The sequence below is a fragment of the Phaseolus vulgaris genome, chromosome 5 (assembly GCF_000499845.2).
Source record: "Phaseolus vulgaris cultivar G19833 chromosome 5, P. vulgaris v2.0, whole genome shotgun sequence".
Classification (NCBI taxonomy): domain Eukaryota; kingdom Viridiplantae; phylum Streptophyta; class Magnoliopsida; order Fabales; family Fabaceae; genus Phaseolus; species Phaseolus vulgaris.
The window spans coordinates 20845703-20917791 of record NC_023755.2 but is presented as its reverse complement, the minus strand read 5'-3'; the positions used below and the strand labels follow the sequence as shown (position 1 = coordinate 20917791).

The 72089-nt window shown below is 37.9% G+C and overlaps 2 protein-coding genes across 2 annotated transcripts; both read left to right on the top strand.

Moving 5' to 3' along the window:
• Positions 1-20140: 20140 nt before the first annotated feature.
• On the top strand, positions 20141-25376 carry LOC137835277 (lipoyl synthase 2, mitochondrial). Its single transcript, XM_068643712.1, has 4 exons — positions 20141-22037; positions 22970-23181; positions 23681-24060; positions 24999-25376. The coding sequence occupies exons 1-4, from the start codon at positions 21607-21609 to the stop codon at positions 25107-25109; spliced, it is 1134 nt and encodes a 377-aa protein (XP_068499813.1). The 5' UTR covers positions 20141-21606; the 3' UTR covers positions 25110-25376.
• Positions 25377-47453: 22077 nt separating this feature from the next.
• On the top strand, positions 47454-48415 carry LOC137834449 (protein GRIM REAPER). The gene has a single exon (XM_068642500.1). It carries the CDS (start codon positions 47495-47497, stop codon positions 48074-48076), a length of 582 nt encoding a protein of 193 aa, XP_068498601.1. The 5' UTR covers positions 47454-47494; the 3' UTR covers positions 48077-48415.
• Positions 48416-72089: the final 23674 nt, after the last annotated feature.

Sequence of the window (72089 nt, the reverse complement as noted above, 5' to 3'; positions counted from 1 at the left end):
CTGCCTACCCCGCTTGCCCGAACTGGCGAGCTTAGCTAGCAAGTCGGCTCGGGCATTCTGCTCCCTGGGCACATGCACCACTTCAAAGGAGACAAAGGAACTCTTCAATTCCTGTACATACTCCAGGTAAGCCGCCATTTGTGGATCTTTAGCCTGGAACTCGCCTGTTACTTGTGTCGTGACTAACAGCGAGTCACTCTTAGCCATCAGCACCCTGGCTCCCATCTCCTTAGCCAGCAAGATACCGGCGATCAGCGCCTCATATTCTGCTTGATTGTTGCTGGCCTTAAAGGCAAACCTCAAAGATTGTTCGATCAGCACGCCGTTGGGTCCCTCCAAGATGACTCCAGCACCGCTACCTTGCTGGTTCGACGATCCGTCCACTGAAAGCACCCAACGGAAATCATCCCCTTCAACTCGTGTCGCTTCAGACGAGAGCTCGACCACGAAGTCCGCGAAGATCTGCCCCTTGATCGGACCTCGGGGCTCATATTTAATATCAAACTCCGACAGCTCCACTGCCCACTTCACCATCCTCCTCGCAACATCTAGCTTCTTCAAGACCTTCTGGATGGGCAGGTCGGTCATCACCAGTATCGTGAAGCTATGGAAATAGTGGCGTAACCTTCTTGCCGAAAAGACTACTGCCAGTGCAGCCTTCTCCAGGGCCTGATATCTCGTTTCGGGGCCCTGCAACACCTTACTAACGAAATAAATGGGCTTTTGAGCCTGATCTTGGTCCTGGGCGAGCACCGCACTCACCGCCCTCTCAGTTACAGCAAAATACAACCTGAGAGGGGTTCCCACCAGCGGTTTACACAAAACCGGCGGGCTCGCCAGATACTCCTTAAGCTTGACGAAGGCTTCTTCACACTCCTTCGTCCAGGCAAACTTGTTATTCCGCCTTAAACACTGGAAATATGGATGGCCCTTCTCTCCGCTAGCCGACACGAAGCGAGACATGGCGGCCATCCGACCTGTAAGCTGTTGTACTTCCTTCACGGTGGCCGGGCTCCTCATCGCCAAGATGGCGGCACACTTGTCAGGGTTGGCCTCTATTCCTCTTTCAGTTAAGAGGAATCCCAAGAACTTTCCAGCCTCCACGCCAAAAGATGCACTTCTCGGGATTCAGCTTCAACCTAAACTTGGCGATCGTAGTGAACAACTCCTCCAAGTCCTCAACGTGCTTGCTTTTCTCTGGCGAGGTCACGACCATGTCATCCATGTACGCTTGCACATTCCTTCCCAGCATTGGTGCAAGTACTCGATCCATCAACCTCTGGTACGTGGCCCCCGCGTTCTTCAGCCCAAAAGGCATCACCTTGTAGCAGTAGCACGATCTCTCAGTCATGAAGGCAGTCTTCTCTTCATCCATGGGATGCATCTTGATCTGGTTATACCCCGAGAAGGCATCCAGGAAACTCAACAACTTACACCCTGCAGCACTGTCCATCAGGGCGTCTATGCTTGGTAAAGGATACGAGTCCTTTGGGCAAGCCTTGTTCAGATCAGTGAAGTCGACGCACATGCGCCATTTCCCATTACTCTTCTTCACCAGTACGACATTGGCCAGCCAATCAGGGTACTGCACCTCCCTGATATGGCCTGCAGCGAGGAGTTTCTGTGTTTCGTCTCTAATCACCTGCCTCCTCTCCTCGTTGAACTTCCTTCTCCTCTGGCGTACCGGTCTGACCTGATTGTCCATCGCCAAATGATGGCACAAGAAGTCGGGATCGATCCCGGGCATGTCCGAAGCGGACCATGCAAACGCATCCAGATGTCGTTCTATCACCTTGGCGATCTGGTCCTGGAGCTCAACCTCCAGAGATCTTCCCAGCTTGAAGACCTTTCCTCCGATCTCTCTCTCGAGCCACTGCTCGACGGGTTTTGGCCTGGTTTCTCTGGCGATCACCGCCCTGGCGATTCCCAGCTCCCTCGCTTCCTCAGGGCGATTCCTCGCCTCTTCTTCCTCTAGACCGGCGTTCCCCTCCCCCAGCTCAGCATCCACCGTCACCACGTCACTTCCGGCGGTCTCTTCTATTACCGTCGGTCTGGGCTTCACACCAGGAGGCGGGGTGGTTGTCACGTAACTCACCGACCTCTTGTTCTTCAGGCTATTCTCATAGCACTTCTTCGCTTCTTTCTGGTCGGATTTGATGGTAATCACCACCCCCTCCATAGACGGCAACTTCACCTTCATGTGCCGGGTCGACGGTATAGCGCCTATTCTGTTGAGCGTGGGCCTTCCCAGCAGAATGTTGTATGCTGAAGGAGCGTTCACGACAAGGTACTTGATTTTCTCTGTTCTCGAACCCGCCTCATCTGTAAACGTAGTCCTCAACTCAATGTACCCCCTGACCTCCACCTGGTCACCAGCGAAACCATACAAACACCCTCCATAGGGCCTCAGCTGGTCAAGGGGTAGCTCCAACTGCGTGAAAGTCGGCCAGCACATCACGTCTGCCGAGCTTCCTTGGTCCACCAGAACCCTGTGGACCTTCCTTCCTGCTGTGATCAGCGAGATGACTATGGGGTCGTTGTCATGAGGCACAACGTCCCGAAGATCTTGCTTTGTGAACGTAATGTCCACATCCGGCAAGTGGTCTTCAAACATATCCACCGTCATCACAGACCTCGCATACTTCTTCCTCTGTGACGCGGTGCATCCACCACCCGAGAAACCTCCTGCGATGGTGTGGATTTCCCCGTGGGTAGGCATCTCGTGCTGCTGAGCCTCACCACCTGCTGGTTGGGAGCTCGACGCGCCCCCCGTCCTTCTGTCCAGCAAGTAGTCGTTTAGGAACCCGCTCTTGACCAGATCGTCGAGCTGGTATCCTAAAGCCAAGCACGAATCCACGGTGTGGCCAAAGCCCTGGTGGAACTCACACCAGGCGTCTGGCTTTGGTCCCAGCACCTTGTCGCCCACCTTCTCGGGCGCCTTCAGCCTAGCTGATATATTGGGAATGGCGATCAGGTCCGCCAATCCCATGACAAACTTGTGCTTTGGCGGGCGATTGTACTCCCGGCGTGCTGGTTGAGGGCGCCCTGGGCCCCTGCCCTTGTTTTTCCTTGGATCATAAGGATGGCGAGTCCTCTGATCCCTCCTGGCCGCCGCTGTCTCTAGCACCCTCTGTGGCTGGATCCTGGTCTGGGCGCGTGGCCTAGCGGGGGCCACGCTTCCCCTCTTCTCAGCGACTTCACTTTCATCGGCGATGTGAGCCACAGCAAGTCGCCTGACCTCAGCAAATGTGGCGGGGTGAGCCCTGATCAATGCCTCGCAGAATGGTCCCGGCAGCACGCCCTTCTTAAATGCGTAGACCAGCATCTCTTCGTCCTTGGCCGGCGATCGGACCATCTGCGCCCCAAAACGATTCAGGTAGTCCCTGAGGGACTCTCCCTGATACTGCCTTATGTCGAACAAATCGTAAGACACCCTGGGCGGTGCCTTGTTCACGATGTACTGCTCGACGAAGATCTTTGAAAACTGTTGGAAGTTGGTTATGTGACCTGTAGGCAGACTCACAAACCATTCCAGCGCCGTTCCCTGGAGTGTGCTCACAAACATCTTGCAGTACACGGCGTCTGATCCTCCTGACAGCATCATCTGCGTATGGAACGTGGTGAGATGTGCCTCAAGATCCTCCACGCCGGTAAAAACAGCCTTCACAGGTACCACACTTGCAGGGATAGGCGTGTCGGTAATCGCCTGAGCGAAAGGCATAGGAAAAACGCGAGGCGGCGTTGACGGCGCGACTTCTTCAGCGACTGGACGCCCTCGCTGCTCCTGAAGAGCTTGACGCAGTTCTTCAGTCAGTCTGCTAAGCTCATCATTCCTGGCCCGAGAGGCGACCAGGTCCTCGTGCATTCTTGCCTGCTCTATACGCGAGGCTTCCACATTCGCCTGCAGCGAGCGCATGATTTCCACCATCTGCGCCATAGTCATGGCGCCTTCAGCAGCAACGGGCGCAACTGGACTTGAACGGTTGCTTCTCATTTTTCTCATGAAAACTTGACGAATCACAGAGAGCAATGAACAACACCTTCTTCAACAACGATCGATTCAGCGATCAATCGGTCAGAACTTCGCGAAACTTCGAAAGAAACCTCAAAAACACAGCGAACCTCCACAGAAAACCGCAACTCCACCAAAAACCAACGCTTCTTCCACGAAAAACCAAACGAGCCAAAGAACTCAGATCTCACCGATCGAAACTCGCGCAATCAGCTGAAAACTTCACCTCACCGAACAAAAACCCAAACGAACGGTGGAAAAACGCGAAATTACCGAACAGAACCTAGATGAACAGCGGACAATGGTTGCACCAGCACACAACCACACAAAAACTGCAGAAACCTCCAAGAACTCACGCTGCGGATGGGAATAGGTTTTACACGTCCCCACGGTGGGCGCCTGATGATCCTGCCTGTTGACCCAAACGCTGGAGCTTTGCCTCGTCAAACTTGGATCGACGTATGCGCCGTGTCAGCCTCCGTCCTTCGCCGCGATCCACCTCAAGAACCTGCAAAGGACGAAACGGCGCCGCTGCGGCCGATCGCGCTCCGACGCCCAAGTCAGCGACTGAACCACCAATTACTTAAGAGTAAAACTCAAGAACTCTGAAGGAACCGTGCAATGTTCTCTCTCAGTATACTCAAGATTTGCAAGCGTAAAGAAGACAATCTGAACGTGCGTACCTCAGAAGTTCATTGGAAACTCTTATATACCTGGGCACTTTCTCTCTCCTGGCAGTTACACATCTGGACACGTGGCTCGCATCCAGCTATACACGTGCCTTCATCTGGAGCATCCTTGACTTGGGCGCTACTTCTGACTCTCCTTTGGCTAAGTTACTTATGCATGATACTACTCAGTGCATAGTTGCCTTAGAGCCTGATCTCTTCTGGGTGGCGAGTTCGGGTGCCTTCGTACACACCTTCCCTGTGGTCTCGCCGGCCGCCTTCATGATCTGCACCACCTGCCTTCCTCTTCGGCGATGTCCTTATTTCGGCGATCTCTAATCACTTGGTCGCCTGGGCTCATACCTGGCGACTTCATCTTCAACTCGGTGACCACCGGTTCCGATGTGCTGGAGATCGGAGCACGCCAACTTAATAACTGGCGACTACACGAGCCCCCGACTTCCTTCCCTTATGTCAGACAGGTGCCCCATCCAACACGCCTATATAATAGCTCGACGCCACGTCATTACTCCCGACTACCAGGGCGGTACATCAAGAGATTCCATAAATATTTTCATTCTAACTTTCCAAAACTGGTAATTCAAACCACAAAACAAGGGTGGTCTGTTTATTGAGGCACCTTCCCCAAACGGTAGTCTATCAGCCATTTTGAAAGATTTTAGGATCAACTTGAATGACTTTCAAGAACCAAGCTCTTGATGCCAATTGTTAGAAAAGATGGCTTTAAACTAGAGGGGGGGTGAACTGTTTAAAGGGGTTTTCGCAAACTTTTCAAAGCTAGAATGAACTTATTTCAGAAACCAATTGATTCAGCAATTCAGTTAGCCAAAACAGCAAGCAAAACTGTAATACTAGAAAAAACAATCGGTTGTTTCTTCGAAACAATCGGTTGTTTATACCAGCAAACAACAAACAAACTGAAATTAAAGAGTTAGGGATAGAGAGATTGTACACAGTTTTTTATACTGGTTCACTCCAAACAAAAGCTACATCCAGTTTTCTCAGAAATCCTGAGGATATCCACTAAGCAATCACCACTTGATCACTTACACCACAACCAAGAGAATGACCTTGAACACCTCAAGAAACACACTCTCCTTGGCCAACACTAAGATTGCTGATCTTGAACACCTCAAGAACACACAGCCAATCTCAGCAAAACACACACACGAATTGTTCAGCAGTTTACAAAGATTACACTTATTACAGATGAATATCTGAAATCAATACAAGCAGAATCCTATTCAGCACCTTGATCAATCTCTCAACACTTAAGCAATCTCAGAACTCTTTGAAAAACTCTTAGATCAAAACTTTGTTTCAAGATTCTTAAAACATAAAAAACAGTTTTTCAGAATATATCTAAGAATATAGTTTGTTATCAAATCTTAACAAACTCTTAATTGCATTTAAAACAGATTGGTCAAAGCTTTTAATGACTGGAGCGTATTCAGTTAATGCATTTAAAGCTCAGTCAAAGAAAACAGTTTTTCCGTTATGGTTTCAAAACAAACAATCGATTGTTTCCTCGAATCAATCGGTTGTTTTGTTACTTAACAAAATTCACCATTCAAAAACAGTTTTGAAACTTTCTCAAAACACCTAAGTGTAAACAATCGGTTGTTTCGACAAAACAATCGGTTGTTTCAACTTAGTTTGAAAAACATTTTGCTTTGTTAAAATTGAGATGCTAATTGCTTTGAGATTTAATCTAAGGGTTGATTACAATATTTAAACTACCCCAGAACAAAGCTAAAACCAGCACAGCAGCATCAAGCAAAGCAGAGGCTTGATCATCCTTCAAAGGATTTGGATTCTTCAAAACATTGAACACCACTTGGTTCAACACTTGGGACTTTCTTCGGTGAAACTAAACAAATCTTGAGGATTCCAGATGAATCTTTCAAGAATCTTGGACAACCTCCACGAACTTCACTATCGCTACTGAAACTCGAACCTTCTTTCGGTGGGACTGTTGTTTTAAATCGGCCCCACGGTGGGCGCCAAATGTTCCTACCAGTTGACTAGATTACCTTCGTGCGTAGCTACGCACTACGTACCAAGGAATCCTTTGTCTTCGTTCCAATCTTCACCTTTCACCACTGTCGATACCTAAAACAGAGAGACAAATGGGCGCCCTCGCGGCCGTTTGCACTCCGACGCTCAAGTCAGTACTGGCAGAAAACACCGTTGCACCTCCGTAACAGAGCACCACAAACACCGTGCTCAAGGAAGCGCGTAACTGAATCGTGATCCTGCCTGTTGACCAGAACGTTGGAACTTGCCCCGTCAAACTTGGATCGACGTGTGCACCGCTTCAACCTCCGTCCTCCGCCAAGATCCACCTCAAGAACCTGCAAAAGAACAGAGCGGCGCCGCGGCGGCCGATCGCACTCCAACGCTCAAGTCAGTGACCGAACCACCAAATACTAAGAGCAAGAACACTCAAGAACTCTCAAGGAACCGTGCAATGTTCTCTCTCACAGTATGCTCAAGAACTCGCAAGCGTAAAGAGTATAATCTGAACGTGCGTACCTCGAAAGTTCGTTGGGAAACCCTTAAATACCTGGCCACTTTCTCTCTCCTGGCAGTTACGCAGCTGGACACGTGGCTCGCATCCAGTCGTACACGTGCCATCATCTGGAGCCTCCTTGACTTGGGCGCTGCTTCTGACTCTCTTTTGGCTAAGTTACTTATGCATGGTACTGCCCAGTGCATATCTAACTTGGGAGTGCGATCTCTACTGGAACTGGTGAGTTAGGGTGCCTTCGTACACCTTCCCTGTGGTCTCGCCGGCCGCCTTCATAATCTGCACCACCTTCATCTCTGGCGATGTGCTTGCTCTGGCGATCTCCAATCACTAGGTCGCCTGAGTTTACATCTGGCGACTTCATCTTTAACCCGGTGATCGCCGATTCTGGTATGCTGGAGATCGGAACAAGCCAACTTAATAACTGGCGACTTCACGAGCCCCCCGACTTCCTTCCCTTCTGCCAACCTGGCGCCTTGTCAACACGCCTATACTGTAGCTGGATGCCACGTCATCACTTCCGACTACCAGGGCGATACACAAGCCCCCCAGTCTTAAGCGAAGACTTGTCCAGCGAAAAGACTAGAAGAGTCACGTCATCTACGTGGCACTGACGCAGAATTCCAAGCGGTTGTACTTTCTGCTTATCTGACGCTCCACCAAACCCCTCACCCATCGCTCGACACGCGGCTTCATCAACGGTTGCCTTCAGTTAACGTTTGCGCTTCCCAAACCCATTTCGAAAAACCCTTAAACCCTTTTTCGCTCCACTGTTCCATCACTTTCTTCGTATTCTCAAACGCTCCAACTTTCTTCTGCAAAAAAGCTCTCAACGTTCTTCAACTTCGCGAATCAACAACTTCCTTCATCGCTCCTCCGATCATAAAAAGGTACTTCCTTTCCTCCTTCTGCTGATTTTTCCTGCATTTTAACCGATTCGCATCATCCTTTAACTGTCTGGTGCATACGTTGTGGGTTGTTTTTTCTATTTCTCCTTCTTCGTAACTTAGGGCCCCGTCAACGTCACAACGAACCTACGTTCGTTCGTTTTTCACCCTTCTTCCATGATCGAGTCAGCCTTTGTGAACCCTGATCATTTCTCCTTTTCTTCTTCCTTTGCAGCTTCAACAATGACTCGTTCAAAGATCACCCCAAATCCTCCTCCTTCATCACGAAACCCTTCCTCACAAGCACACGACCCACCGCGAGCACGCGGCGCTTCGTCTTCTCAGGCTGAGAGGCCTGCACCTTCCTGCCCCAACCTGGCCCAGGCGACTCCGCCTGTCACCGGAGGAGCCTCCGTTCCCCTACCAGACTTCAAAAAACTCTATCCCTGGGCCAACTCGACCCTGTTAATGGAAACGTCTTCTGTGAACACTGCTGGGGCAGTTTTGCGATTGACGAAGGGGGATGAGCCTCACCAATCATTCCACAAGGAGCACGACGAGAAGATGACAGTGCTACCTTGCCCCTCCGACCTGCCAGTTTGCGCTGGCAAACAATGATGGGCCCTTCTGCTTTGTTTACACAACTTTGTTCAAGAAGGTGAAACTCAGGTTTCCCTTCACTCGCTTTGAGAGGGAGCTTCTCACCGAGCTCAACATCGCCGCCGCCCAGCTTCATCCCAACAGTTGGGCGTTTGTGCGGGTGTTCCAAGTCATGTGCGACCACCTGGGGTTGCCAGCATCTGTGGATGTCCTCTTGTTCCTTTTTGAAGCCAAGCACCCAGGAGATCGCCTGTGGGTTAGCTTGAACGGGATTGCTGGGAGGTCGATTCTCTCCATCTTCCAGCAATCCTATAAAGACTGGAAGGGCAAGTTCGTCCAGATACGCCCCAATGACAAGGACGCTTCCTTGCTCGACGGTTTCCCCTTGTACTGGGTAAACAAGGGGAACAAAGAGTCCAAAAGCTGCTTCAGGAGACCCAGAAGTCCTGATAGCATGGGCGCTTTGGACAGAGATCTCTGTTTCTTCTGGAAGAGTGTGGCGGACGCCAACATCACCTTCCTCACCACCACACTCATCTGTTTCGAGTTCTTCGAGGACCAACTCGAAATTCGAATAGGTTAGAACGTTTAAGTTCTTGTTCTAATACTACTTCTGTTAACTGTTTCTGGGCGTCTTGTGCGTTGTGCGCAAGACTTTGGTTTTATTTTTCTGCACCCTTTATCTGCTTTGCTGCATATTGCCTTATGCATTTATTTTCTCTCTGAACTAACCCATGCATTTTTGCTCTATGCAGATAATATGTTGGGCCAGGGCAAGCTCGCTGAACTGAGGGCGCTCGCCCGAACCCACGGGTTGGCATCGGGTTCCCAAACCGTGCCAAACTCTGTGGTGGAGATCGCCGCTGCTCAAGGCAGATCGCCACCCAGGGGCCCAACTTCCTCTGAGGCCCAACCCGCCAATCAACGGAAAAAGCTTGTCCTTAGGAGACCCAAGAGGAAAGCTCCCCAAATAGTCCATGAGGAGGAAGAGGAAGACGACGAGGTAACCGAAGATGGCCTTGTCACGAAGAGGAAGAGGGTGGCACCTTCTTCTCCACCTGCCCCACCCCCTCTTCCAACATCAACATCGCCGTCTACGCCTGCTCCTCCTCCATCATTGCCACCTCCACCAGCTCCTGCTTCACCAGTCCAAGCCATTCCATTGGCATCTGCGCCACCTGCGGTTGAGGCCCCCGAGCCAAACTTCATGGAGGACCCCCCGAGCGCCTCCACGCCTTGTGCAACAGCTGGAGGGGGTCCTCCTTCAAATGCCTCAGCCACAGACGTTGCTCCAATCAGGGATGAAGTTGCTCATAACTCTCCAATTCTAATTACTGAATCCCCGACGTCGCCACCACGCCAAGAAGCACCCGCTGATCAACCAACTAAAGAAGGTGGCGGCGAGAGCCAACAACAGGCCCAACCGGCGCCTCCACAGGCAGGTCTCTCCATTGAGGTTAAGAGGATGTGGGAGCCTTTCTCTGCTAAACTGAAGATGATGGCGGAAGACTTCCCCACCATTATATCTAGAGCTGTGGAGAGCTCCACCAGGAAGCTCCAGGACGACCTCTTCAACCTTCGAACTGAGAATAGCACTATGAGGGTTGAGGTGGAGAAGTTGTCCTTCAATCTGACACTCGCGGAGATTGAACACTCCCGAGTAGAAGATGCGATGAGCACTGAGCTCCGGTTGGCGCGCAAGGAAGCTACCGACCTCCGCCATAAGGTACAACTCTTGGCTCAAGAAAAAATCGAGCTGGAGAGCAAGATGGTGCCTTATCGCGTCAAGGTGGCTGACCTGGAGGGTCTCATAAAAACTGACACCGCCAAGGTGAAGAAACTGGAGCAAAGGTCAGCCAACCGGGAGGTCTTCCTTGGAAAGGTGGAGAAGGCGAGGGACGACGCCATGGCTGAGCTTGCCGAAGCCAACAAAGAAAAGGGGAAGATCGCTGCTGAATTGGGCCAAGTGCAGGCAGAATCCAAGAAGGTTTCTGAAGACCTTCTTCAAGCTCAAGGGACCATTGAACAACTCAAGAAGCAAGCTGACGAGCTGGAGCAGCAGAACAAGGGGCTGAAGGAACAAACTGAAGAACTCAAGAAACAGATTGAAGAGCTTAATCTGAGTTCTGCCCAAATTCTGGCTGCTGGATTCGAAGCTGCACGGGAACAGTTCGCCTGCTTATACCCTGATCTGGATCTCAGCATGGTGTCCCTCAACAACGAGGTGGTGGATGGGAAGGTGGTTCCCGCTGAAGACTGATCAATTTCCTCCATCCACCACCTTTATGCTTTCTCTTTGTATTTTGTAATGAACTTTTTTCTTTTCCTGTTTATGTACCCCGAACTGATATTTACTTAATGAAATTGCCTTTGTATTTCTTCCTGCAACTTCTTTGTCTGCTTTAACTTTCCTTGCGTAGTTTGCTTCAAAGAAATGGCTTAGCGATTTCGTAGGCACGATCTTATACTTAACTGCTTCGAACCACTTCAACTTCAAATAATAATCACTTTAACAACTTGTAATCTTAAGGCAATGAACCTTAGCGCAAAATCACTCTTCAAGCAACGAACTTTAACTCAACCACTGACTTAAAACATTGCTTCACCCGATCTGCTTCATCAAAACGGGTCTTTAACTTTCTTGCCACTGTTTGAACTTTTCCTGGTCGCCAAAGACTCACTTGGCGATATCAGCTTCTTTCTGGCTTCATACCTTGGCCATTGTTTTTTTATCTGGGGGTAGAGGCGCCTTTCGGATCCTTCTCTACCTCCTTGAGCCTCCGAACAAGAGACCGGGTGGCTAGGCGCTCTCTTCGAACCTACCTTAGCCACCTTCCAAACTTCTTCCGCCCTCTACACCATACCTGAACTCGTTCGAGACGAGAAGGATTTTTTCTTGCCTGAACTCGCTCATAGGCGAGAAGGTCTTTTAACTCGCCTGAACTCGCTCATAGGCGAGAAGGTCTTTAAGCTCGCCTGAACTCGCTCATAGGCGAGAAGGTCTTTTAACTCGCCTGAACTCGCTCATAGGCGAGAAGGTCTTTAAATCGTGCCTCTACATTGCCCCAGGGGTTACATCTCCTCCCCCCCCAGAAGCACTGAGGACTTTTCACTGGTGCCTCTACATTGCCCCAGGGGTTACATCTTCTCGCCCCCAGAAACACTGAGGACTTTTCACTGGTGCCTCTACATTGTCCCAGGGGTTACATCTTCTCGCCCCCAGAAACACTGAGGACTTTTCACTCTTCCTCGCCTGCACTCGCTCGACGGCGAGGAGGTCTTTATCTCGCCTCAGAACGCGCGTGGGCGTTGAGGTCTTTTAACTGGTGCTTCCGATCGCCGAAAGACGATGAGGACTTTAACTTTTAACTAGTGCCTCCGATCGCTGAAAGACGATGAGGACTTAAACTTTAACTGGTGCCTCCGATCGCCGAAAGACGATGAGGACTTAAAACCTTTTAGAAAGCATGCAACATATCTTTAACTTGCCTTAAGTCACGTATAAGCGACAAGGTCTTTCTTCAAAACTTTCTAAAAACAACAGGCATGCAATCTGAAACAACTTGAACTTTTTGAAAACTTCTTCTTTATTGGGTGGCCTCGTTAAAAACCCTCCTTAGGGAAAAAAGAGTGCCCCCTTTAAACTGTTTTAACAGAAACATTGCAATGTAACTTCGTGTTTATCTTTACTTACAAAGTTTTCAACTGTAATATAACTTAAGGTGTGTGGCGTTCCAAGTGCGAGGAATCGCCCCTCCTTCCAATGTCTCTAAGCGGTAGGCGCCGTTCCTGAGCGCCTCGGTTATTCTGAACGGCCCTGTCCACTTGGGCGACAGTTTATTCTCCATCTCGTACTGGTGGGCTTTCCTCATCACCAGGTCGCCTTCTCTAAACTGTCTTGGCATCACCTTTGAGTTGTATCTTCGTTCAATCCTTCTTTTCACCGCTTCAGCCTTCAATCTCGCCTCTTCCCTGACCTCATCCAGCTGATCCAGGTTCAGCCTTCTCTCTTCATTCGAGTCTTCCTCTACGAAGTTCTGGAATCTCGGCGAGCTCTCCTGGATCTCTACTGGAATCATTGCATCACACCCATAGACCAAGCTAAACGGGGTCTCATGGGTTCCTGACTGCTCGGTGGTGTGGTACGCCCAGACTATGCGGGGTACCTCCTCAGCCCAACTTCCTTTGGCTTTCTCTAGCCTTCTCTTCAAACCTCTCAGCAACACCCGATTAGCTGACTCCACCTGGCCATTCTTCTGAGGGTGCTCGATGGATGCAAACACTTGTCGAATTCCCACCCCTTCGCACAGCTTCTTCAACAAGTGGCTTGCAAACTGAGTCCCATTGTCCGACACCAGGCGCTTGGGCACTCCAAATCGGCACACAATGTTCTTCCACACGAAACCTTCGATCTTGTGTGCGGTGATCTGGGCCACTGGTTCTGCTTCGATCCACTTGGTGAAATACTCAATCGCCACCACCAAGTACTTCATCTACCTGATCGCCAGCGGGAAAGGTCCCAGGATGTCGATTCCCCAAGTATGAAACGACCAAGGGCTGTAGATCGACTTCAACTCCTCGGGAGGCGCCTTGTGCCAATCGGCGTGCTGTTGGCATTGTTTGCAACATTGGGCATACTTCTTGCAGTCTTCTCTCATCGATGGCCAGTAGTACCCTGCACGGAGAGTCCTTGCGGCCAGAGCTCGACCCCCGACGTGGCTTCCGCATATACCTTCGTGGAGCTCTGCCATGATTCTCGTGCACTTCTCGCCATGTACGCATTCCAGGAGTGGGTGAGTGAACCCAAACCTGTACAGATCGCCATCAATTAATGTGTACTTGCTAGAATTTTTCTTTACCTTCCTAGCCTCTGTCAGATCCAGTGGGAGAAGGCCATCTGCCAGGCACCACTTGTACTGTGTTATCCAGGTGTCTGGCTCATGGATAGCGTAGACCTGCGTCATGTTCACCTTCTCTCCTCGACATGCTCTAATTCTCGGCGATCTCAAAGTTTCTTGCGTCAGGGACTTATGACTTCTCGCTGCTTTCTCCGTCGACTTGCTTATCTGAAGAACCAGGTGATCTGCTACAAATGTTATCGGCGTCTTCAGAGTTTCTTGAATCACCGTCCTCTGCCTACCCCCCTTGCCTGAACTGGCGAGCTTAGCTAGCAAGTCAGCTCGGGCATTCTGCTCTCTGGGCACATGCACTACTTCAAAGGAGGCAAAGGAACTCTTCAATTCCTGCACATACTCCAGGTAAGCTGCCATTTGTGGATCTTTAGCCTGGAACTCGCTTGTTACTTGCCCCGTGACTAGCAGCGAGTCACTCTTAGCCATCAACACCCTGGCTCCCATCTCTTTGGCCAGCAAAATCCCGGCGATCAGCGCCTCATATTCTGCTTGATTGTTGCTGGCTTTGAAGGCAAACCTCAAAGATTGTTCGATTAGCACGCCGTTGGGTCCTTCCAAGATGACTCCAGCACCGCTACCCTGCTGGTTTGACGATCCATCCACCGAGAGTACCCAACGGAAGTCATCCCCTTCAACTCGTGTCGCCTCAGATGAGAGCTCGACCACGAAATCCGCAAAGATTTGCCCCTTGATCGGGCCTCGAGGCTCATATTTAATATCAAACTCTGACAATTCTACCGCCCACTTCACCATCCTTCCCGCAACGTCAGGCTTCTTCAAGACCTTCTGGATGGGCAGGTCAGTCATCACCAGTATGGTGAAACTATGGAAATAGTGGCGCAACCTCCTCGCCGAAAATACCACAGCCAGCGCAGCCTTTTCCAGGGCCTGATATCTCGTTTCGGGGCCCTGCAACACCTTACTAACAAAATAAATAGGCTTCTGAGCCTGATCCTGATCCTGGGCGAGCACCGCACTCACCGCCCTCTCAGTTACAGCAAAATACAACCTGAGAGGGGTTTCCACCAGCGGTTTACACAGAACCAGCGGGCTCGCCAGATATTCCTTCAGCTTGACGAAGGCTTCCTCGCACTCCTTCGTCCAAGCAAACTTGTTATTCCTCCTTAGGCACTGAAAATAGGGATGGCCCTTTTCTCCGCTAGCTGACACGAAGCGAGACAGGGCTGTCATCCGACCTGTTAGCTGTTAAACCTCTTTCACCGTAGTTGGGCTCCTCATCGCCAAGATGGCGGCACACTTATCAGGGTTGGCCTCTATGCCTCTTTCAGTTAAGAGGAAACCCAAAAACTTTCCAGCCTCCACGCCGAAAATGCATTTCTCTGGATTCAGCTTCAATTTAAACTTGGTGATCGTCGTGAACAACTCCTCCAAGTCCGCAACGTGCTTGCTTTTTTCTGGCGAGGTCACGACCATGTCATCGACGTACGCTTGCACGTTCCTTCCCAGCATCGGTGCAAGTACTCGATCCATCAACCTTTGGTACGTGGCCCCCGCGTTCTTCAGCCCAAATGGCATCACTTTGTAGCAGTAGCACGATCTCTCCGTCATGAAGGCTGTCTTCTCTTCATCCATGGGATGCATCTTGATCTGATTATACCCCGAGAAGGCATCCAGGAAGCTCAACAACTTGCACCCTGCAGCACTATCTACCAGGGCGTCTATGCTTGGCAAAGGATATGAGTCCTTCGGACAAGCTTTATTCAGATCGGTGAAATCGACGCACATGCGCCATTTCCCATTACTCTTCTTCACCAGCACGACATTTGCCAGCCACTCAGGGTACTGGACTTCCCTGATGTGGCCTGCAGCGAGGAGTTTCTGTGTTTCGTCCCTAATCGCCTGCCTCCTCTCCTCGTTGAACTTTCTTCTTCTTTGTCGCACTGGTCTTACCAAGTTGTCCATCGCCAGATGATGGCACAAGAAGTCGGGATCGATCCCGGGCATGTCCGAAGCGGACCATGCAAACGCGTCTAGATGCCACTCAATCACCTTGGCGATCTGGTCCTGGAGCTCAACCTCCAGGGATCTTCCCAGCTTGAAGATCTTTCCCCCGATTTCTCTCTCGAGCCACTGCTCGACGGGTTTTGGTCTGGTTTCTCTGGCGATCACCGCCCTGGCGATTCCTGGCCTCTTCCTCCTCTAGACCAGCGTTCCCCTCCCCCAGCTCAGCATCCACCATCTCCACGTCTCTTCCGGCGATCTCTTCTGTTACCGCCGATCTGGGCTTCACACCGGGAGGCGGGGTGGTCGTTACGTAACTCACCGATCTCTTGTTTTTCAGGCTATTCTCATAGCACTTTTTTGCTTCTTTCTGATCGGATTTAATGGTGATCACCACCCCCTCCATAGACGGCAACTTCACCTTCATGTGCCGGGTCGACGGTATGGCACCTATCCTGTTGAGCGTGGGTCTTCCCAACAGGATGTTGTATGCTGAAGGAGCGTTTACAACAAGATATTTGATTTTTTCCGTTCTTGAACCCGCCACATCTGTAAACGTTGTCCTCAACTCTATGTACCCCCTGACCTCCACCTGGTCACCAACAAAACCATACAAGCACCCTCCATAGGGCCTCAGCTGGTCAAGGGGCAGCTCCAGCTGCGTGAAAGTCGGCCAAAACATCACGTCTGCCGAGCTTCCTTGGTCCACCAGCACCCTGTGGACCTTTCTTCCCGCTGTTATCAACGAAATTACTATGGGATCGTTGTCATGAGGCACAACATCCCTGAGATCTTGCTTGGTGAATGTAATATCCACTTCCGGCGAGTGGTCTTCAAACATATCCACCGTCATCACAGACCTCGCGTACCTCTTCCTCTGTGATGCAGTGCATCCACCTCCTGAGAAACCCCCTGCAATGGTGTGGATTTCTCCGTGCGTAGGCATCTCGTGCTGCTGAGCCTCAGCACCTGCTGGTTGGGAGCTCGACGCGCCCCCCGTCCCTCTATCCAGCAAATAGTCATTTAGGAACCTGCTCTTAACCAGATCGTCGAGCTGATACCCTAATGCCAGGCACGAGTCCACTGTATGGCCAAAGCCCTGGTGAAACTCACACCAGGCGTCTGGCTTTGGTCCCAGCACCTTGTCGCCCACCTTTTCTGGCGCCTTCAACCTAGCGGATATATTGGGAATGGCGATCAGATCCGCCAATCCCATGACAAACTTGTGCTTAGGCGGGCGATTGTATTCCCGGCGTGCTGGTTGCTGGCGTCCTTGGCCTCTGCCCTTGTTCTTCCTTGGATCATAGGGATGGCGAGTCCTCTGATCCCTCCTGGCCGCCGCTGTCTCCAGCACCCTCTGTGGCTGGATCCTGGTCTGGGCGCGTGGCCTAGTGGGGGCCACGCTTCCTCTCTTCTCGGCGACTTCGCTCTCGTCGGCGATGTGGGCCACCGCAAGTCGCCTAACCTCAGCAAACGTGGCGGGGTGTGCCCTGATCAATGCCTCGCAGAATGGTCCCGGCAGCACGCCCTTCTTAAATGCATAGACTAGCATTTCTTCATCTTTGGCCGACGATCTGACCATCTGCGCCCCAAAGCGATTTAGGTAGTCCCTGAGGGACTCTCCCTGATACTGCCTTATATCAAACAAATCGTAAGACACCCTGGGCGGTGCCTTATTCACGATGTACTGCTCGACAAAAATCTTCGAGAACTGTTGAAAACTGGTTATGTGACCGTTAGGCAGGCTCACAAACCATTCCAGCGCCGTTCCCTGGAGCGTGCTCACGAACATCTTGCAATACACGGCGTCTGATCCCCCTGACAGCATCATCTGCGTATGGAACGTGGTGAGATGAGCTTCAGGATCCTCCACGCCGGTGAAAACAGCCTTAACAGGAACCACACTCGCAAGAATAGGCGTGTCAGTAATCGCCTGATCGAAAGGCATAGGAAAAACACGAGGTGGCGACGACGGCGCGACCTCTTCAGCAATAGAACGCCCTTGCTGCTCCTCAAGAGCTTGACGCAGCTCCTCAGTCACCTTGCTAAGCTCATCATTCCTGGCCCGAGAGGCGGCCAGGTCCTCATGCATTCTCGCCTGTTCTATGCGCGAGGCTTCCACAGTTGCCTGCAACGAGCGCATAATCTCTACCATCTGCGCCATGGTCATGGCGGCGGCGCCTTCAGCAGCGACGGGCGCAACTGGACTTGAACGATTGCTTCTCATTTTTCTCATGAAACTTGGCGAATCACAGAATGCAGCGAACAACACTTACTTCAGCTACGATTGATTCAGCGATCAATCGGTCAGAACCTCGCAAAACTTCGCAAAAACTCAAGAACACCGCGAATCCTCCAAAGAAACCTACAACTCCACCAGAAACCACCGCTTCTCCTACGGATAACACAACGAGCCAAAGAACTCAAACTTCACCGAACAAATCTCGCGTAAACAGCAGAAAACCTCACTTCACCGAACAAAAACCCGAACGAACGGTGGAAAACGCGAAATCACCGAACAAATCTCAAACGAACAGCGAACAGTGGTTGCACCAGCACACAACCACGCAGAAAACTACGAAAACCTTCAAGAACTCACGCTGTGGATGGGAACAGGTTTTACACGGCCCCACGGTGGGCGCCTGATGATCCTACCTGTTGACCAGAACGTTGGAACTTGCCTCGTCAAACTTGGATCGACGTGTGCACCGCTTCAACCTCCGTCCTCCGCCAAGATCCACCTCAAGAACCTGCAAAAGAACAGAGCGGCGCCGCTGCGGCCGATCGCACTCCAACGCTCAAGTCAGTGACCGAACCACCAAATACTAAGAGCAAGAACACTCAAGAACTCTCAAGGAACCGTGCAATGTTCTCTCTCACAGTATGCTCAAGAACTCGCAAGCGTAAAGAGTATAATCTGAACGTGCGTACCTCGAAAGTTCGTTGGGAAACCCTTAAATACCTGGCCACTTTCTCTCTCCTAGCAGTTACGCAGCTGGACACGTGGCTCGCATCCAGTCGTACACGTGCCATCATCTGGAGCCTCCTTGACTTGGGCGCTGCTTCTGACTCTCTTTTGGCTAAGTTACTTATGCATGGTACTGCCCAGTGCATAGCTAACTTGGGAGTGCGATCTCTACTGGAACTGGTGAGTTAGGGTGCCTTCGTACACCTTCCCTGTGGTCTCGTCGGCCGCCTTCATAATCTGCACCACCTTCATCTCTGGCGATGTGCTTGCTCTGGCGATCTCCAATCACTAGGTCGCCTGAGTTTACATCTGGCGACTTCATCTTTAACCCGGTGATCGCCGATTCTGGTATGCTGGAGATCGGAACACGCCAACTTAATAACTGGCGACTTCACGAGCCCCCCGACTTCCTTCCCTTCTGCCAACCTGGCGCCTTGTCAACACGCCTATACTGTAGCTGGATGCCACGTCATCCCTTCCGACTACCAGGGCGGTACAAATCGTAATTGAATTCTCTCCCGTTCTCAGATTCCTTGTGTAAAGTATGAAAATGTGTAAAAACATACCTTAGTCTGTTAGCAGCGAGAGCTTATATACCTTTCTGGTGCTTCTGCCACGTGTTTCCTTCTGACATTAAGCCTATCTGTAGGTGCAGCCTTACGAAGTTGTAGCCCTAACTTAGGGAAATCCCAGCGTATAAGGCTTCCCTCTCGGTGTGCATCTTGCGTGGGGGGTGACTGCTTGGGTGCCAACTCATGCGCCCAAGATCTTGGTCACTCGCCCTGGGAGTGTTTCTGCCGTCCTCACGTGCTATGCATTCAGATTACCCCCTGGGACGTGGCCCTCCCATGGGTCGTCTCTGTCCCAGTGGTTCTCTAACGGTGGCGCGTACTGCCGCGACCTCATGTCTCATGCACATATACACCGTGAGTTAGGTATCTCCCTGCTAGAACTGGGGGTGTGGCTTGGAAACCACCTTTCTCGTCTATTATTACTCTTCAGGGTACCGAGGCCCGCCCGAGGCCTCCACGCCCCTACCGTGCCGCCTCCTACTATGCCGCCCCCTCCACGGTCGTTCCTACCCATGGGTATCGGGGGGTGGCACCACTCAGATATGAGCACTTCTTGGTCCGAGGCCGGTCAACGCCTGAGGCCTGATCAACCTCCTTTTCTTACCTCATTGCGCCCCTGATGGGTCCCATTATGTGTTAACTTTGGTCAACGCCCGAGGACGGGTCGGTACAATAACATCTCAAAAAGTATGGTATAAAACTGGATTCAGTTCTATGATCCTTCAATTATACGCTAATAGGTAAGATATATGCCATTAAATCTTATTAAATCAATTTTTCAAGCATCTTTCCCAATAAAAGGTTCTTCGCATATAATGAAAGGAGATGTTAGTATAACCACAAGTTGAAAGCAAACACTTTACACTTCCAACAATGTGAAACATGGATCAAAACTGTTCTAGAGAAAAATAATTCAAACTTGATTACTTGGAATACATGGTTAACCCCACATTCATTTGAAACACAACTTTATTAATGGGAATATCAAAATGCTTCTTTAGCTCCTCAAATTCCAAAGCACAAGACTTCTTCTTCTTACTGCTACTACTAGAACTAGACACTAGCATCTGCTTAATATTATGCACCTCCTCTTTCTTCATATAAATCGTAGACCCTGTTTCAATCGACAATATACTTCTTTTGAAATGAATATTGGATTGACCAATCCAAAATCTCAAACCGGATATGTCCAATTTGTGTTTTAAATTTACAAATCAGATTGTACAATCCAATACACAATACTGGACCCACTTTGAGGTTTTAGATTAGCCAATCCAATATTCATTTAAAAAAAGGAGAGTATATTTGGTATTTAAAAAAATATATAGAGGTGTAGGAAGAACTAATGAAAGTGCATGGAGAATTTACCAACACTTTGGCATTTAGAATAATGACCGAACTTGCAAATACAATTGGGCATTTTCTCTTTCTAAAGGTGTATTCTTCTTGCACCTCCATAGTTTCTTCTTGCACCTCTATAATTATTTTACATTCAAAATTACCCTTCGGTAAAAAATGTTAAGTTTTTTTTTTTTATTTCTGAATTGTATAAGTCATATACCTTCCAAATTATACAATTCAAAATATGACTTTATATTTTAAATTGTACAATTTGTAATCTAAAATTTATAATATAAATTTATATTACAAATTGTAGAGTTCAAAATCTATTTTTTTAATTCTCAAAATACCTTCTAAACTCTACAATTCAAAATATAATTTTATATTTTGAATTGTAGAATTTATAAAATATAAATATATTTATATTTCGAATTTTAAAGTTTGAAAGGCATTTAAGAATCCATAAAATACCTTTTAAATTTTACAATTCTCGAAATGTAACTTTCATTAAGGATAAATTAAATTTTTCATAAAAAGTATGAAAGTGCATAAAGTAGGCATGAAGGTATAGGTAGGTGGAGAAAGAAAATGACCTTTCTAAATTGGCAACCCAGTGTCATCTAGCCCAACCCATTAACACAAGTAATAAAGTATGAGTTTCTTCTTGCACTCCTACATTTTTCTTCTTGCAACTTTATCATTTGAAATACCGAAATTACCCTTTCACAGTTTTGGGTGATTCAGGATAAAAATTCTGTAAGAGAAAATAATTTTTTAAAGGATGTTTCTGGAATAAGAACTCCAGAAAAAAAAAATCATTTTGAAATATTTTTTCCAAAATAAATTTTTTTATTTCTGAATTGATAAATCTGGAATTAAGAAAATATGTTTCGAAAAATATGTTCCAGAAATATTCTGGAAAGAGCAATGCAAAATTTATTTTTAAAAGGGTAAAACAGTCTTGTTAAAAAATATGAGGTGCAGGAAGACATTTATTAGGGTGTAAGAAGAAACAGCCAGCATGCATTTGACAAAACTAAGTATATGTGAGTGTGCGTGTCACGTGAGTCTTCGTCCTCATGTTTCTCTCTATCTGCGTTAAGCGATGTGTGACTGTGCGAGACAGAGGTAGATGATGATGTATTCACGGATTAGAAGCCTTGGTGCAAACATCAAATGCGCCGCGAGACTCTTCTGTTCATCATCCGCTACCACTCCGGTGGCGCCGTCGCAAATCCCGCAGACTCTGGCGGGGCTCCGGGCGCGGCTGGAGGAGGAATCACCGTCGCTATCGGACTTCATCTCGCTGAGATCGGAGAGCGCGTACTCGGTAGAGGTCGGGACTAAGAAGAAGCCGATTCCGAAGCCGAGGTGGATGAAGGAGGCCGTTCCCGGCGGCGAGAAGTACGTGCAGATCAAGAAGAAGCTCCGCGAATTGAAGCTTCACACTGTTTGCGAGGAGGCTCGTTGCCCTAATTTGGGCGAGTGCTGGTCCGGCGGCGAGACCGGCACTGCTACGGCAACTATCATGATTCTCGGTGACACTTGTACTCGAGGTTGCAGGTTATAATCCAATCGTTTCGCTTTCTTTTCTGTGTTTAACTATTTCTTTATTTGGTGAATGGAGCATTTATTTGTTTTTGAAAGTGGCTTTGAGGAAGTGCGTTGTAGATTTGGATAATTAGGTAGAGTTGGTGTTTCGGTTTGATTGATAAGTAGAGCAGGTACAACTCGCCATTGGAGTAGCAAAAATGATATGGAGCAGTTCTGTGCTCATGTTATGAATTCTAGGGAATGCTGGAATTGCTTTAAGTAATAAGCATGTTTTTGAGGTTGAGTTGTTTAATGGCTTAGCACGTATAGTCGATTGAGATTGTAATAATTACATGTACATCTTAGAATTTGTTCTCAAATCAAAAAGCTAGCTCATGAAGTGAGAGCTGTCCCACACTTGTATATACTATTTTGGTCATAGCATTAGTGAGCTTTCCAATACATCCGATAATGGCTCGGTAACCAGTGTCTCAATAGGTCGAGTAGCAATCAATCACTAGAGTAGGCACTATTTTCTTTAAATTTGGTTTGGATGTATAACAAAATTTGATGTTAAAATTTTAAACTTTTATTTGTCTAACCGATAACTATCACTGTACTATGGGGTGATACACTGACTTCTCTTACTGGTACTGTTTGTTAAGTTTGTACATTGCATCCTTTTGTTCGGGAAAGTACACACTGTCATTGCTGTGTACTTTTATAATGCATACCCTTTTATATTTGAGAAGTTGCTCCTACCTGATGTACAATTTCTACAACATTTATTCTAATTAAAAAAACTAGGTAAGAACGGTAGCTGTAATTTCCCAAAGAAGTATAGGATGTAATAAGAACTAACTTTGGGAAGGTTAATATGATTACCCAAGACTCATTATAGTTGTATATGGATTAGTTTTTTCCACAAGACTTGCATCTAATTATTTCTTGTTAATTTTCAGATTTTGTAATGTTAAGACATCGAGGACTCCTCCACCTCCTGACCCTGATGAGCCTACCAATGTGGCTGAAGCAATTGCGTCATGGGGTCTAGATTATGTGGTTATAACAAGTGTTGACCGTGACGATTTACCTGATCAAGGGAGTGGTCATTTTACTGAAACAGTGCAGAAGCTGAAGGCACTGAAGCCTAATATGCTGATAGAAGCCCTAGGTATGTATTTGAACATTTCTAGTTACTGAAAATACTATGGCATCTGGTTCTATAATCCCGATAGGTGGGCACCTAGTTCTATTTAAAAAGTTAAGCATCTGTATGGTTTGCAGTTATAGTTAGTGGATAATGGTATGAAAGGAAGGCAATCTTTTGTTAACTTTTGTTTCAACTATAGGATATTAGGTTGCAAGGTGGATCAGGTGGTACCTATAGTGCTAATTCCCCTTGAAGTGTCGATTGCTGAATTTCATAGACAGTATTTTTATTATTGAAAAATGTGATATGCTTACAGTATGGCTTTTAATAGAATTATAAAAAATCTTGTTCACCGGTCATTGAGAATAAGGTTTGATTTTGAATATCAGGTTTCAATCTTAGTATATATTTATTGAGATGAATTGTTTATTCAGGGTACTATGCTTAATTAAAAACCTTCTTAAGTATTAACTCAAATTTCTTCCTTCCATTGATGATTTTTGCACTATTGTTGTAACAGTTCCAGATTTTCGAGGAGATGCTGACTGTGTAGAGAAAGTTGCTAAATCAGGATTAGATGTCTTTGCACATAACATTGAGACAGTTGAAGAGCTACAGAATGTTGTACGGGATCATCGTGCTAATTTTAAGCAGTCCTTAGATGTTCTAATGATGGCCAAGGAATATGCTTCTGCTGGAACACTCACTAAGACTTCAATAATGTTAGGTTGTGGGGAAACACCTGACCAGGTTGTGAAGACAATGGAGAAGGTGAGAGCGGCTGGAGTTGACGTGATGACATTTGGGCAGTACATGAGACCTTCAAAGCGTCATATGCCGGTGTCTGAATATGTTACACCAGAGGCCTTTAATAAGTATCAGACTCTTGGCATGGAAATGGTAAGACCTTTATTCATGTGTTTGGATTTAACTTACTTTGTTTTGGAGAAATACTCATTTCTTTAGTGACTGCCTAGGAGCTGTTGAAAAAGACAGCATTTATATCGCATAATTAATTGGTTACCAAAGTAATTGTTAGAATATATGTTGAATATCTCGTAATACCAATGTTGTATCAAAATATTTTAGAGTACCTTAGAGATTATATCTTTAGATTAGTTTTCCTTTTTGTTTTGGAAAGATTAAAATATTAGTTTTCCTATTTCCTTGATTTCCAGGTGTCCTTATATTTCATGATTTGACTCCTTATTTAGTTAGGATAATGATGTAGTGTTGGCATAAAAAAAGAATTAGTGTATTTTACCATCTTATTGTAACTCCTCATTCAGTCTCTTTTCCTTTTCGTCCCTCTACCAAAAATTCAATAATTTCAACTGTAATTATTATCATCAATTTTGCTGGCATTCATGCAATCTAATATTAAATATCAGTTACAATAATAGTACTTTTTGTTGTTATATGTTCTCTCGGTGTAGTAGATATTTGAGTGGCATAAAACTTATTTACACCTGAGCTTCTTGCCTGTATTTATTCGTCTCAAAATTTGGAGCATCTAAAATCATTTTGCCTATTCAGTTTTTGTAAAATAATCATATCTGTTAATCCATGGAAAGTTCAAGTTTGTCATTTCGTTATTTACTCTTCGGAGTTAGCACACCCCTGACCCAGCGGACCTGCCAGTAGCAATCTTTATCTGACATTCTATTTCTGTTCATCACCAAGCGGTGCAATCATGGAACATTTCTCTCCTTTTAGTTTTTGCATCCAGCATCATGATGATTTGTGCAAAAACTGTAATATTATAAAAGCTGCATATGGTATTGAATTATAGCTTGATCATGTGGTATAATGACGAACTGATTCTACTTTGTACGAAGGGCTTTCGATATGTGGCATCTGGGCCCATGGTGAGGTCTTCATACAAGGCTGGTGAATTCTATATTAAATCCATGATTGAATCAGATCGAGCTGCATCTCCCTCAAACTGACATCCTCTTGACGCATTATCTCTTTTGTTATTTACACACTTCAATGTGCATTGTATGTAAGGAATGCAGGCTTACTCCATGCTGTTGATGCTCATGCCACTGAAATGAGTAAAAATTTATAAATAAGCATGGGCTGTCTGCCACTTTTTTCTCCTTCTCCTCCCCAACACCAACACCAATTAGTGGATTGGCTGATTAATTTGGAAAATGCAAATTTCAAGATTGTATATGTTATCATTTACTTGTATTAATTTTTTCTCTACTTAATTGGTGCCGACTTATACCATTTACCGTAGTTATTAAAAGTCATAAGTGTTTATCTCTTATTTGAGAAATCATTTAAAACTGTTGATTTTAATACTGCTGAAGTGTTTCTTTTTAACTGAATTTGGGTTTATTTGGTATTTGATATTCAAGCTTGTCTCACTGGACTTTAGTTTTGAATTAGAGTTTGGTACTACTTTATACCAGCGTACTACCAAAGAGCCTATATAATTGTTATGCAAATTGTCCTGCAGTTATGTTTAGTGTTATCATTAGATTCATTAGGAGGATAGCCTAGTAGCAGTGATCAGTGAGGTATTCCATTTTTTGGGCTGTGACTTTTGAAAGGCTGCCTAGTGTCTATCTCAACATCCTGTGGGGACTGATGGTAAAACAGTTAAAGCTGGAATGGAATACTTTGAGTAATAATTTTTGGTTACAAGACATTCCTGAAGTAAATAAATTCTGTTGAAATATGGAAAGTTCTGTATGTATATATCGTGGTAAAATGCTTAATTAGATAAATCTGGGTGGGGTTTTGGTCTTGATTGTTGAACAAATTGATGCTGACCAGAGAGGAAGAGGGAGTATCCCTTTTTTCATATTAGGTTTGTTCAGTTATTGCTTGGTGAAGATAAGCTTCATAAGATAAAAATTTTAGCTGTCGATAGAGGTACCAAAAATAAGTCAATAGGATATTTTGGTTGTTTATAAAAAAATTAAATTAAACTAAATATAAAAAATTAAAATAAAATAACTTTTAAAATTCAAGTCATATTATTCAAATTAATTTTAACTTTAAATATAATAATCTGATATATAAATAATAGTACACAAATATCATTATTATTTTATGAAGTGGTAATTCTTCTTGTATTAGGCTTAAGTCTACTTAGGTTCTCGAATAAATGGGCTGGATAAAAAGTGGTATAGTTTAATTCATAGTGTTTGGATTCATGGATTATTGTGGAAGCAGAAAAGGAAGTACATGGGTCTGAGTGGAAAGAGTGAAAAAGAAGGGGAGGAGGACATGTAAAGAGGAATTTGTGGTGGGTATGAGTGTTTTACTCATTGTTTGAGATTGTGCTTTTCATTGTGTAAACATGGTAACAACGATGTGTTACCTTCAACAACAATTATGACGTTGGTGTATATTGACTTCACTTCTTCTAGCATTCTTTTTTTATTTATGTTTTCTTTGGAGATGGTCAAACAATGATGCGGAAGTAAGGAGATAAGAAAGAATTTTTGGTGATTTGAAGTGGAATTGGTGGAGATGCAAAGTGAGGGAAGAAACTAACTTACTCGGAGGCACTATTTGTGTCCGGGTGTGATTAAGGAGGGAGGGGTGAGTGAGTAGGTGAAATTCATGTTTGGATCCATTTATTTGAAGGCGTGGGCGCGGATGGGAGAGCGGAGTGAGAAACTTTTCTCTTCCTCACAAAAGTGAGAAGATTTGGGAGAATTACAGGTGGCAAAGACCATACATATAACATTTTACTTTCATACCCTTCAAAAACTTTGTGTACATGTGAATGAATTTACACTGTGGTGCAATTCTGAGTCAATGACTTTTCTTTTCATTAGATTGTCCAGTGCTACCAATTGCAGGAAGAATCTTGACCAAAATGGTAGACCCGTGAATGTGAAAGTGAAGTTGTGTTTGCTATAAATGAGATTAGGTTTGATTGTTGTGTTGTGCCCAGAACGAAGAACAAACGAGAAAGAAGAGGTTTGAGCAAGATAAAACTCACTGGTTTGGGCACTGGTTTGTCTCCATTTTTTTGAATTTTCCAAAATCAATTTCCTATCATTGTAGATGATGTGGAATCGATTTTCTTATCTATGTAGAATCGATTTTTCTATCTTTGTACATGTTGTAAAATCGATTTTTTATATGGTTGAATGGTGCATAATCGATTTTATATTTTTTCAAAAGATGCAAAATCAATTTTCTATAGAAGTGATTTGGGAGAATCAATTATGTGGCTTTTAAAGGTAGAAGGAAAATCAATTCTTCCTTGTGTGAGAAAAATGTTGGATTCTGTTTTTTTTTTTTCCAGATTCTCTTCATCACATTGCTTCTCTTCCCGTGCTTCTTCTTTCCAATGCTATTCACCTCCAAGTAAGTTTTTAATTTTTTTAAAATATATTTATAGTATTTTTTATGATGTGCGATTACTGTTTTTAATTTTTAAAAATATATTCACATTTATTTTTTATATATTTATTTTTCTTATTTTTAATAAATATATTTATATTCTATTGTATGTATTTATTGTTTAGTTTATTTTCTTGTTTACAGATTTTCATGAATGTAGTTATTTTTCATTATTATGTGGTTATGGTTTTTCATTTTTCTGAATGTATTTATTTTTCTTTATTATTATGTGTTTATTGATTTTACAGTTTTTATTATTGTGTTTACTGTGTAGTTTTTTATTTTATTATTTTAGTGTTTTTATTTTTAATATTATTAGGTGTTTAATTTTTTAATTTTTTTTTATTATTACGTTTTTTTTATGTTATGTGTTTTATGTTATGTGTTTATTATTTTTAATTTTAATAATTGTTGTTTACAATTTTTTTTAGGTATTTACTGTTTTGTTTATTTTTTTAATGTATTTATCATTTTTAATTTTTATAAATGTATTTAATTTTTTTATGTGTTTATTGTTTTTAAATTTTAAAAATTTATTTATATTTTCTTCTTCTTATTTTTTTTACTGTTTTTATATTTTTTATTATTTTGTGTTTACTGTTTAGTTTTTTATTTTTATTGTTTTTAATTTTATAAATATTTATATATATATATTGTTATTATGTATTTATTGTTGGATAAATTCTCTATCTAGCACCATTTACACTTTTATTTCCCCATCTAGCACCTTTTTGTTTTTATTTCCCTATCTAGCACCCTTTTGTTTTTATTTCCCTATCTAACATCCTTTTATTTTTTATTTCCCTTTCAAAAATAAATAAATAAATAATAAATTAAAAATAATTGATAATTTTAATTTTGAATGCATTAAAAAATAAATATTTTTAATGTTTAAAATAGTTAAAAATATAATTAATGAATAAAATGAGTTTTTACAAAATAAAAAAAAGTAATAAATTTAAAATGTTTAGTTTAAAAATTATTTTTTTTAAAATGAAAAAAATAAAAAAAATACACTCTACAACAACATAAAATTTGAATCTATAAATATAAATTAATATTTATTTTTATTATTATTAATAATGTAATTATGTTAATTTCAAGTAAAAAATACAAGACATAATTATAAAAAAAAAAACTAAATTGAATAAAGGCTGATATGGACATAAGAGAACAACGAATAAAAAAAATGTTCATATTGTCAAACACCAGGACACACATAAAGAACATGTCCTAACATTACTGGATTGTGCACTTCTCGTTATTAATTATGTTTCATTTCGCACAAACTATTTAATGTACCATTGAAGAAAATATTAAATGAATGATCATCTTTTATTTATTTTCCTTTTTATGATCAACATATACTTATTTAGTATCGCCTTATATCTCTTATATTTATCTTATTTGGATTTTTTTTATATATTTTATCTTTATCTTATTTTGTTTTGTCTTTATTTTATATCTTTTATGTTTTTAGTTATTTTTTTTTCTGTCATTCTTTATTTATTTCTGTTTTTTATTTTTATTTTATAGACTTATTTATTTTTGCATTTTTTCTTCTCATTTTTAAACATTAAGTGTAACATTTGCATTAGTTTTTTTTTACGATTTTGCATTTAAGGTAGACACTTCAATATTATTTGTGTGTCCACTATTAATTAATACCAATTGACTTTTTTTTATAATTATGTCCTGTATTTTTACTTGAAATTAACATGATTACATCATCAATAATAATAAAAATAAATACTAATTTATGTTTATAGATTCAACTTTTATGTTGTTGTAGGGTTTAATTTTTTATTTTCTTCATTCTTAAAAAAATAATTTTAAACTAAACATTTTAAATTTATTACTTTTTTTTTATTTTGTAAAAACTCATTTATTTATTCATTAATTATATTTCTAACTATTTTAAACATTAAAAATATTTATTTTTTAATGCATTCAAAATTAAAATTATAAAAAAAAAATTATTTTTTATTTATTTATTTTTGAAATGGTGCTAGATAGGAAAATAAAAAACAAAAGAGTGCTAGATAGGAAAATAAAAACAAAAGAATGCTAGATAGGGAAATAAAAACAAAAGGGTGTTAGTTAGGGAAATAAAAATGTAAATGGTGCTAGATAGGGAATTGAGCCATTTATTGTTTTAATTAACAAGATACTGTTTAATGTTTTTTATATGTTTACTGTTTTTAATCTTAATAATTGTATTTGCATTTTTTTAGATTTTTACTGTGTTGTTTATTTTTTTTTACGTATGTACTGTTTTCAATTTTTATAAATATATTTAGACTTTTATTTGTTTTTTTATTATGTGTTTACTGTATTTAATTTTTATAAATGGATCTACACTTTCTTTTTGTTTTATTTTATGTATTTATTATTTATTTTTATAAATATATATATATATATATATATATATATATATATATATATTTTGTTATTATGTGTTTATTGTTTTTAATTTTTTAAAAACAAGAATTTGTTTAGTTTTATTTTATGTGTTTACTGTTTTTAATATTAGTAATTGTATTTAAATTTTTTTCTTAGGTTTTTAGTGTTTTGTTTAATTTTTTATGTGATAGTTGTTTCTAATTTTTATAAATATATTTACATTTTTTTACTTTTTAATTATGTGTTTACTGTTTTTAATTTTTATAAATGTATTTAATTTTTTTATTATGTGTTTACAATTTTTTTTTATTTTTATAAATGTATTTATATTCTTTTATATTATGTGTTTACTGCTTTTATATTTTTTATTATTTTTTTAATGTTTTTATATTTTTTATTATTATGTCTTTACTTTTTATTTTTATTTTATTTTATGTATTTATTGTATCTAATTTTTACAATTATATTTATATTTTTTTATTATGTGTTTTTTGTGTTTACTGTTTTTATGTTTTTTATTATTATATGTTTATTATTTTACATTTTTTATTATTATGTGTTTACTTCTTTTTATTATTAGTAGTGGTATTAGTTATGTATAAATTTAATTATAAGAATTAAAGTACATCTTATCACTATTAGTATTCTTCACATAACCCTAATCATAATCTTAATCCTAACCCTAACGCTATTACAGTAATTTCAACTTAAAGTGGTTAGAGTTATTGGTAACATAAACTATTTCACGTGTATCCATAAACTATTTTATGGTTGTCAATGACAAGGTCAAGATTACATTGATGACGAGAACAATTGAAAACCACTTTGGGACGACAAAGACATGTAAGAATTTGAATATACAATTGCAATTTATAATGATCTTACTCGTGCGAACATGAATCTAATTTCAAAAATACAAGAACAATTGAAAAGAAATACTCAACTTGTATCAATGATGATCCTTTGCATCATTGCTTTTGGTTTGAATTTTTTTGCGTATGTTAAGTGATACAACGAACTCTATTACTGAGTTTGAACCAAGAAAAGAGCGTCACAGACAAGAATTGATGGAGTATTTGGTGCACACCGAATGTTCTCGTGACATTATTCGCATGGGACTAGAAACACTCATTCAATTATGTGAATGGATTAGGGCAACCGAAGTTGTTAAGGATGCATATCGTTCAACAATTGAAGAACAAGTTGCTAAATTTCTTCATATTATTGAATAACATCAAGATCGAAGTGTTTCATTTTTTCCATCGGTCCGGATAAACAATTTCTCGTCACTTTCACAACATATTAAATGCAATTTTGATGCTGGAAGCACAATTCATAGAGCAAGCAGATGGTATTGATGCCCAACCCCAAATCTTACACATCAATCGACTTTTCCCGTACTTTAAGGTTTGTTTATTACAAATTTCCTTTACAATTCTCATAATGTCTTTTGTATTTGTATTTTTTTAGACCTGAAATTTTGGTTACCATAGGATTGTTTAGGGACCATTGATGGCACTCATGTATGTGTGAAGGTCCCACGTGTTGATGCACCTCGTTTTCGAGGAAGAAAAGATTGGCCAACTCAAAACGTATTCGCAGCTTGTGATTTGGATATGAAATTCACATATGTTCTAGCCGGGTGGGAAGGAACAACCTCAGATTCGAGAATATTGAAGGAGACTTTCATAGGAGAGGATCCTTTGGTTATTCCAGAAGGCAAGTTTAAGGTGTTTGAGAATTCATAACAATAGATACAAAGGTGATAATATACATAACTAATGGATGTTTCCTTGGAATGTTTGTAGGAAAATATTATCTTGGCGATGCAGGTTTTATGTTAAAACCACAAATTTTAACACCTTATCATGGGGTTAGATACCACTTGAAAGAGTATTCTCGAAGAGGATCACAAGATTCAAGAGAATTGTTTAATCATCGTCATTCGCTGCTTATAAATGTAATTGAAAGGACATTTGGTGTCATGAAAAAACGTTTCCCAATTATAGCTAGTGGGACCGAGCCATTACGATTTGCATACCATGACAAATATTATTTTAGCTTGTTGTATTTTGCATAAATTTCTCCGCGGGGTGGACAATGATGACTCTTTAATAGAAGAAGTGGATCGTGAATTGTTGCAACAAGATATACAAGTTTCAGCTTCTCAAGTCCGTGACGATGATCATAAACTAGGTTCACACGTTAGGGACACTATAGCAAATGAAATGTGGCAAGATTATGTAAACAATTGATACTGTACTAAATGTTGTTTTATATTATGCTTACTCTATTTGGTCATAACTTTCATAATGCTTGGTTAGATGGATCACAGTAAATTTGTTAAGCTAAGTTCATCCATTGGGTTCACACAGACAACAAAGTGGACCACAAATATGGATTTTATCCTGCTTAATGCCATGGTGGACGAGGCACGACGATGGTCGAGAATCGATGACAGTTGAACGACTCAGGGATATAATAACATTGTACTTGCATTACACGAGGTCAGACTCCCTGCCATTACGAAAAATAATGTAAAGAACCGACAAAAATGCTTGAAGGATAGGTGGCGGGAGGTCCACGACCTATTTAGTGGTCTTAGTGATTTTGGTTGGAACCAAGCCACAAAATGTTTCGAGGCCGAGGACGAAGTCTGGGAAAACTTGATTCAGGTAAAGTAATTAAAGATGACAATATCCAATAATTAAAGATGACAATATCCCATAATTTGTTATTATAATAACACCCAACTTTTTGTAGGTGAAACCATCTGCTGATAAGTGGCGTGCCAAATCCATTCGACACTACAATCTTATGGAGGAGTTGTGGTCAAACGACAAGGCCACTGGAAGTGGTCAAAGGACAACCCGATTGGCATCTAGACAGGTGCACACGGAAAATTTAAGTGTGGACCTAGGCAATCATAACATGGACTACATACCTGAGCTGCTAGAGTTTAATGTTGCAGACCACAAACTTCCATGTTCACCTGTAGCGCATGTTCAATCAATAGACAGTCCAAGTAATACTCCATTTGCGCCCTCTCAACCATCCGGTGGGACATCGTCATCTAGGGGATCAAAGAGAAAATGCCCCATGGTGGATGTAATTGAGAATCAATTCAATATGTTGAATACGAACCTGCAAAATTGTGTCGTTTCCATGAACCGTGGTAACGATGCCGTTGATGAGGTATTAGTCATTGCTCGTGTACAAGCCACTTCATCACAAGAAATCGCTGCGGAAATCAAACGATGAAATGACTATTATGGTGAACACGTACAAAATGATCGTCGTCAGAGTTTGTATCAATACTCGCCTTCGGATATTTGGTCCATGCTAATTGATCTAAATATTCACGATGAAGTAGTCATGGACCAATGCTATGACTTTCTCTATGAAAATCCAGCTATTGCGATGCGAGTATTTGGTATGCCGAAAGAGCGAAGAATGGCAAAATTGTTTAAGATCATGACTCGGCGTCAATAAATTATGTTTAATTATATTTTTATGTTCTTCAATTTGTAATTTAATTGCATCTACTTTTAATTCAAGACAAACATTGTACTTCTTATTTGGCTTCTAATATTATTATTGTTGAACTGTTTTTCATTTTGAAATTTATGTGTGAGGATATTTTCTAATATACTATTATTTTTTTTATTGTTTCGTAACATTTTCATCATAGGTTTTAATCTCTTTATCGATGGCATCTTCATCCACGAAGAGGCAAAAAATGGCTAAGGGTAAGGGTAAAAGCGAACGAAATGATGATGAAGTTCCTATGATCCCATTACAAAGGAGGGAAGATGTTTTAGATTATTCCTGGTATTTCCAAATGAAACATTAGATGGTTGCATTTGAGGAAAATTTTCATGGAAGACCAGTCATACCTCCAAAAGTCTTAGATTTCCCATTTTTTGCCACATCTGGTTTTCAGTTTCAAGAATATTTGAACTTCCAAGGATTACAAAACTTTCTTAGTATAAGACTACCATATTATGAGGATATGGTTAGGGTTTTTTATTCAAATCTCCATCTAACGACACAGGGTTACCTTGCTATTCAGATTGGCACCCACAAGATTATAATTAGACATAGGGATTGGATGAACGTGACGAATCTGAAATATGATGGTCTCTTGTTAACCCCTGGTACCATCCCTGAGGACATACATTTTGATCGTCAACAAGCCCTATTAACCATGACAATAGAAGAGGTGTACGACCAAAATATAAGAAACGTAGGTAGTTTGACTATGAATGATAGACTACTTCATTACACATGAGTGCACATGTTGTGTCCTCGGGGGAGCAACTTCTCACAGTTGGTTCATGAAGATGTTTTCATGTTATGGTGCATAAAAAGTAATGTAATGATTAATTGGCCTCATTATATCATGCAAAATATGATAAAATATTGTGACAATGATATGCCTCTTCCATATGGTTGTTTAATCACACACCTCATGTTGTTATAAGGCATGAACTTGACGGGAGAGTCATCAATCATGTTAGGGTGGAATAACTTCTTCGAGAAAAAAAACCATGAAGAAAATGAATATCTTTGAGGTCAATGGTGTGTGACAACTTGGAAGGCTTGACGATGAACATGAACAAGAACACGAAGACATTCCACTGCCTCAAGAACATGTTGCAGGCGGTCATCCTCAACCCAAAATCCCCCATGATTCGGCGATGTTAATACAAATTTCGAGGGGAATTCAAAATATACAGGAAAATATCAACATTATCCACACACGTTTGGACCGAATCGAAGATACACTTCACCAGCTTAAACTCAATGAAGAACATTAATTGTATTTTTATTTTGTTATTATTATTTTTTATGTTGAACTTATTTTGATTGTCAGTTAAATTTAATGCGTTATTGGATATTATTATGTTTGTAATTTTTTTAAATTTCCATGACACAACATCATTTAAGATTCTAGTTTAATGACTTTATTTATTTATTGTAATCACCGACTATTTCATGTTAATCTAATGTTTATTAATGATAAACGAAAATTGTTATTTTATTTTCCTTTTTTTATTGGATACAAATTGAAAGAAAAAATTATACATAAAAAATAAAATATAATTTTTTTAATGTTGGTAGTTAATATTTCATAATATTTTTGAAAATATGTGAATTTTATCGTGCTACTATGTTTAAATTGTACATTATTTTTAAAATATATAATTATTAAAAATATTAATAGTATTATTTATTTTATTATTATTATAATTATTAATATAATTATATATATACAATATATAATATACAAATTTAAATATTACATAAACATATAATTATAAATAATAAAAATAATAAAATAAAATGATAATATAAAAAAATATATATAATTATATAAAATAACAAATGTATATAACAATAAATATTACTTTCATAAATTTTAATATATTTAATAAATTTATTTGAATTTAACACAAAATTATTTTTTATTACAAAATAAGAGTAATTATAAATATTATATATTAGAAAAAAATAATTAACTCAAACTTACACAAAAATCAAACTTACACAAAAAAAAATATACCATAACTCATTATTAAAATATTTTTTAATGCTATGGATAATTTGTAAATTTATATTTTACACCTTTAAAATAATTTCTAAATTATCTCCTAACTATCACATCACTCACAAATTTCAATAAATCATCCTCACAAATCCACTCTATCATCTCTCAATCCAAACAACCTCACACATTCTCACACATCCCCTCTAATCCTCTCTAATCCACTCCCTCCCCTCCCGACAAATTCCCACCTCAATCCAAACAAAGCATGAAAGAGTCTAGAGTTAACTATGACCAAAATTGGACAACATAACAATTCTCAATCAAGTTGAAAAATATATGAGTTGAATACACTTATTTATAGTGTTAGGGTAAATCCAAAAGAAGACAAATTTAAAAAATTCAAATTCAAAATAAAGTCCTAGATCCAGAAGAGCCAATGAGAGAATGTCTTGTGGTTAGTCATACTCTCCATGCATCTCCCATGTGAAGAATGAGTTCTCCTTGTGTGTGCAACTCCTTGATGGGTCATTCTCTCCCTTTGGACCTCTAAGGTTTACATTGGACTTCATAAAACCTAAATGTAACCCTAAATGATTTATGATAGGCAAATTGTTCCTACACCAACCTTTTTGAACCTACACTCTACATACTTTAAAATTTATGAAAATTCCTTCATTTTGAAAATGAAAATCCGTAATTAAAAATAATACATTCTAGAAAAGCAAATTTGGAAGATACTATTGTGTTTCAAAAATAAAAATTCATAATAGAATTCAAAAATCAAAATTCCATTATGGATAAACAATTTCGCAATACAAAAAATTTGTTTTAGAAAAAATAAATTTGAAAACATATTCTAGAAAACGGGTCTAGAATGTAGTTTTATATGTACCCCCATTTTATTTAAGGGTATTTTCATCATTTCACACTGAAATCGAGTGCAATTATATGATGCAAGAAGTAATTGCCTTTATGATATCATATTCTACACTTGACCAAAAAACAAGGCTCAATTTTATTCTACTTTACTTATCTCAATTATTCTATGTCATTAGGCCCAATATATAACCGATGAAATCTTAAAATACTTTATACATTTATTTTAAAATAAAGTTTGACTCAAAATGAAGATGACTTGTCTCTGTTGAAGTTAGCTCGGTCTTCTTGTAATCTACTGACAAAGACTCTAGAGTTCTCCTCTTTATTGGACCTACAAGAAGATAGACAAAAATTCAATTAGGCCCATATGTGCTAATAAGTCTTTGACCAAAACTCTAGGTCTTCATCCTCCGTATTTTGTGGACGTTGTGGCTAGATGAGTTTTCATCACAATATCAACGATTATGTACCTCAACATAATCTATTATGTGTCTCAGCATAATAGATTATAATTAATTATATATCTTAGCATAAGCACTTATGTAACCAACCATAACTGGTTATGCTAAGTCATTATGCACTAATTTTTCATTGTCTCTGCACCTAAATTCACAATTTCATGATTTAAAATTACTCAATGTCACACAATCATAGTGGTATATATGGTTAAGATGATTACTCTTATGAAATTGTGGTATATATGGTTAATGATGATTACTCTTATGAAAATATTTAATTTTTTTGAAGGTTGTTTAAATATCACTACATTAACCTAAGATTTGTAAACCCAAAATATTAAAATTTTGTTAGTTTTATTTATCTTGTCAATTTTTTTAACTGAAATATTAAATTTACAACAAAACTAAATATTTAATTTGATTTTTTTTATTAATGACAAAATGTATTTGTTTAAGCAAAATAAATTTGAAAATTCTTAATGATTGTAGGTTATTTAAAAATTAACCTTCAAAAATAAATCTAAAGACATTTTAATAAATGATTAAATTAAAAAATTAATATTTTTTTACTTACATCAATCACCTCATCTATAAACTTTCAATTCATTTTTAGTCATTTTCCTTACCTCCAAACAACTTCATTTTTCACACTGTCTTTAAAACTTTAAATGAATATTGTAAGAAAAAGTATCTTACACATTAGAAAGTAGACTATTGTTAAAAAACTTTTTATTTGATTAATAGAGCTTCAAGAAACTTTCTTGCAACACCTCGGATTGAGAATTATTGCAATTTAAGATAATTGAACACAAAATAAGAGAAATAATAAAAATAATAAGAAAAAGAACACTAATTATTTTATATAGGTTCGTTTCTTCATAAATTAATATTTAATTTGAATCACCATAATTTTAGTGAGATTGTTTCCCTACCCTGAATATCTTATCATAAACACATCTCACATGCAAAAATGTAATCAATTAAGATGTACAACCTTCTTAAAAATCTAACAAGAACATTACCAAATCATGTAGAAATTTACTACACTAAACCTAGGTGTATATAAAATCATACTAAGAATCGAAAGCAAATAAATCAATTTATGTGAGTTCAAAATAATAAGAATTAGAGTTTGTGGAATTCTATTACCTAGTATCTTCAAGTCAAAACTTCCTCAAAATTTTATGAAGGAAAACACATTTTTGTTATTGGAGATTTCTTGAATACAAACATAAATTATTTGTAACTGTATAAGACCTACTACTATTTGACAAGGAAAATGTTTATATAAATTGATAGAAAACTAATCTAATTGATTATATTTAATAATAATAATTGATAAGAAAATTTAATAAGAATAATCTAATGAATTATTTCTAATCTAGTTATAACTAATTATATGTGAAACTTATGTTGAATCAAACTTTAAATAATAAATTATTATTTAATATAATTTATTATTTTTAATTATGATAATTAATTATAACATATAATAATTAATTATATATGAAAACACAATATTATACCTAACAAAAAAAACCAATTATGTTCTAATACAAGTTATTATTATATTCTAAAATATTTTACAAAAATTTAAGTTTTTCCGAAAACATATAATATATGTTAGATGCATAAGTAAACATAAAATTCAAATAGTTTATTATAATCTCCACTCAAATTTTCTACCTCACCCTCATTTTGAAACAAATATTATAATACCATAACCATAAAGCTAAATCCCGCAAACCTCACACATTAAATAAAATACCTTTAAATTATTTCACACAAAAATAAGTTCTTACAAAATATTATATAAAATAGAGAGGAAAATATAATAAAAAAATTGTAAAAATTATTATACAAAAATCATGTATAATTAAGATAAGGGTATACTTTATTTAACATACATATATATAAATTCATTTTAAAAAAATAAGATTAAGATATAAGGAACTAATATTAAAAAAAACTTTAATAATAGAAGATTGAATAACTTAGGTTTAATGACTTTTTTATCCCTACATTTAGGTAAAAATTTAATTTAATATCGTGATTTAAAAAAAATAATTTGGTCTCAATATTTAAAAAAAAATATAATTTGGTCTTTTTTTTAAATTTTCTCCAACGTCATTAACTACTTATGATGTGACGGACATAATGTCATTGCTTTGTACACGTGGATTGTGCAGTTAGGACACCTAGTACGTACATGTATGCACAAACTTTTAGGGTCTACGATTAAAGAGAATGTCACACCGCCTCCGTTCCTAACTGCATCGGCTCTGCCGTTGCGCTATCAACTCAACCCTCACCGCCGACCATCTACTTCATACAAACTATTATAGTAAAAGATGCGTTAAGGGAGAGCCACCGCCCAAGGAGACGCGCTTCCGTGGTGTCAGGAAGCGCCTGTGGGGGCGATTCATGATTGAGAATAAAGATTCCTGGAAAAATTTGCGCATTTGGCTTGGGACGTTCAATTCCGCAGAGCATGATGTGCAGAACTACGAATTTGTGACCCGATCCTTCCATAGGCCTAGGGTTCCTTCCTCTTCCACTCTCCACCCTCGTAAGTCCATTGTTGTCCCTCCTCTTGGCGATTGCCACATCGATTGCTACTCTTCTTCCTCCATCATCGAGGACGAGCACTATGTTCTCACTTCCTCGTTCTGGCAACTACTGATGTAAGTTGATTTTAGATTGCACATTTTAAAGGTTTCACTTTTGTTTAGGATTTTTGGATTTAGCAATTTAAGGTGAGAATCGTAAGAAGATTCCCACTGGACACAAACTTAACCAAATGGTTAAGTAAGTGTGAAGGTTCACTTCGGAAGGGCAAAGAGAAAAACACAAATATATGGCGTGGATGATGCAAAGAGGGGCATAAACTAAGACAACATGATGAAGAGAACCATCAATTAAAAGACAAAGGAAGTGAATGGATGGCGTTAAAAGAAAGTAAAAGGAGGAAGAGATGAAGAAAGCTTATGGATTAGAAGGGAAGTCATGCCACTTGGAGTAGAGGGACTTCAAGATGAGTGATGCTAGAGACGCCACTTGAGATATTACCCACCCAAAATAAGACGAAGAAAACTCAGAGTACTCAGACTCACAAATTCACTCAAGTAGAATTTCTTTACTTAAAACTTCAATGTGTCAAATACATGAGGCAAGACATTCTATTTATAGGAGAGAGTGTCTTGGAGAACAAGATAGAGGGTAGGGGTGTCATTTTTTAGAAGCCTTCTAAAAGGTAGTGTTGAACAAGATGCTTTGATGTCTCCAAATCCAAGAGGAAAGCTTGAAGACCTTGCTGCTGGGTATGTGTGTGTTGTCTAGTTGTTTGAAACTTGTTAATTCATTCTTTAAGATGATCCAAGTTCATTTGAATCGTTAACCTTTTGAAAAGATGAGTTTTCTAAGATGTTGTTGAAATTTCAACAGGTTGAAATTTTGAAACAACAGGTTGTTTTAGCTTAGAGGTTTTTTGAAAAGGTTTTGAAAAGCTTGACTTTGCTGTCAAGTCAATTCAACCGATTGTTTCGACAAAACAATCGATTGTTTTTCTGAAAACCTTAAACAAAATTCTGTTAAGTAGTTTTAATATGTTTTAAATGATCCTAACTACCTTGGCTCCTTTATTAAATGTTTTTGACCACTTGGTTGGTCTATATAAAGGTGGTTTGATGCTTCTAATCTTGGAGTAAGAAAAAGAGTTTATCAAAAATAATTTTTCCGAGATTTGAAAGAGCTTTGGATCATTTTTAAGTGTGTGGAATAGGATTGGGTTGTAATTTTGAACTTTAAGCTTTGTAATACCCAGGTGTATTCTATTCCCTTCTTCCTTTATTACTGTATTTTTGTATTTGTGTTGCCAGGGAGGGTTGTGTGTTGTTGAGGTGTTCAAGATCAACACTCTTGGTGTGGTTTGCCAAAGGTAGTGTGTTTCTTGAGGGGTTCAAGGTCACTTCTTTGGTGTGTGGTGTTTGTAATATGGTTTTGATTGCATAGTGGATTACCCAATGGTTTCCGGGGACTGGATGTAGCTCTTGGTCTAAGAGTGAACCAATATAAATCTATTTATGTGACTCTCTCTTTCTCTGATCTCACATATATCTGTTTTAAGTTGTTTTTATTAAGTGTTGATAAAAACAATCGGTTGAATCACAAAATCAACCGGTTAATTTTCTGGAAATCAACTAAAACAACTTTGTGCATTGCTTTCCTTAGTTTCTTTCTATGTGATTCTTCATTGGCTTTCATTATACCTTCAAAGTTTTCGAAAATCTTTCATAAACAATTCACCCCCCTCTTGTTTAAGGCCACATATTCTAACAGGTAGGTCAAAGAAATCCTAAACCTAGAAGCACTTGTCATGAAAGGTGGGCTTGGCACACCCTACTCAAATTACTAAGCACACCCTACTTAAATTACTAAGCACATCGTACTCAAATTACTAAGCACACCCTATTCTAGTTTATTCTTCTATTTGGACGCGCAAAGTTAGTCCAATTTTTTTACAAACATTTGTCTTGTAAGAAGACTAGAAGAAAGAACATATGATGTTATAGTCTATGCCTAATTCTTCTTCTGCTAAGGTCTTTCCGATATTTGGTGGGGCCTTGTCTTGTATGCTGAGATGACTGATCAAAGTTTGAAGTGTCTCTTGTGTCCTTGGTCATCTGCTTGGCTAATTGGGTTGTATCAACTGCTCCCCTTCAATCTTGACCTCTTGCCACTCGACACCGACGATGATAACCTGACCACTTTGTGGTTGCCCAAAGAGAAAAAGGTACGAGTCCTTTAGAGAAGATCGAAGTTCAGACTTTGTAACACCCATAGAGAATGAGGAATAGGGGAAGAATGGGTTATTAGATTTTTTACAGAAGGAGAAGAACGTCGACATAGTTATGGCGCTCTTCCACGACTTCGACAAGTGATGTGAGTTGATTTTAGATTGCCACATTTTTTAGGTTTCACTTTTCTTTAAGCTTTTTGAGATTATCAATTATGGTGAAAAACCCAAAGAAGATTTCCACTAATTTAACCAAGTGGTTAAGTAAGTGTGAAGGTTCACTTCTAGAGGGCAAAGAGAAAAACACAACTATGGTGAAGATGATGATGATAGTTTGCGGAAATAAATTAACACAAGATATAACTAGATGAAGACCGAAAATTAAAAGAATAGCATAAGAATATAAAGAGGAATGAAAGGTGGCGCAATAAGAAGAAAACAAAAGAGAAAAGATGAAGGGATGAAGAAAGCTTATGAAGAAGGGGCAAGGAATCACACCACTCGGAGGATGGATTATTCCAAGATGAGTGGTTAAAAGTCGCCACTTGAAGTGCACAAACACCCAAAATAAGACCCACAAAAAGAGAGCACTAAAGACTAACTCAACACTCTAACAAAGTTTCTTTTCTATTAAAAATTCAATGTGTCAATACATGAGGCAAGACAGTCTATTTATAGGTGAGTGTCTTGGAGAACAAGATAGAGGGGTAAAAGTGTCATTTGTGAGAAGCCTTCTAGAAGATAGGTCAAAGAAACCCTAAACCTAGAAGAACTTGTCATGAAAGGTGGGTTTGACACAAGTCCAAATTACTAAGCACACCTTACTCAAATTACTAAGCACACCCTACTCAAATTACTAAGTACACCCTACTCAAATTACTACACATACCCCACTCTAGTTTATTCTTCTATTTGGAACCCCCAAAGTGAGCCCGATTTATTTACAAACATTTTATCTTGTAAGAAGACTATAAGAAAGAACATCTGATGCTCTAGTTTATGCCCAATTCTTCTTCTGCTGAGGTCCTTCCGATATTTGGTGGAGCGTTGTCTTGTATACTGAGATGACTGATCAAAGTGTGAAGTGTCTCTTGTGTCCTTAGTCATCTGCTTGGCTAATTGGGTTGTATCAACAAGCCAACCGATGACAAGGGCTACATCGACGGTGCATAGGCATAGGGTTGTTACAGTGAGAGTGACGAACACGTGGATTTCACCCATGTACAATTGTCCCACATTGTGTGCCACATCATGGTTAACACCATTAGTGGAAATTCAATAGAAGGGACCAAATTGCATTTTTTTTAAAACCTTGTGACCAAATTGACTTTTTTAAAAATCACTGTAGTAAATTAATTTTTTATCCTAAATATAGAGACCAAAAAGGTCATTAAACCAATAATTTATATAGTAATTGTTCTTACAAGACCGATTATCCCTTACACGAGGTCTTTGATAACTATTTTATTGCAAGTGTACTGTCATAAGTAATAATTTTTTCCTAAGGACGGATATCGAACCCACAAGGAACAATTGAATTATCAAGTATAAGATTCACTAAATAGAAAACAATAAGAAAAAGTTTGCAGGATGTTTGTTGTGTATGATTGCTAGAATCGTAAATAAAGCAAAGAGTTGTTGATTCAATTGGGAAAATTGGGATTGAGTTTCATCCTTCTCACTTTTTTTATTTTGAAAAAGATAATAATATTTTGTCATTTGGTTGATGTTGATGCCCATATAAAATTCATTTTTATCGATTTCTAACATATAAACTTATTAAGAGAGTCTCCTAAATATCGATTCCTCGCATATTTATAAAAACTCCTTATCCTTATGATTAGAGTTGATAGAAATTAACATTTCAAATCTATTCCTAACATTCAAATATGTTAAGCATTATCATTTAGGTCAGAAACTTAGAAGTACTTTTCAATCAAATCTAAGGATCAAAATCACGGTAAACAAGCCTTACGAATAAAATGACAATACCAATCATCAATCAAGAACATAATATTATATTTAAATATCACCTGAATACATAAGAGTTTGAACAAATTACTTCCAATCCAAATGGTAGAATTAGCCATTCATGTTGGACATTACAAGCATGGAAAGCAAGAAAAGAAGATGTAGGATGCTTTTTCTTGAAGATTGCCTTCTCTAGGATTTTCTATCACCTCCTATTCTCCCCATGATCTTTAGGGTTGTGCCTCATGACTCATATTTAACCTAGTTGGGCTTAGGTTAGGTGACTTCTCTTCTGGGTGTGATTGGGCTCGTTTGGGCGAGTTGGACGAGAAAAAGCCAAACCACTTTGGGGTGGTCTCGCTTGGGCGAGATTGAGCTCGCTTGGGCGAGTTTCTCTGGAAGGCTTTTGGCTTAGGCGAGTTTGGGTGAATGTTGGAGTGCAATTTTCCCTTTTTTATTTTGTATATTCTCCTTTAGCCCTTTCATCTTCATTTTCCCCTATAATTATGAAATTAACACAAATGTGAGAATAAATCGTTCTTATTTATATTATAATCACAAAATATGGAAACATGTTTAAATTCATAAATTAAGGGTTAAATTATAGTTATTTTTTTAGTAAATATCCATAAGTACCTGTATTTTAATATGAAATATTACTAAAATATGACACTTATCAGTCTTCTAGGTTGTCGTCTATGGGTCTCACGTCTTCAGCCTTTTTGGTCTCACGGTCTTCGAGTCCTTGAAAAAATAACTACAATTATACCCTGACACTCAAGTGAGATTAAATTTTATATCAAGACTATATGTTAAAGTCAATTGTTTATTATCTTTTGCCGTAAGGGTGTTTACCTCTTTATAGTTTTTGCTTTACTCTTCAACTAAGCTAGACCCATGTAGACCCACGTACCCTTAATCATGATTTCAAGGGGTGATTAAATTTAATCAATCATTAATAATTCTTATGATATCTATTGGATCGAAAAGTCGAGAGTCCGATATCTCAAAAGGTCCAATAAGAACTCAATTTTGTCGACTGTACAATAATATTATAAAATCTTACATTATTAATATTTTCCATATCTAATATTTTGATATTAATGTTTTTTCAAAATCTTGGTTTCAAAATTAAATTAAAATAACGTATATTTTTAAAATAATATGGAAAAATATCTAATTTCAAACATTTAACATCTAGATCTAGGAATCTAGATCTTTCCTAGAGTTTGAAAAGAAACTACACACCATAATTACAATTACAAATTTGTACATTTAACTTTTGAAATAACATTAACACTAGTACATGAACTTTTTCAAATGGAGTACATAATCGAGAAAAATACACCCAACAATCCCAGCTCACAAAAGCTGAAACAATATTCACAAACAAAAGGAAAATAAAGGAAATGGCCTTGGATTATAGAGGAAGGTGTTAAGTTAAAGAGTTTGTGGTGGACAATTTGAAACACTCATTTAACTTAAGAGAGAAACATTTTGAGTAATTTAATAAGTGAAAAGGAATATATAATATTTTAGTGAGTTAAAGAAATGTGAAAAATTGAAAAAAAACTACACCGTCTAATCTTAGTGTAATACCACATTGCCCTTTTAGAATATATTTTTAAAAGTCTTTTGTAGAAAAAGTTGGAAGGATTAGAAAGTGAAAGAGCAAATTTGTATACCAACATCAGAAGATTTATAAGAAAAAAAAAAAAAAGGTTATTACAACACTCTGCTTACAAAAATGTTCTCACCTTATTTTTTCATCTATTACATTGTGTTTGGTAATAATGATGTCACCATGATAAACTGATAAACTATTAATCAAGCTATAATAATTTAATTAATTGAGATAACCAATGTTATGGTAACATAATTAAGGGCAATTTGCTAAATTCCCTTTTGCAAGTCCATGGTTTTGAAAAGTTTGAAGAATCAACACTCAACACAACTAATAAGGGCAATGCAACAACCCAGAAGATGAAAGTAAAGTCAAGGTCAACTCTATGTTTGCTATAGTTTTCACAGATTCAACCTTTTCAACGGTCCTGATTCATTTGAAGAAAGTTTAACTATGATGTTGATGGTTGACAATTGTATAAGCAGCAATGGCCTCCACGCACTTATCGCCGGAAAAGAGGATCCTCTACACATGCAACTATGTTACATCTCATTGTCAACCATAGTAGGTAGAGATCACAAATAAGTAGGTATTATAAAACCCCTTTTAGCAAAACTAAAAATAAAATAAATTACTCATATTCAGCTCCATAGAATTCCTCATATAATTAACAAGTAATTATTAAAATATGTAAGTTTACTGTAGTATTTTCCTAATATCTTCAATGAAAAGAAGATGAACATATGTAGTAAATATTTATTTAATATGATCAAGACTTCATGTTACTATTAGGATAAGATTTAACATATGATTTTTGTATGTTTATTGGTATATCTCACTTTTCAAATATTTATTTATGTATTAATAATGTTTTTGTCAATATTTAATCATATTTTGTGTTTAGATACGATATCTCATCAAAGGTATTTGTTATAAACTACAATTTAATTTCGGATAATTTTTTCAAAGACATCTCCACTATATATAAAATCAAAATTTTATAATTTTTTAACAAAATAATTTACTATTTGTTTTCATTGTACCAATTAGGATATAACACATCCCATATGAAAAATAAGACCATTTATTTCTTTGATTCAAAGACCAATAAAACATATTTATAGTAATATATATATATATATGTGTATGTATATGTGTGTAATATTATAATTTATAAGAAAATAGAGATAATGTAGAATAGATAACTAAAAACTTAAAAAATATAAAAAGAAGTTGATCACGATATGTATCCCACACATAAAATAATCATATGGTGCAAAAATATAAAATGTTTTTTTTTTCTTTCTACTTTTATCATTGTTTATAATAACATTTTTTTCAATTTAGACCAAATAGTAAAAAAAATTAAAATTTTACTATTAAATTACTCAAATGTGTCAAAAAATATTTAAATATACTATTAAAAAAGTATAACCTTAAGATCATAAATTTTACAAATAAATATTTGTACTAATATGGGTTCCACTTCTTCATCCCTAATAGTAGGTATAAACTATTCTATTGTCTAATATTTTTCTTCATGTTTCTTTAAATTTTAATTATAGTAGTAGTATCCTATTAGGTTTGTTTCAAACTTCTTGTTCAAAATAAAGAAGTGATTCTTTTTCTCATGATTGAGAAGGTTTTATTTTTTTTATCTAATATATATTAAATGTTTAGTGCGTTTTTGAATACAATGTTCTCATAAAAAAGGGATGAAAAATCTAAAATTCAAATAAAAAGTGAAAAGGCCTTAAAGCCATACGCATGTTAATGTTTCAAATAATCTTTTTAATAAATTAAACACACGTTTATAATGTTTCTAGAAGTTATAACTTCTTTGAAACATAAATTCTTGAAAAATATGATTCCCATTAAAATTGAAAAAAAAAAAAGATTATGACATGCTGCTGTATTGTATTATTGTATATATAGTAGTAGTATTAAAAGAAATTATAACAAATTAAGGTTAAATATTCATCTGAAAAATCCTAATTATACAAGGTAACAATGTATATATATCTAAATTGTGTTTAACACTAATTAAAATCTGATACTCCTACACCTACACTTAATTTTGCATCTTCACTTTTTTGTCTTTAACTTTTGAAGCTTTCTTGAAACATCAGCAAAACAGGTTAACTTGTTCCATTATTTTAGATTAATTAAACAGCAGGATCATGCTTGCACATCAATTATGCTCCAAACGAGAATTTAGATGAATCTTTCTCTCATTCAACCTTGCAATTACAAGCAACAAGTTTTCGTCCCCTAAGATCATGGAGTATTTCACGAGAAACCAAAGTTTAAATTGCAAAGATATTCCCATAATCATCACAAGCTCTAGTTATAGCAACTATCAACCTAAACTCATATTCTTCACTATGGCCAACGCAATCCTAAAGCTCACAACAGTTCTCATTCTGCTAATTTTTTCCACCCTGCATGATTCTCACTTTGCTTCTTCAACTGATGTAGATGAAGATCATGAGGACATAAACGAAGAGGAGGAAGAAGAGTATGTTCTTGACACCCGAATACCCCATCTGGGACCAAGAAGCAGATTCTTGGCCACCATAATAAAGAAAGGAAGACAGTGTAATCTTGAGACTAATAACATCTGCAATGGGGTTCGAGCAAACAAGGGGAGGGACCTACTTTTCTGCTGCAAGAAGCATTGTCGCAATGTTCTTAGTGACAAGAACAACTGCAAGGTGTGTGGCAACAAGTGCAAGCTAGGACAAAGATGCTGTGATGGAGTTTGTACCAATGTTTTGTCCAATGCTAGTCACTGTGGCAAGTGCAACAAGAAGTGTTCACCTGGTGATTCATGTGGGAGTGGAGTTTGTGGGTATGCATGAAAGCAAGTTATTGAAAGAGGTTAGGGGTTTTGTGATCCATATACTATGTAGTGTTTGAGATACAAAAAGATGAAAAGTGCTAACAAGACACATCTTCAAAAACATGCTTTATTATTGGTTAAACACATGAAGAACACACCAAAATTTGTGACTTTTAATCAATAATAAATTTGTGTTAGGGAGTGTCTGCCCAGCATTTGAAATCGCATTGCAGTTTTTTTAATCACATTTTTAGCACATTGATAAGGAATAAGACATTGGATTTAATTCTTACATAGTATCATATTTAATGTACACATTTTAATTTTGTTAAGTGATTGATTTTATGTGTTTGGTTTATCCTGTTTTTTTTTTATAAATTTTTTATCGTTGTTCCTCTATTTAAATTAATAACAAATGGTTGTCTTTTATTATAGTTGCATATGTTCATGTAGAATAAATTTGCATGTCAATTAAATGTAATTAATATAATGTAAATGAAACCAATTAGGTGTCTTATGTCTATAATCAAATTAAAAATTCCTTTCAGAATAAAGGAGTGATTATAAGTATAATTTCACTCTATTTAAATAAGAAAATTTAGAATCTTTCGGATGATTAGATGGTAGGAAGAAAAATTGAAACTTTAATATTATTAATTTTTATAAAAAGAAAATTATTAAATAAAAATTAATTTTAGAAATCAAAATAATTAGTTACTAGTAGTTAAAATTTTGATAGTTAAGGTTAGATATCAATTTAAAATTTAGTTTATAATTTTTTTATTAATAATAGATATTATTTTAGATATTTATAGTTTTTTAATTTATAAAATAATATTTATTTTAGTCACTATTTATTAACAAATTATTTTTAGTCTTTAAAATTATTTTTTTTATTTAATGATTTTTTCTAGGTTTAATAAATTTTTTTGAGTTTACATTCTTATAATAAAAATTTATCTTAAACACATTAATTTGTTCATTTTTTATTATTTATTATCTTTATTAATATAAAATTAAAAAGAAGAAAACATAAAAATGAGGACTAGACCAAACTCATGTGAAATAAAAACAAAAAAGTAAAGAAACTTTCAAGAATAGCCTAAACAACTACATCGAGAGACTAAACCAAAAAAAAAAAAACAAAAAAAAAGATAAAAAGGAAAACATGAGAACCTTCTCTAATGCATAACTCCCAAAAAGACAACAAAGATGAATGATTGAATCTCGAAAATTCGTTCAGATGGACCCTCATTTGCATTCAATTGCAGTAATAAAATCCTATGATATTGTTGCACATCACTATCATTACTTTTTCTTGGGTTAACCTCTTTTGGAGGTCATCTTATTGACTTTCACTCCAACTTCAATAGGACGTCTCCGTCTTCTGGAGGTTTGAACTAATTCATCGTCTCCACTTAATGGTTTTTCCTTTTCCATCTTTTCAGTCTAGAATTAAGAGACCAAATTGGATTCTTCTAAGAAAATACCCGCTGAAGTAGATTCAATTGTATCTGCTAGCAAGATGGTCAGACATGACTCTTGAGTCTCTTATTCATCTCACCTGAAAGAGATTCAAAACAATTTTGCAAGACTAAATCTTGAGAAACAAATTTATAAGTAACCTGTTTGGCAACAACTAATTTAGGACTTGTTGTATTAGTTGCAAATTTAAGATGAGATAATCCTTCTAAAAGACTGGATTTTTAGGAGGCAAGAAGTTCTTTTTTGTAGCAAATCATCTGATTCATGGACATCTTTCAAAGATGGCATATCAACACAAATATCATCATGAGATCCTGAACCAACCTCTATATCTTCAACATATTTCTTAAAATTTTGACCAACAAGAGATCCACTCTCCACCTAGCGAACAACAACTTGAACAAGGGTATCAAGATCAATAACAACTCCCTCAACTTCTACCACTTCTGCATTACGAATAGGTACATCATATATATGTACCTCTACCGCAATTTTCTTTATGAGGGACATCATTAGGTTTTTAGACCTGGATAGTTACATGTTTGTATTGTAAAACAACAGGTTTGAACAAAATAATAGGCAATTTGATTGTGTTATTGAGGTTAACAGGATGTCGTTTGCATTTAGAAATATCATGCTCTATCATTTTGCGTGAAGAACAAATGGAGGAAACTTCTCAAATTCAATATCTACAATAAAAGAAAAACTAAGCTTTCCACCAAAATTTGATTAGGCAAAGTAGATAACATATCAATATCAACCAACACTCTAGTAAAAAACTTCTAGATTTATTCATGGTAGTCATCAAGAGAAAGAGAAGTACGAATCCCTCTTGCTATAGAGAAAATTGATTTTGGTTGCCAATATTCCATAGGAAGACCATGGATCTTACCCAACATTGAGCTTTGGTGAATTTAGTGGAAGATGACTCAAAGTCTTTAGTTCAAACAAAGACTCTTAAGATACCCATATTTAGATTCCAAGACCCCATTGCTAGGACTCTTCTCATGTCTTCAAGGGAAGGAAAAAAAATTCATAGAACCCTTTTCCCAAAGAAATAACTTCCCAAGATCCTATAGATTTCAGGCAAGATCCAACTTCTTGCACACATCCATATGATTAAGAGGTTTGTTACCTTTGGATAATACTATTCTTCCATGAAGGTGATTTTTACAATCTTCAAGATATGTGAGATACACATCTTCATCAATCTGAACAATTGTGAAAAAGGGATATGACATGCTTTATTCAAGGCTTTTGCAAAAGTCTTCTTTTGTGCTTGAGTCACATAAGATAACTTGGCTTGTGAGCAACAACCTTGATCCTTGTGACACCCCTATGGAATATGAAAACCGGAAGAATCTGTCCCCATATCACAACACTAAGGAGAAAAACAACCCTAGCCACTTAAAAGAGGAGCACCAATGTAGGAGAACAAAACCCTAGCCGCCAACCAATGACTACCCAAAAAAATCCTAACATCTAATGTAAACTTCATTTATTTATGATATTTCTTCTTTATTAGGTCAACTTTGTTATTGTTTTTTTTTTCCGACCTAAAAATAATATATGCACTTATAGTTTCTGAATTCTTTTAAAATAAACTATTTTGTTTATAACTTTTTTTATTGTTAATATAGATTCTATATATTTGGTTTTTTTTTTTGTAATAACATTTGTCAAAATTATCAAATTTGAGAATCTAGTTACAAATGTTACAAATGGATTTACAAGAGTTTATTTCATATGATAAATAAATATAATGTTAACAAATAAAATATTAAATCAAACTTCAAAATTATAATTAAGTAAAATAGTAAAATGTTAATTTCACAATACTAAAACAATTTATATTTTAGTAGTGCATGATTACCATATAAGTTCAAACTACACTAAATAAAAAATTCATACAATTACAAACAATAAGTTTTTAAAGTGATAACAATTAAATAACTAAAATATCAAATGACATCATATCCACACCCATCATCACCATCATGATCTTCAATACCTCTAAAATCTTTCTCAGATAAGAAATATTCATCAACATTATCATAAAATAATTATATTATGTATATTAAGTACATCTAGAGTTGAATCACTTCAAATTTCTCTAGCTAAGTCAACATGTCTATGTTAGAATATATGACTTTAAACTAGAGGGGGGTGAATGGTTTAAAGAGGGATTTCAAAAACTTTTAAGTCTTGAATGAAATTTCTTCGAGAATATCTTGATAAAGAAATCAGTTTTTCAAAACACAAAGCTAAAAGCACAGCACCAGCAAAACAATCGGTTGTTTCGTAGAAACAATCGGTTGTTTATACCAGTTTACAAATATCAAAATTGAATTTAAAGAGTTTAAGGATAGAGAGAATGCACACAGATGTTTATACTGGTTCACTCTAAACCCAGAGCTACGTCCAGTCTTCTCAGAAACCACTGAGGAATTCCACTAAGCAATCAAACCTAGATCACTTACACCACAACCAAGAAAGTGACCTTGATCCCCTCAAGACACACTTCTCTTGGCCAACACACCAACACTAAGAATGCTGATCTTGATCCCCTCAAGAACACACAACACTTCTCAACAAACACACAAAGATACTTGTTCAACAAAATACAAGGATTACACTTGTTACAGAAGCAAATCTGAAATCAATACAAGCAGAAATCCTATCTCACACACTTTGATCAATCTCAATCTCTAAGCAATCTCAACTCTTTGAAAAACTTAAAAACTTGTTATTACTCAAATATGTTTTTCTAAATATATTCAAAGATATTGTTTGTTATCAAATCTTAATAAACTTATTCATTGCATTTAAAACATTGGTCAAAGCATTAAAGACTGGAGCATAATCAGTTAAAACATTTAAAGCTCAGTCAAAGTAAAAACCATTTTTCTGTTATGGTACCAAAACAAACAATCAGTTGTTTCCTCGAATCAATCAGTTGTTTTGGTTTTAACAGCTCAACCATTTGAAAAACAGTTTTCAATCTTTTCTAAAAACACGTAAGTATAAAACAATCGGTTGTTTCGACAAAACAATCGGTTGTTTTTCACTTAGTTTGAAAAACACTTTTCTTCTAAAAGATTGAGAATGCCCATGCTTTGGATTCGATCAAGGGTGAATTACAAAACTCAAACTACCCCAAAACCTATCTAAGACAACTCAGCAACAGCAAGCACAACCCTTCAACATCCTTCAAAGGGTTTTGGATTCTTCAAAGATTGAACACCACTTGGTTCAACAATCTCCCCCTATTTGATGAAGACAAATCCCTGGTGCTTGTGTTTGACTTGATTGAATCTGAAGCAGTACCTGCAAAAATAGCATATCTACCATACAATGCTTCTTACAGTAGCAGGTCAGTTTTTCACATACTTAAAACATAAAACCTGATAAACAATCGGTTGTTTACTCGAAACAATCGGTTGTTTTTATCAGCAGCAGCAGAAAACAGTTTTATATCATAGAGTTTTAACAGAATTAAACAGTTTTAGATAAGGATACACAAGACCAATTAATTCTCCCCATATTTGTCTTCACAAATAGACTTTAACAATAACGACACAGATTTAGGAGAGATTATTAAGATTAAGAATACCTAACTCATTTCTTAGGAAGAAAAACCTCTCTTTTGGTAGTGGTTTCGTGAAGATGTCAGCTAGTTGCAGTTTGGTCTCCACAAACTTCACTTCACAGTTCCCATTGTTTACATGATCCCTGATGAAATGATGTCTTATCTCAATATGTTTGGTCTTTGAGTGCTGAATTTGATTTTTGGTAAGATTGATGGCACTTGTGTTATCACACATCAAGGGGACTTTGCTGATCTTTAATCCAAAGTCTGCAAGCTGTTGTTTGAGCCATAGAATCTGTGCACAGCAGCTTCCAGCAACGATATACTCAGCCTCAGCAGTAGAGAGAGCAACACATGCTTGCTTTTTGCTATGCCATGAGATTAGGCTTGAGCCAAGAAGGTGGCAAGTGCCACTTGTGCTCTTCCTATCTAGCTTGCAACCTGCAAAGTCAGAATCTGAATAACCAATTAAATGAATTGGAGAGTGAGAAGGATACCATAACCCAACAGTTGATGTTCCTTTTAGATATTTCATAATTCTTTTTGATCTTTGAAGTGTGACTCTTTAGGATTTGCTTGATATCTAGCACAAAGGCACACGACAAACATGATGTCCGACCTACTAGCTATTAGATATAGCAAAGAGCCAATCAATCCTCTGTATTTGGTTTGATCTACACTCTTTCCAGCAGAATCAGCATCCATATAGCAGCTTGATGGCATTGGAGTGCTTGCTTCTTTGCAGCTTTCCATTTCAAATTTCTTGAGAATCTCCTTGCAATACTTTGATTGACATAGAAAGATCTCATCCTTTGTTTGCTTAACCTGCAATCCAAGAAAGAAAGACAATTCTCCCATCATAGACATTTCAATTTCACCTTTCATTGCAGCCACAAATTCTTCACACAACCTATCTTGTGTAGCACCAAAGATGATGTCATCAACATAGATTTGTACAAGAATTATTTCTGAATTTGACTTTTTGATGAAGAGAGTCTTGTCCACCATTCCCCTTTCATAACCATGTGATAGCAGAAAGTTGCTAAGCCTCTCATACCACTGCCTTGGAACTTGCTTCAGTCCATACAAAGCTTTCTTCAACTTGAAGACATGGTTGGGATGCTTATGATCTTCAAAATGCGGTGGTTGATCCATATACACTTCCTCATTGATGTAGCCATTCAAGAAAGCACTCTTGACATCCATTTGGAAGAGTTTGAAACCACTCATACAAGCAAAAGCCAGCAGCAGCCTTACAACCTCCAACCTAGCAACAGGGGCAAAGGTTTCACCATAATCAATGCCATCCTCTTGATTGTAGCCTTTGACAACTAGCCTTGCTTTGTTCCATGTGATCACACCATCTTCATCTAACTTGTTTCTGAATACCCACTTCGAACCTATAATGTTCATCTCATCTGTTCTAGGGATAAGAAATCATACCTCATTCCTTGCAAACTGATTCAATTCTTCATGCATAGCTTCAACCCACTTCTCATCCTTGAGAGCTTCATCAATTGACTTTGGTTCAATTTGTGAGACGAAAGTTGTGTGCCTGCAGAAGTTTGAGATGGAGCTACGTGTGGAGACACCTTCCTTTATATGCCCTATGATGTTTTCCACTTACAGATCTCTAGGAATCCTCCATTCTTTGGGCAACTCACTCTGTTGCAGAATTTCAATCGGTTGTTTTTGCGAATCAACCGGTTGTTTTTCTGCACAGATTTACAGCTTCTCCAAACTGATGCTCTGTTCATCCTCTTTAGCTCTGGTCTTCGGGATTTGGATGTTTCTGTGATCTACCTCATCAAAGACAACGTGAACTGATTCTTCTACAGTCATCAACCTCTTATTGTAGATTCTATATGCATGACTTGTGAGAGAATACCCTATGAAGATGCCAAGATCCGCTTTCTCATCAAACTTCCCCAAGTTTTCCTTTCCATTGTTGAGAACGAAACAACTACAGCCAAAAACTCTGAGATGGTTGATGTTAGGCTTCCTTCCATTGAAGAGTTCATATGGAGTTTTCTTCAAAATGGGCCTAATAAGCACTCTATTCATCACATAACAAGAAGTGCTCACTGCATCCGCCCAAAAGTACTTAGGAAGAGATGATTCACTAAGCATTGTCCTTGCTAGCTCTTCAAGAGACCTGTTCTTCCTCTCTACCACACCATTTTGCTGTGGAGTTCTTGGAGCTGAGAAGTTGTGCAGAATTCCCATTTTCTCACAGAACTTGCTGAACTTCTCATTTTGGAATTCTCCTCCATGATCACTTCTAATAGAGCCTATGTTGCAGTTCTTTGTATTTTGTAACCTTCTTGCTAGCTTCTTGAATGCAGAAAAGGCATCACTCTCTTTTGTGTTGGGTAGACAGATTTCACATGTGTTTGACTTGAACATCACTTGATATCCCTTGTCACATAGTTGACTAATGCTCAACAGATTGTGCTTTAGACCTTCTACATAGAGCACATCATGGATGACCAAGATGTCTTTGTCTCCTATGGATCCTCTCCCAAGAATCCTTCCTTTATTGTTGTCCCCATAGGTGACATGCCCTTCTTGCTTAAAGGAGATGCTCAGGAACTTTGATTTGTCCCATGTCATGTGCTTGAAGCATCCACTGTCCAAGTACCATTGTTGCTTGCTCTCCTCCAAGATTTCCTACAAAAAAGATTTTCAAGTACAAAGATTTGGTCCCCTTATGAATGTGGGTCCATTTTGTTTATATTCATCAATTGAATCTTTATTGCACTTAGGAATCCACTTCATAAAGCCTCTAGGGGCAGCAGATTTTCTGATTTTACAGAACCTCACAGAATGACCTCTTTTCATGCAATAGAAGCATGTAACAATCGGTTGTTTTGATGGTCCAATCGATTGTTTTTCTGGCATTTTTGAAAATGATTTTGAAAATCTATCTTGTTTGTTTTGTGGATTAAAACCCAATCCAACTTTTCCAAAGACACAGTTTTGAGATGCTAAGACACTCTCAAAGTTGGATTGACCTTTAGAAAGCTTGTCCACAGTTTTAACAAGATAGTGAACCTTATTTTCAAGATTTTCGCAATTTTCTCAAGCAAGAGTATTACACTTGCAAGAGGAATTTCTGTAAATGATTTCAAGGTTTTCAAAATCTGTTTTTGAATTTTCTAATTCCTCTTCCAGTGATCTTACTCTGTTTTCAAGCCAGCTATTCTTTTCTTTTAATCGATTGTTCAAGAGGGCCAATCGGTTGGCTTCTTCATGCGTTTCTTGAAAGGCTTGAAGTAATTGACCATAATTTTCAGAGTTTGAGGAGTTAGATGAACTAACACTACTTGAGTCATCCTCCTTTCTGGCCATGAAGCAGAGGTTGAGGCTTTTCTTGTTTTGCCTTCTTTTCCTTCTTGCTTGACTCTTTGACCTTGCCTCCTTTGGTTCATTGTTTCCATAAGCAGCCTTGAGTGTGTCCCACATCTCTTTAGCAGTTTTGCATTTTGATATCCTGAAAAACTCATTAGTATCTAGTGCAGAAGCTATTATGTTTTGAGCAGTACAATCAAGCTTGGCCATTTTACATTCATCATTGGTCCATTGAGATAAAGGTTTTGCAATGAAAGAACCATTCTTTTTAAACATTGGAATGTAAGGACCATTCTCAATTGAATCCCAAATTCCTTGATCAATAGATTCCACAAAGATTTTCATTCTGGCTTCCCAATACTTGTAATTCAATCCACAGAATAAATGTGGTTTGTAGATTGAAGCACCTTCCTCAAAAGATTGTTTTCCAGCCATAAAATTTTTTTTTGATCAACTTGAATAACTTTCAAGAACCAAGCTCTTGATGCCAATTGTTAGAATATATGACTTTAAACTAGAGGGGGGGGGGGGGTGAATGGTTTAAAGAGGGATTTCAAAAACTTTTAAGCCCTGAATGAAATTTCTTCAAGAATATTTTGATAAAGAAATCAGTTTTTCAAAACACTCTAAACCCATTGCTACATTCAGTCTTCTCAGAAACCACTGAGGAATTCCACTAAGCAATCAAACCTAGATCGCTTACACCATAACCAAGAAAGTGACCTTGATCCCCTCAAGACACACACTTCTCTTGGCCAACACACCAACACTAAGAATGCTGATCTTGATCCCCTCAAGAACACACAACACTTCTCAACAAACACACAAAGATACTTGTTCAACAAAATACAAGGATTACACTTGTTACAGAAGCAAATCTGAAATCAATACAAGCAGAAATCCTATCTCACACACTTTGATCAATCTCAATCTCTAAGCAATCTCAACTCTTTGAAAAACTTAAAAACTTGTTATTACTCAAATCTGTTTTTCTGAATATATTCAAAGATATTGTTTGTTATCAAATCTTAACAAACTTATTCATTGCATTTAAAAGATTGGTCAAAGCATTAAAGACTGGAGCGTAATCAATTAAAACATTTAAAGCTCAGTCAAAGTAAAAACCATTTTTCTGTTATGGTACCAAAACAAACAATCGGTTGTTTCCTCGAATCAATCGGTTGTTTTGGTTTTAACAGCTCAACCATTTGAAAAACAGTTTTCAGTCTTTTCTAAAAACACCTAAGTATAAAACATTCAGTTGTTTTTCACTTAGTTTGAAAAACACTTTTCTTTTAAAAGATTGAGAATGCCTATGCTTTGGATTCGATCAAGGGTGAATTACAAAACTCAAACTACCCCAAAACCTATCTAAGACAACTCAGCAACAGCAAGCACAATCCTTCAACATCCTTCAAAGGGTTTTGGATTCTTCGTAGCTTGAACACCACTTGGTTCAACAGTCTAGTATCACCTTTACCTTTAGCTAGTTCTATTTTTTTTTATAAAACTCATGCTAGGAAACATGTGGCATCACATGAAAAATAAAATAAAAAAAGAAAAAGAAAACAAAAGCATGGGGGACTAGACCAAACCCATGCAGATAAAGAGTAGCTTAAGCAACTACATTAGGAGTTTTTTTAAAAAAAAAAGAAATTAAATAAAGACAAGAAGACAAACAAAATAACCTTATCTAATGTGTAGCTCCCATAAAGACAACAAAAAGGAACGATTGAATCCCGAAAATCCAATCAGATTAACCCTCATTTGCATTCAACTGTAGTAATAAAATCTTATGATATTGATGCATGCCATTACCTTTACTTTTTCTTAGGTTGACCTATTTTGGAGGTTTTCTTATTAGCTTTCACTCTAGCTTTAGGAGGACATCCCATTCTCCTGGAGATTTGAACCACTTCACCGTCTTCACTCAATGAGTTTTCATTATCCAACTTTTCAGCCCATAACTTAGAGACCAAATTGCCTTCTTCTAAGAAAATATCAGTCGAGGTAGATTTAACTATATCCACAGTTAAGATGGTCAGACACGACTCTAGAGCCTATTGTTCATCACTTAAAAAAGATTCAATACAATTATGCAAGACTAAATTATGAGAAACAACTTTATAAGTAACCAGTTTGGGAGTAACTAATTTAGGACTTATTGCATTAGTTACAAATTTGAGGTGAGAAAGTCCTTCTTAAATACCATAATTTTCATGAGGTAAGGAGTCATTTTTTATAGCAAATCATTTTATTCATGGACATCCTCCAAAGAGGGAATATCAGTAAAAATAATCATCCTAAAATCCTGAACCAACCCCTATATCTTCAGTAAATTTCTTAAAATTTTGACCAACAAGAGATCAACCCTCCACCTGACCAACAACTACTTCAACAAGGTTATCAAGATCAATAAAAACTCCCTCAACTTCCACCATCTTTGCATTATGGACATGTACATCATTTATTTATTCCTCTATCAAATAATTTTGTTTTTCTATGACACCAATCACTTCCTTGTTAGGGGCATCATTAATTTCTTTGGTATGGACAATCATAAGTTTATATTGTACGACAACAGGTTTGGAGAAAATATTAGGTGGTTTGGCTGTGTCATTAAGGTTTGCATTTAGAAATATCATTCCTTATCATTTTGCATGAAGAGAAAAATGGAGGCAACTTCTCAAATTCATTATCTGCGATAAAAATAAAAACTAGACCTTTCCACCAAAATTTGATTAGGCAAAGTAGATAGCATATCAATATCAATCAACACTCTAGCAAAAAAACCTCTAGATTTATTCATGGTGCAATAATCAAGAGAGAGAGAAGTACCAATCTTTTTTTTTTTTTAATTTCATGTTAGGCATCACTATGGAAACTGACATCTTAGCTAGGTTGACACCTTAGATTTCAACAATCATCTATCATCACATGAAGAGAAAATTATTATTAAAAAAAAAAAACAAAGGAGAATACAAGTAAGTATAGGGAGACTAGGCCAAAATTCATGCATAAGAAAACAAGACAAAATTAAACCAAACAAAACATAAAAATTTTACACCTATTATGAAAAAACTCCTAAAAGTACAAGAAGGCAGACTATTATGCCAAACCCAATCTAGTTGATGAATGAAACCTAAGCTAGCTAACTTGTCTGCACAATGTTTGCCTTCTCTAAAAACATGAGAAACTTTAAAAGTGATTTTCTGACAACACCAAAGACATTTCCTTCACCTGTTTCTGAGAGAACAAAAAGCTTACTATCTTGAAAAAGCAGTGCAAACCAAAAACGAATCACTCTCAAGCCATAAAGTATTGTAATTTCTTTTAATGCCTTCTTCAATAGCAAGGATGGCACCCATGAACTCAACATACAAAGAAGATTGAACCCAAGATATGCAGAAAAACCACCAATATACTCGCCTATACTGCCTTTCTAAATCTCAACACAAGTAACACTACCAGGGGAACCCCTAGAAGCCCCATCCGTATTAACCTTAAACCAACCGAGAGAAGGAAATTCCCAAACCACTTGAATGGAATTACGAGCTTTGCTACTTCGTGTACCGATACCAAAAAATTCAAGGACAGAAAAATCATAAATATCATTCCTAATAATTTTATTGGAGATATTACCAGCAATCGTAACAGAATCTTTTATCAAATCAAAGATATGAATATTTTTCTAAAAACGAACATGGTTTCTCATCCTCCATATCATCTAGATGATGGAAGTGACAACAACCAAAAAAATGAATTTAACGAAAGGAATGCATGTAGATTTGATAAACACAATAAGATAATCCACTGAAGAAAAATTAGTGGTTGGAAAAATCTGTTGAAGCCAACTCCAAATGTATATAGTAGTAGGACACTCAAAGAAGAGGTGCCGAATAGATTCTTCATGCTTTTCACATAAGAAGCACATGGAGCATATATAAATGCCTCTACTCTGAATAGATTTAGCAGTGGGAAGTCTTCAATGAAGAATTTTTCAAAGAACTAAGGATTCAGCAGGGGAAATAAAAGGAGACTAAATTAACTTACCCCAATTATAAGAGTTACCAGGCTAATAGAGGAACTTGCGGGCATATTTCAGGTAAAAGAAACCATTCTCCTTTAAAGTCTAGTTAGGCACATCATCATCTTGAAGAATGACCATGTCTTCCAAAAGATGGCAAAAGGGAGAAGAGAAACAAATTCACGCCAAGAATTACCATTCCAAACTTGAGAGACATTAGAGACCAAGTTGACCCTCTCCCTGTAAGGTATACTTGCAAAAATAGACAAGAAAAATGGTGAGCACCATAAATCATTCCAAAAATTAATACTCTTACTTGTCCCAACTGTCCAGCAAGTGTATTCAAGAACTAAATCATAAAATTGCTTTATACCATACCAAATAGAAGAAGATTTATGAGGATAAACTTTTTGGTATTTAGAGCTCAAAAACCTTGCTTTTAAGAGAATGGTCCAAGGTTTATTGCTATAAGAAAAATGCCAAGCAAGTTTAATAAGATAAACATCATTCCTAGTTTGTAACTTGATGACATTAAGCCTACCATCAACAATAAGTGAGCACAACTTATTCCAGCCGACCGTGGTATAGCCTTTCTTCATGATATCCCTATTCCAGATAAAGTTTCTAATCTATTTATAAACTTGTTTAAGCAAAGAAGTAGGTCATCTATAAATATTAAAAATGTAAGAGAGGACACCATTGACAACAATGTTGACTAACTGAATCCTTTCCATCATACTAAGAGATTTACCCTTCCAAGAAGCAAGCTTAAGTTTCACCTTATCCACTAGGGGTTGAAGAAATCTAGCTTTAGGAATACTAAAAAGAATAGGAACTGCCAAGTAGTTAAGGGGCAAAGAGCCTTGGTTGCAGTTGAGAATCTTAAGATTTTTTCTATTAAAACCAGCAAAATAGGTAGTAGTATAAAAGTTACTTTTATCGTGATTCACATACTGACCAGAAAAGCCCCACATTGATCCAAGAAGTGGTTCGGGTTCTTGATAGTTTTAATATCTACCCTGAAAAAAAATGTAATTTGCATATAAAACATGTGAAGGGACAAAAGAACCTGTAGGGCTATCCATATTCTACATTTTCTTTTTAGCAATCAAATTCAAGATCCCTCTGCTTAAGACCTCATCGGCCAAACAACAAAAAGCAAGGGGGATAAAGGATCATCTTGCCTCACACCTATGCTACAAGGGAAGAAACCTACTAAATTCCCATTAATTCTAATAGAAAGCATAGTCGATTGAAGGATATCTTGAATCCAAGTAATGAAAGAATTATGGAAACCAAAACATTTTAGAACTTGCAAGAGAAAAGGCCAACTAAGAGTATCAAAATCCTTATGCATATCAATCTTGTAGGCCATATTCCCACCCTTAGCTTTCCTAGAAAGAATATTATTGGCTTTAGAAGAGGTACAAATACATTGTCTCCCTTTCAGAAACCCAGACTCATTATGAGAAACAATTCTAGAGGCAATAACCGCAAGCCTATATATAAGAATTTTTTTAGATGATTTTGAACTTGAAATTGACGACAACAATCGGCCTAAAATATTTGATACAATCAGCCCCATGAATTTTACGAATCAGTGAAACCACATTGTTGTTCATCCTAAGAAGAATCCAATCCTGCATAAAAAAAATTGATGAACAACCCTACAAACATCCAAGCCAATGATGTCCCAACTTGAGTTATAGAAGATACCTCCAAAACCTTCAAGACTAGGGGCACTGTTAGGATTGAGATTAAAAATAGCTTCCTTCATCTCATGATCATTCATACATTTAATTAGGGATATACAAATTTATAAAATCATCCATGTTCCCCACAGAAGACATGTTAGAACTAGAAAAGGAATATAACTCTTTATAAAAACCTAAGATATAACCTTCAATGAGCATGGGATCTTCCCGATAAGAGCTATCAACTTTGAGTCTATGAATACTAGTACTATTATGCTTGCTTTTCACCACATTGTGAAAAAAAGGAAGTGTTTCTATCACCATCTTTGAACCATAACATCCTAGCTTTTTTTTTGCCGAAAGAGGTGCTGACAATGAAGAACATAGTCAAGGACATTGCGAGCAGTGATTTCTTGGGAGATTAGAGAATCTCTATTATGACTATTAGCATTGTCTAACCTTTTCTGGATCTCTAAGAGATTTTGTTGTTTGCCAATCACAGCAGAATGGACATTCCCAAACACTGTTTTGTTCCAACCTTTGAGAACTACTTTCAATCTTTTGGGTTTGAGTTGAAGAATCAACATAGGACAACCACCACTAATCTGCTCCGTCCAAGAGATTTTGACAATATCCAAGTAAGAAGGATTTTGAAGCCACATTTTGAAAAGATGGAAGGATACATGCCTAAGTTGACTAAAAGAAGCAGATAGGCAAACAAGGATAGGAAAATAATTAGAACAATTCTTCACAAGCACCTGATACATACAAGAAGGCCATTGATCAGTACAATCCAGATTACACAAAGCCCTTTCAAACCTCCTATCAATCCGGTTCTGACCTTGACGACCATTGCTCCAAGTGAAACTAGGACCAATGAAAGGTATACTAGACAAATATTTAGAATTGATCCACTTGAGAAATTCATTAAAGATACCTAGTTTGGGATATTCCCCCCTTTATTAAAATATAAAATTAACCCAGTCTTCTTTCTTCTCTGAAACCCTTTGCATCTCATTTTAAATTAAACCTAACAAACCATAAGTTGCTTCCATTGCAACCTTTGTTCTCACTTGTGTTGCATACTTGCCTACCTTCCTTTCAATTTGACACTTGATGTGGTGATGCAAGTTTTTAATAAAAGATGTTTTTTTCAAAACCATCCTTGCACAACACCTCATCAAGTACAGGAATAGGAAGTAAGTCAAAGGATGTGAGGGGATTGAACCCATACACAACCTCAAAAGGGGTGTGAGAAGTAATAGAGTTAACTACTCGATTATAAGCAAACTCAATATAAGGAATTAAGTTTTCCCATACCCTTGGGTTCCCAGAAATAAGACTTCTTAACATGAGCCAAAGTCCTATTGACCACTTATGTCTGACAATCAGTTTAGGGATGGCAAGTAGTAGAAAACAAGAGTTTAGTGCCAAGTTTTCCCCAAAATGTCTTCCAGAAGTGACTCAAGAACTTACAATCGTTGTCAAATACTATACTTTTAGGAAGCCCATGCAATCTAACAACTTCTTTGAAGAAGAGATTTTGAATATAACAAACATCATCTACTTTGTGGCATGGAATAAAATGAGCCATTTTTTAAAAGTGATCCACCACCACAAAGATAGAATCCATACCATTTGATCTCTTGGGAAGACCTACAATGAAATTCATAGAGATGTCTACCCAAGGCATGTCCGGGATGGGGAGAGGGGTATATAAATTATGGGGTTGCACCTTAGACTTAGCCTTCCTACACGTTATGCACTTATCACAAAAGCTATGTACGGATTTGCGCATGTGGGGCCAAAAGAAATGCTCCCGCAATGTATCTAACATTTTCTCTACCCCAAAATGTCCCGTTAAACCACCCTCATGGGCCTCTCTAACAAGAGTATGTCTCAAAGACCCTCGGGGAACACAAAGTCTTTTCCTTTTAAAGAGAAAACCATCATGTATGAAAAAGTCTTTGTGTCCACCCTTTGAGCACTCTTGAAAGATGAGAGAAAAGTCAAGGTCATCCTTGTAAATTTCCTTGATGTGATCAGACCCCAAGTATTTAGTATCCAAAACATTTAGCAAGGTGTGTCTTCTAGAAAGAGCATCCGCTACCACATTAGCCTTGCCTTGCTTATGTTTGATCACATAAGGAAATTGCTCAATAAAATCTACCCATTTGGCATATCTCTTGTTAAGCTTGCTTTGTCCTTTCAAATATTTAAGAGATTCATGATCACTATGTATCACAAACTCTTTTGGAAAAACATAATGTTGGCAATTTTGTAAGGCCCTAACAAAAGCATAAAGCTCTTTTTCATAGGTTGAGTAATTGAGATGACTCCCCATGAGTTTCTCACTAAAATAAGCTATGTGGTGACCTTCTTGAAGGAGGATAGCCCCAATGCCTATATTAGAGGCATCACATTCAATCTCAAATGTCTTAGTAAAGTTGGGAAGTGTTAAAATGGGTGCCTTGGTTAATTTATCTTTCAAGGTCTCAAAAGCATGTTCTTGTTCTTGGCCCCATTTAAACACCACATCCTTCTTTACTATTTCATTGAGAGGTGCAACAATGGTACTAAAGTCTTTCAAAAATCTTCTATAAAAACTAGCTAATCCATGAATGCTCCGTACCTCACTAATATTGGTGGGTTTAAGCCAATTTCTAATTGTTTCCACCTTTTCCTCATCCACATGCACCCATTTTGAACTAACTACGAACCCTAGGAAGTCTATGTTGTCTATGGAAAAGACACATTTTTCTGGATTGGCATACAACTTCTCCTTCCTAAGGGTTTCTAAAACTAGCCTAACATGCTCTTTATGTTCTTTTATGGTCAAGTTATAGATAAGGATGTCATCAAAGTATACCAATACAAACTTGCCTATAAAAGATCTTCAAACATGATGCATAAGTCGCATGAAGGTGCTTGGAGTATTGGTTAAGCCAAAGGACATGACTAACCACTCATAGAACCCAAATTTGGTCTTAAAAGCGGTTTTTTCCATTCATCTCTCGGTTTAATCCGAGTTTGGTTATACCCACTTTTAAGATCAATTTTGGTGAAGATTTGAGACCCATGTAACTCATCCAACGAGTCATCTAATCTAAGAATGGGACGCCTATATTTGAGGTTATGTTATTGATTGCACGATAATCCGTACACATCTTCCAACTCCCATCCTTTTTAGGGACAAGAATTACAGGCATAGCACATGGACTCATGTTATCTTGCACCCACCCGTTATTTATCAACTCCTCAACTTGTTGAATTTCTTTGGCCTCAGTTGGATTGGTTCTATATGCTGGTCTGTTTGGTAAAGAAGACTCGGGTATGAAATCAATTTGATGTTTAATGCCCCTTATAGGAGGTAATCCTTTAGGGGCTCTTGGAACACATCTTGATACTCCTTTACCAAAAGATCCAAGCATTTAGAACTATCTACTGCCAACTCATTCTCAAGATTATTCTTAGGATAGGCTATGAAGAAAGCCTTGTGAGCTAGCATTACCTTTTTTTTACCTCTTTTGAGGTGATGAAAAGGCTGGTCTTAGAACTCTTTATATTTTTTTCTTTTTCTCTCTTAAATGTGATCTTATGCCTTTGGAAGTTAAAAGAAATTTTGTTAGAAAGGCCATCATGTAAAATTTTCCCGTCAAATTGCCATGGCTTTCCTAAAAGAATGTGGATTGCTTACATTGGCACAACATCACACAACACCTCATCTTTATATTTACCGATCGAGAATGTTATGAGGACTTTTTTATTAACAATGATTTCTCCCTCTTCACTAAGCCATTGGAGCTTATAAGGCTTTGCATGACAGATGGTGGGAAATCCAAGCTTTTCCACCACTCTTGTGATTATCAAGTTTGTGCAACTACCCCCATCAACTATTAATGAACATAATTTGTCATTAATAAGGGACCTTGTATGAAAGATATTTTCCCTTTGGCTTTCATCAAAAGGTTTTTGAACTTGACCAAGCACGCGTCTTCTAACAAATCACCTTCACAGGGAATCTCAAGGTCATCCTCACTCTGGCTTCTAGAAGTGGCAGGGGAACTAGATCTGGAACTATGGACACTGACAACAACCCCCCTTTTACCATCATTGTTCTCTTTGTAGGAAAGTTGGTTGTTATATGCCCAAAACCTAGGCATTTAAAACATTTGGTGTTTGAGGTTTTGGTGGCTGACCTAGGGGTAGAGGTGGAAGGGTTTTCCTTAGAAACTTTAGGGTTTAAAGTTGTGTCCTTTGAAAAATTGGAAGGAAAAGTTTTTTAAGAAGTTTTGGTTTTGTCCTTCCAAGAAGATTTGTAGAAGCCATCATTATGAATATTTTTTAAATGGGTTTTCTCCAAAACTTATGATTTCACCTTGATGGCTAGGTGGACCAATTTTTCTAAGGAAGAATACTCATACAATTTTACAACATCTTGAATTTCTCTTTGTAATCCACTAACAAACCTAGCTATCTTTGATTCCTCACTTTCTTGCATGTTTATTTTAGTCAAAGTTGTTTCCAAATCTTTAAAATATTAGTCTAACTTAACCTGCTGATCCTCTTGGACCTCATACACATTGAAAATTTGTTCTACCTTATCTTCCCATCCTAGATATACATTGGGATCACTCTCCCCATTAAAACTTGGTAATTTTACATAAGCAAAAGAAGGTTTGTATGGTTGATGTTGGTGGCGCCTTTCTTCAAATTGATGCACTCTCCAATCTTGATCTTCTTTGGTCCCATCTTCTTCCTCTAGGTAACCTCTCTTGAGCCTCTTCCAGTCTTTGTAATATTTTCACTAAGTGTCGCATCTCTTCATCCTTTTGGGCCAATGACCTCTTTGCTTCCGCAAGCTCTCCCAAAAGAAAATCTTTTTGGGGAGATTGTGATGGAAGAAGTGCCTTCATGTTAATGAAACTTTAATTGATGGTGGCGGAAGCTTATGAAAGAGGCGTGCAAGGATCTCCTAAGAGGTGTGGACTCCTTGAAGGTGCATGTAATGTATGGAAGGTGAGTGGTTCGGCCATCTCAATAGGAAGGTGAAGGTTGAAGACTGCTTGCCTATCCTAAAGAAGAAGTAGACAAGAGTGACAAATTGGCACAAATTTTGCAGCAATTTCACTCTATGATTAATCTTGCAATTACATGATCCAAGTCTTCTTATTTATAGTGTTTAGAGGGCTGAAAATTCAAATGAAAGTGGAGGGAAATTCAAATGAATTCCCTCCCAAAAGTAGCACCTAATGAAGCACATGGGAGGGGTGTGACTAGTGTTGTATGCTCACCCCCTCTATGGGCTTTCTAGACCGACCTTGGTTAATTTAGAGGTTTTTTAGAAACCCTAAATTTACCTAGGTTGGTGTTTTAGGTTGGTCTTCCATCAGATTGTGGCTTGGAGGATTCCCCTGAGGACAAATGAGCCATAAAATTTGCACAAAGAAAACAAACAATTAGTGAAAAAGATTAATAATCCTCTACTCATTTGTATCACTAGGTTGTGTAGAAAAGAGGACAATAAGTAAAGCACTCAAGAAATAAATTTTTCTCTCAACCAAAGATCTATACTTGGGTTACAAGCACTTCAAATGAAAAAGGACAAAGTCCTTACACTTGCTCACCAAAGATCCCACAACAAAACTTAAGAAAGTTTTAATGACAAGCAAGAAAAGATTAAAAATCAAGAAAGCTAAACCAAAAATGGAGATAAGATAATGACAAAACTTTTAAGAAGACAAGCAAGAAAAGCACAAAAGAAGACTCAAATACACTTACTTAAACTTTTAACTACGAAGTTTTAATCTACGTAGAAATTGTAAAAGCAAGAAGGATAAAATTTCACAAATGTGAAAACAATTTGCCAAATAAAAAGAATGGACTTTTAGCAATGTTGTTCTTGAAAAGGAAAGTGAATTGCTCAACTTTTTTTTCCTTGGTTTTGGTTTATGGATTTAAGATGTCCATAATCTTGGCATGCATATTTTCATTCACTTCCAATTTTCACAAAAAGATTGGGATTCAATTTATATGATCACTTGAATTCTTTGTTTGGAACTAAATCAACTTTTACTCAAACAAATTTCTAGTTTCTTTTAGTTCTTCATAATTAAAAGCAAAAATAAGTAGAAAGAATTTAAAGACTCCTAGAATACTAAGAACATATGACTCAAGCAAAAAAAAGGTAAGAAACAAAAAAGACACAAAAGCAATTCAAAAGTGGAATTTAAAGTGCTAATGAATAAAGATTGCCGAAATGTAAATGACAAGAAAGTAAAGGTTGAATTGAAATTGCTTGAATGTAAAAGCAAGAATTTAAAGGTGCAAGAAGTAAAGTGCCGAAATCAACTCAAAACAAATAAGCTCAAAATAACCATGCTCTAAATACCACATGATGTGAGTTGATTTTAGAGTTGTCCATTTTAATGGTGACACTTTGTTTATGATTTGGATTTTAACAATTAAGGTGTGAAACCTAGAGAAGATCCCCATTGGACACGAACTTAACCAGGTGTTAAGTAAGTGTGAAGGTTCACTTCTAAAGGAACAAGGAAAAATACAAGATGTGGTGAGGATGATGATGTTTGCGGAAAAAGAAAGAACATAAAAGGAAGCAATTAAAATGAAGATGATCGAAAGCAAAATGAAACAAAGAAAAGAACACCAAGGAAGATAGATGGCGTAAAGGAAAAGAAATGAAAAGATGAAGGAAAGGAATGCTTATGGATATGGTAATGGATGAACACGTCACTTGGAGTGTGTGGGATATCCAAGATAAGTGATGAGGGTCGCCACTTGAAGAGCTCTCACTCTCACAAGATAAAACCAATGCAGAGAGAACACAAGTCTCACTCACAATTTGTGTAAAGTTTCCTTTCAATTCCAAAATTCAATGTGTCATAACATGAGGCAAGACACCCTATTTATAGGAATGGGTGCCTTGGGAAACAAGATGATGGAGGGGCATAAAGGGAACATGGAAGGGGCGACCTAGGGGTTTGACCTAGGTCAATGCCACCCCTTAGCCTTGTTTCGAGAATTCTAGAAGCTAGGGCTACATTCCTTCCCTAAAGGACTAGGCATAAGCTAAAATGATAACTACACCCCCTTATTATGCTAAATGGACCCTACTCTACTGAAATTAAAAATAAAGACACTGGTTGATGCTCAACTTCCATGGCTTGGGCTCTACTCCTTGTGATCCTCTAAGGAATATTGGGCTCTGAAGCATCTGCTAGTGGTGGGTCCTAACCTAGCCATGAGTCTTGGGTCATGCTCTGAGTCATCTTTCTAGAAGGTTGGGCTTGGTCAGTGGGTGTGCTATCTCTCAGGTCCTCATCAGGTGAGGATGCTATGTGAGGAGGAAGTAAAGAGTTTGAATGGTTTAAGTTATTTTCTCAGTGTTGTTGGTTGATTTCTGAGTCATAAAGAGTGTTGGGAGGTGGAGGAAAATGGAAGTGGTGTTGTTGGGGTGGTAAGGGGTGGGGTTTTTGTGGTTGTGGTATGGTTTAAGTAATGCAATGAGGAAGACCGGGTGGAATTTAGATGAGGAAGGGAGGGCGAGTTCGTAAGCAACCTCTCCTATGCGTTTGGTGATGCGATATAGACCATAATATTTTCGAGTGAGTTTGTGGTGAGGCTCAGAAGAGAGGGACAATTGTCTGTATGCTTGTCATCACAGTAGCACCCAATCGTTAACGTTGAAAATGTGATGTCGTCGTGATTTGTTTGTGATTTGGGCCATGCGACGTTGAGTGTGAGTGAGGATGGTCTTCAATTGATGCATTATCTATGTACGCTCTTGTAAGGTGGTGGCGATAGCCGGTTCCGTTGTTATGCCAGGAACGTAGTCTGGTATGGACGGTGGAGGTTGCCCATAAAGCGCTTGGAAAGGTGTAGTATTGATTGCAGTGTGGTAGGACGAGTTATACCAGAACTCAGCAAGGTTTAAGTACTAGTACCATGTCCTCGGATGGTCACTTACAAAGCAACAAAGATAAATTTCTAATCCTTTGTTTATGACTTCCATTTGACCATCTGTTTGAGGATGATAGGTTGTGCTAAATTTTAGTTTGGTGCCTTGTAGGTGAAAAAGATGCTTCCAAAAATTGTTGAGGAAGAGTGGGTCTCTATCGAAGATGATGGATTTGGGAATGTCGTGCAACCTGCAAATATCAACAGAAAAACGGTTAGCCAATTGGGATGAGGTGAAGGAGGTGGGGAGTGCTATAAAGTGGCCAGATTTGGACAAACAGTCATATACGACCCATATCACCGTGTGGCCAAAAGACGAGGGTAAATTTGTTATGAAATTTGTGGTGAGCTCATCCCAAATTTGGGTTAGTGGGGGAATGGGTTGTAGAAGACCTAAGGGTTTGGTGTTAACTGGTTTATTTTGTTGGCAAGGGAGATATTGTTTGATGAACGATTTGACATCTCTATACATCCCTGGCCAATAGAAGGACACAACTAGGCGAGCCATGGTGGCTTTAACATCTGAGTGTCCACCAGAGGGGGTGGCATGGAACTCGTGAAGTATGGTGGTGCGCAGATATTCTATGGATGGCACATATAGTCTTCGGTCGTGATACAAAAGGTCGTTTTGAAAGGTATGTGCACTGTTTTGAGAAGCAATGACTTTTTACACTTCTTGTTTCCCTAATTTCACTAGTAATATTTTTTAATTGCATGAGTATTTCTGGGATTGGGGAGGGGATGGCCAAAATAACTGAAGTGGGTGGCCGAGAGAGGAAATCAGTTGTTTGACTGTGACGCCCTGGGTGGTACAGAATATCAAAACTGTAACCAATGAGTTTGGTGGCCCATTTTTGTTGCTTTAGTGTAGAAAATGCCTTGGTAAGTAACCTCTTGAGACTTTGTTGATCTGTGGTAATTTGGAAATGAGTGTCAATTAAATAGTGTCTCCATTTTTTTACTGCCTTAGTGATTGCGAGCATTTCTTTGACATACACTAAATTATTCTGCATTTTGGGACATAGCTTCTTGCTGAAGAAAGCAATAGGATGACCAGCTTGGGAGAGAACCACGCCTATGGCAGAATTGGAGGCATCCGTTTCAACCACAAACAGAAGAGAGAGATATGGAAGATGTAGAACAGGGGCTATAGTTAAGAATTTCTTAAATTGTAAAAAGGTCTTTTGGGCCTCTTCATTCCATGTAAAAACTTTAAATATTAGTAAATTCGTGAGTGGAGAGGCAAGAGTGGCATAACTGCGTAAGAATTTGCGATAAAACCCAGTAATTCCCAAAAAAGCGCGGAGAGTGGTGAGGGAGGTAGGTTTGGTCCAAAGAAGGATGGCCTGAATCTTGTCTGGGTCAGGGGCAACAATCTCTGCTTGAATGATATGGCCCAAATAGGAAACCCTAGACGTTGCAAACATGCACTTAGATTCTTTGACAAAAAAGTTGTCGTCTTGAAGTAATTGGAGAGTAATGGTGAGGTGTTGGATATGCTCTAGCATGGATTTACTGCAGATAAAGATGTCATAAAAAAAATAGCACAAATTGCCTTAGATGCGGTCTTAGGAGGTAGAAGGGGCATTAGAAAGTCCAAATGGCATAACTAAAAACTCATAATGACCATCAAAGGTTCGAAAAGCTGTTTTATGGCAATCAGTGGACTGTATTCTGATATGGTGATATCCAGACCTTAAATCCAACTTAGTAAAGACCCTAGCTTTTGTTAGCTCATCCAGCAATTCATAAATAGTTGGAATTGGAAATCTATCTTTCACTGTAATGGCATTCAAAGCTCTGTAATCAACATAAAAATGCCATGAACCATCTTTTTTTAAATAAGAATAACCAGTGAAGAGAAAGGGCTTTTTCTTGGGCGAATGATACCTGCCTCTAACATTTCTTG

Excerpts from the sequence above, each read along its gene's own strand:
- LOC137835277 (XM_068643712.1), top strand. The coding sequence starts at position 21,607 with ATGATGATGTATTCACGGATTAGAAGCCTTGGTGCAAACATCAAATGC. Across the intron at positions 23,182-23,680 it reads TATGCTGATAGAAGCCCTAG|TTCCAGATTTTCGAGGAGAT; the intron begins GTATGTATTTGA and ends TTGTTGTAACAG. Across the intron at positions 24,061-24,998 it reads AGACTCTTGGCATGGAAATG|GGCTTTCGATATGTGGCATC; the intron begins GTAAGACCTTTA and ends CTTTGTACGAAG.
- LOC137834449 (XM_068642500.1), top strand. The coding sequence starts at position 47,495 with ATGGAGTATTTCACGAGAAACCAAAGTTTAAATTGCAAAGATATTCCC.